Source organism: Nansenia antarctica (genome assembly GCF_963989245.1).
Source record: "Nansenia antarctica genome assembly, chromosome: 14".
In the NCBI taxonomy this organism is placed as follows: Eukaryota; Metazoa; Chordata; class Actinopteri; order Argentiniformes; family Microstomatidae; genus Nansenia; species Nansenia antarctica.
This window is the reverse complement of record NC_137684.1, coordinates 12,766,665-12,820,391: the sequence shown is the minus strand read 5'-3', so window position 1 is coordinate 12,820,391 and position 53,727 is coordinate 12,766,665. Positions and strand designations below refer to the sequence as shown.

Sequence of the window (53,727 nt, the reverse complement as noted above, 5' to 3'; positions counted from 1 at the left end):
TCAGGTAGCGGTATTGCCCTACCTTCCCTGCTTCGCCAACCAATCAGGTAGCGGTATTTCCCTATCTTCCCTGCTTCGCCAACCAATCAGGTAGCGGTATTGCCCTACCTTCCCCTACCATCCTAGGTTCCGCAAATTCGCGGGCGGAACCATAGGACGCAACATGGGTGTACGTCAGTTTGCATAACATACGGGGCTTCGCACTTCTTTTTACGTATGCATCACATTTAATTCGAAATGTTTGATTTAAACCAAGGCCTCTCTGTTTCAACGAGTAATAGACAAGCCCAGTTTGCTAGTCATGATACATGGTTGACAATTTTAATCTGAATTAATTTTAATACACATTATTTAATTAGTAAAAGGGAGCAGCAAGCCAAATTACTTCTTTCAGAGACGACTTATTTTACCTAGAATGCATTGCGTGACAGGCTATCTAAGTCAGTCATCGGCTGTGTTCGGAATAGCGTACTAGCATACTACTCATACTAGATATGATGTAGATTTTGAGTATGTAGTGCGTTCACACTGTACAGTATGCGAGATTTGAGTATGCGAGAAATTTAGTATGTGAGCAATTATTTCTGGGAAAATTTAAGTCAGTTACGATGGACACTAGCTCGGGTCCTATTTCCCAAAATGCATTTCGCATCCAGGGTTGCAGAGTTGCATCCAGGGTTGCCAGATGGGGCGGGTTACCGCCGAATGGGCTACTTGATTTTGAGGTTATAGAAAGTTTAGTCTGTAAATTGTCAATCCCATCTGGCAACCCTGTGCGCTTTCAGCCTCGTCAAACTGCGTCATACAAACTTGTCATACAGCTTTTGTTTACATTGTCCGATAGCCTGGGGACCGAAAGCTTGCAATAAACATAGTTTTTTGCACATATTTGAGTGTGCAGATGCTGCTTTTTTGCACTCTATTTGATACTCTTCAGCTGCAGCACCCCAGCTAAGTCTGATCACGGATGAGCGGTGGTATTTTCACTATACTGGGAATTAACATGTATTAACAATAATTAACATTAACATGGTGAAATGCATTCTTAGACATGACTACATCGTCATGATTACAAATATGCCACTTGAAATGCATGAGGGGATTAGTACAACAATACCACATTCCAAAAAGTGAATGATTGATTGATTGATTGATCCTGATTCCTGCCCCTAAACTGTATGTCTGTTGCCAATGATGTTTGTAAAATAAAAATAAAACCTTGATTTGGAATGGTGAAGAGGTTATTACTGGCATTACCGGCGCTCTCAGAGCGAATTTACGCCTTGTCAGCCCTATCTTTGTATATTGAGTTTGCCTTTGATAATGGCCATCAATAATATAATGTTTCATTTCACTTCATTATAGGCCTACATTGTTCTGGGTTCAGTCTCTGCTGTCATCCATCGTTATATATGTTGTGTGTTGTTATTGTCCGTGTCTGTGTTTGGGGGGGGTTGTAGGTTTTTAAATAGTCTAAAACAGCGGGGTTAATTGGTGGGATCTGAGGCTGGGGGAAGTTAGCTGTTGGGTTGGTCAAAGGCAGGCTGGTCGTACCTGGTCGTTAATCAAAGCACCCTAATCATGTGTGCCTAGTGAGAGGGTGAAATCATGTGTGCCTAGTGAGAGGGTGAAATCATGTGTGCCTAGTGAGAGGGTGAAATCATGTGTGCCTAGTGAGAGGGTGAAATCATGTGTGCCTAGTGAGAGGGTGAAATCATGTGTGCCTAGTGAGAGGGTGAAATCATGTGTGCCTAGTGAGAGGGTGACATCATGTGTGCCTAGTGAGAGGGTGACATCATGTGTGCCTAGTGAGAGGGTGACATCATGTGTGCCTATAGTGAGAGGGTGACATCATGTGTGCCTAGTGAGAGGGTGAAATCATGTGTGCCTAGTGAGAGGGTGAAATCATGTGTGCCTATTGAGTGGGTGACATCATGTGTGCCTATTATTATAGGGTGAAAATGATTCTGTATGATAGCTGGTTAATCCAGGGGTGTGAACTGCACGTAGTGCCTTATGCGCTGGTTAACTTGGATAGACTGCTTGAGGGGGGTATAGGTCTTGGCAGGGCCGGTCAGCCCACTAATAACCTGCTGTAAGGCTTATGAATTGTTGATAAATAAAGTATTTATAGCCTATTGGTTTTGGTAACTCTGTGTCGTGTGGTGGTGTGCTCTGACCTCTGTCCCCGGACCTTACCGGTACAAAAAAGGTGGACCCAGTGATCGGTACCCCTTTGTCAAGGGAGGGTCTTCAGTGCTATCTCCAATGGGGTCATTGTTTACTCTCTCTCTAGCTATTATACTGCCATTTTTCTGTCAAAGGCATTTCGCACCCCGAACTGCCTCTCGGGCTGGCATCGCCCAATGCAAATTGCGCCTAGAGGGACTTATTTTCACCGGTACCGGCGAGATTGAAATATGTCGGACTTCAACATATTTTTCTGGACAAAAAGCGGTAATAGCCTACCGGTAATAACTGAAACGCTGAAACGCTGTGACCTCAGAATAGATGCGTTAATGCTGCATGAATAGCTACAATAGCATATCGGGTTATCAAAATATGTATTAATAATGTTGTCCCCCCCCCATCCAGTTCATGTCCCCCTTAATACTGAGCCCTGGCGACGGGCCTGAGCCCATCGGATAGATCCATCTATCCAAGATTTCATAACTGTAGCCTACTAGTAGTAGTAGGGTCCAAAACCAAAATTCCGTGACCACTCTCTGGCTAACATGTTTTGATGATTTATTTGACTTCTAGGGACCTTTTATGAAAAATTTAGCCTCCAGGTCCCTCCCAAAAATCCCGGGTTTTTTTTGCCAGAGGGCCAAATCCAAAATACCTGTATCCTTTAAGGCAGGTGAATAGGGTAAAAAAATTAACTAATAGCTATCACTATGAAACTTCCCCAGTTTATCACTTACATTAAGACAATTATTTTTTGTATTACAAGTTTTCTGAAATTGTATTTTTAAATATGCAAATGAGGTGTTACCTAATTAAATATGCGGTAATTTGCATAACATTCAAGAACTTAAATCTGAACATTGGATAAAGCCAGGTTAAAAATTATTGTTTCATCTTGTTGACATATTAGAGTCAAAGGCTTGAATAATTTGTTTGTTAAATTGGATGCCCGTTAGTTGCCACCAGGGTATCAACTATTATGAACGTATAACAAGAGACGTAATTATACTTCAAAATAAGCTCTTTAATAGCTGTAACTTGAATAGTTATAACAGAACAATTGAACCACTTTAAACATATGTGATCACTCTGAATCAGAACATTCTGCCTCACTAGATTCTGAATCCTCCTCTCCCTCCTCCTCATCTCCCTCCTCACTCTCATCTTCCTCCTTGTCTTCAGCTGGCCCTGGTGCAGGTAGATTCATTGGGAGAGCAGGTTGTGTGTGGCGGACAGGACGACAGTGACCACCCACCGGCTCCCAGCCATGTCCGAGGGGCGAGGAGTGGTGCTTCAGGGAGGGGTGGCGCACTAGATATGCCAAGTAGTTGGCACGGAGACAGTGTTGGCGTTTTGCATCTGGAGGGAGACGGATGAAGTCCAAGAGTTGTTTTTCATTCTCTTCCACTTCTCGGCACGGGCCTCAGCCATGGTGCTGCTCTTTTTGTGGCCATAGATGACATCTTGTGTGAACTGGAAGAGCTCCTCTACCACCTCCTCCTTGCCGTCTTGCCACAGGGCTCTTAGCCACCTTGTCATACACCGACAATTTCCTTGTTCCATAGAAGCCTGAGTTGGCATCACAGCCTGTAATACAATGTAGCTGCACAATACAGTCTGCCATCTCCTCAGTCACTAGGCCACGGCATACAATTATCTCCTGCTTTCTCTTGATATAGAGCATACCTGGCAACTGCTGTGAGATGGCCGCAGCTGCGACATAGGCATCGGTGTCAGCTGCATCTATGACAACAGGGCCACTGTAGCCTGACTCACGCAGAACTGCATAAGCAGAGAAGAGGATGGTGTCAGCCTCAGACTGGTCAAAGATGTAGTTCTGCATTGGTTGTTGTGTTGACAAGTTGGTGCGATGAGAACCAACAGAGTAAACAATATCTACATCTACAGTCTGTGCAAGGTCGGTCAGGTAGCTGCATATTAGTTGTTGCAGCCACACCTTGTTGCTGACGCTACACAGCAGCGTTTTGAACACTCTGGCAGAGGGGAAGGGGTCGCCCAATTTCATGTAGGTGTTGGGGACATGTGCCTTACCCTGTACCCGCAGGTCTCGCTCGTCATCTTTCGTTGAGTATGCTCCATCGTACGGGTCATTCACACAGATGATACGGTCAGCATCACCATGGCGGGCAAGGATGATGGATGACACCTTGTGGACGTCGTCCGACCACTTGTATGGGGTGTCATCTTGTGTGATCCTCCAAATCATGCCCATGTCGACGAGAGCGATGTAAGGTCCTTTCAGAACTACAGATTGGAGAGAGAGCTTCTGGATGAGCTTGCTCTTCTGCGTCTTCCTGTATGTGCCATTGGAGTTGAATAAGGCCATACACTCCTCGACAACACAGTGTTCCAACAACTCTGGGAGATTCACAAGTTAACTGACCTCAACCAGGTCGATCACTGCCTTGAGAGCATCCTGCTCCATCTCAGCAGAACCTTGGGTTCCTCCCCGGGTTTCTTCGTGCATGGCCCCTTGGCAAATGTCAAGCGTTTGCTCAATGGGACTGATGCATGGAGGGAGGTTCTTACTGAACACTGTCTCGTAAAATGCTGGTCAACTTCTCCTCTCCTGCAGCACGGGCTGAGTTGAAGTCAGCAATGAGCTCATCAGAGGCAGGCATGGCTGACTAGGGTGCGGAGGGTGGGTGAGGCCGGGTCGAACGGGAAGGAGTCAAACTCATGCATGCATGCGACCAGGTCCTGCACACACTGCTCATCCTCTCGCATCCGTGGCCACATTGCATGTGCTTCTTCTTGGCTTCTTTTCGGTTGGCCAGCGCGCTGTGAGCCGCCCGGATCTGGGTCACATTGTTCATATTTCTGGAGTGCACTAGCAGCTGCTTCTCATTCAGGATGGAGAGCCAGCCAGACTTCATTTTGCTGCCCTTGTTCATTGTACACTCATGTCCCAGGCCATGTAGGACTAGGGGTTGCCTGTGATGGACTGAGTGAAATCAGTCAGAAGGAAGGCGACCTGATCAGCAAGGAGAGCTAGTCAGCATTGCCCAGAAGTCAGGCAGCCACCTCCCATACCTATTGTTATCGTACGCTACCATTATTAATTATTAATCAAGCCTTTGACTCTAATATGTCAACAAGATGAAACAATAATTTTTAACCTGGCTTTATCCAATGTTCAGATTTAAGTTCTTGAATGTTATGCAAATTACCGCATATTTAATTAGGTAACACCTCATTTGCATATTTAAACATACAATTTCAGAAAACTTGTAATACAAAAAATAATTGTCTTAATGTAAGTGATTAACTGGGGAAGTTTCATAGTGATAGCTATTAGTTAAAAAATGTTTCCCTATTCACCTGCCTTAAAGGTTACAGGTATTTTGGATTTGGCCCTCTGGCAAAACCCCCCGGGATTTTGGGGAGGAACCTGGAGGCTAAATTTTTCATAAAAGGTCCCTAGAAGTCAAATAAATCATCAAAACATGTTAGCCAGAGAGTGGTCACGGAATTTTGGTTTTGGACCCTACTATAGGGCAAGAGTAGCGCTAAGCACGGCACTGCAATCCAGCTGCTCTTTCAGTCGGGACTCGGGAGCGCTCCTAGTTTACAGCGTCCTGTCCTTACCTCGCGTAGTCTTAGCAATTTTATTTCATCCTGAATATAATAAAGTTTATTGCTATTTTCTAACACTGTAATTATATTTATCACTGTGATGTGATTTAACTAGCCAACTCCGTACTACATTAGCGGAGCGAATTACGTGTGAAATTAGCATGCTAGCAGGTGTTTTCATATAAAATGTTAGATATTATATCAGCCATAGCTGACTAGTGAGCCTGCATCAACCTTAATGCTATTCAAGTGCAAGAAGATGACATTTGTCTTCGCCGTTTAAGACACACACATTCATCTGCTGTGGCGGTAAGCGCAGAGCAGTAGAATGACGTCACTGGCCAATAGGGACGTGCGTTACTTCTCTCTGCTGTAGGTCCCGCCCTGACTGGACTTGGGAACTTTTTTGCAAACAGGTTTAGCAAACAAATATTTTAATTTAGCAAAAGAAAGTTGAGCTTTGTAAAGAAATGTTTTGGAGTTGAGAACAAAAAAAAAATCGAAGCGAATTTACGAACGCAGCCATTGACTCTTCGCCGTTCTGCTTTCGGCGCCAAAGAGAAGTGCTCGTGAACCGGGGGCCGCCTCAGAACGTTCAGAAGTTTTACCTCAGAATGACTCGAGACAGCGGAGACACACACAGACCAACGGAGAGAGACTCATCTGAGACGAAGGAGAGAAGCAGAGACGCAAGGAGAGAAGGTTAATATACATTATTGTTTATTAAACAGGTTAATATGCTATAGTTATTATACATTATTATGTCTTAAACAGGCTAATATGCTATAGTTATTATACATTATTATGTCTTAAACAGGCTAATATGCTTGTCGACGGTTGACAGCACACAGCTAACTACTAGCTAATCTACTACATAGCTACCAACGGTAAACTGCTGTTAAAAACACAAATAACGCCTAATATTAATTACAACTAGTAGTTTAGCCAGTATTCGCAGTAATAGTGAGAAGTTATCTTTTATTTCAAATGTTTTTTATTGAGCCAAAACTTGTTCACATACATGATGTTGTATCGATGCTCATTTTCATTTATAAGAAAGAGATACAAAAATATATTCACTTATCTTCAAATATAGAGACGTTATCTTTTGATCAATTAAATTACAGTGTAAATGGACATTATAGTCCGTTTTTGATCAATGGACTCATTCAATTATTTAATGTTTGATAGAAAGAGAGATGAATAGATCAGGGGGCTATTGAGAAAACATTCAGAGCTGCAGCCCCCAAGTGAAATTGTTAAATTGTATTAATTAATTACATTATTACACATTACATAAAACATGTTACGTTGATGGGGATTAACGGCAGTTCGATAGGCCTATATATACTTGCCCACCACACCGTCATTCATCGTTTTCATCAATCATGAATTTGATTTTGATTACAATATCACCGTCGAGGCTGGTTTAGACAGGTTGAGGTTGTAGATTCTGATACCATTGAAACCGGGAGCGCTTAACCAATAGAGAATATTGCCAACATTGTTTAATTGGACAGGGGGATATGATTTGACCAAGCTCTCCGCCCGAGACGCGGGTGCGCTCCGGGCTCTCAATATTCAACCTAGGCGAGCATGAACCTTTAAAAAAATATGTCGATTCATATTTCTTGGCGAGTATATACACACATAAACATATACTTCGCGCACATTAGTTTTAGAGTATAAAATGCACACATTTGTTTTGTAGTTGTTGTAATCTTAGCATTCAAGCTCCCAACACAGAGGGGAAAAAAAGATCGAGCCAGCCAGGAGTCGAACCTAGAATCTTCTGATCCGTAGTCAGACGCGTTATCCATTGCGCCACTGGCCCGATAGCTCATAGAGGAGAATTACGCTAATTTATCGAGTTTATATACTTTTTGGCAAACTGACTGAATAATAAATACGTTCTGGTTCTAGTTCTAGAATACTTACCAGCAATCGAATAATACTAAAACAAAGTAATATAATTTGGTTAAACACAATTGCAGATAAAGTTAGTGGAGTAACGTTTGTATTGTATGATGAACATTAACTGTGTCAGCTAGATAGCTGCTTGGACAATATTTATCTGTTTTCAGTACGTTGGTTGGCAGAAGTATGGGAGTCAAAAAATATAAAATAAAATAAAATAATAATAAAATAAAACGACCACGCACGTGGGGGGGTGGGGGAGGGCGTTCCCTCCGTACGCGGAGCCAATCACCGCCGTCCAAACATATGACGAGCTAGGAAGTGGTTGGCTTGCCATAGCTGGCGGGAATTCGCTCGTTTCGTCTCTGTTTTCGTCAAATCCAAAAGGTACGTCTGAGGTAAGTTGTTGGTAGCTAGCGAATGCAGTGTCATTTCAATAACCTCTGTGAAACGATTGACGAGTGTAGTTCACTCTGGGTTAACTTTAGTTAGTCAACAACATGTGTTCAGTGTTGTTATAAAACGCAGGAGCATGCTAGTGGGTTTCCATGTAAAAAGGTAACCTCAAAATACTGTAACATACGGTTAGGGTTCAGGGATGAAGTTAGGGCTAGGGCTAGAGCTGGTTCTAGGGTTAGCCCTCCACTACTGTTTCAGAGGTTACCAGACTTAAGCACTAATTGGAACTAAGTTGACAATGACTTTCTGATCTGCTTACAGAGTGACAGGATGAAGAAGGCGGACATGGAGAAGAAGATAATCTTGTTGTCTGAAGGAGAGAGTGCCTGCAAGCTGAAGCTGCAGGAGTACCTGTCCTCCCTGACAGATGACCAGGCAGGTTTTCATCTCATCTACACAACTCACAACACCACCCTGCACACACTAGGGGTGCAACGGTTCTCGGTTTTTTACGGACGGTACGGTTTGCGTTCCACGGCTCAATTCACTAGTGAACCGTGACGGTTTTCGTTTTCGTTTTTTTTTTTTTTTTTTTTTTTTTTAAAGCTTTATTTTACCAGGAAGTCACATTGAGATTAAAACCTCTTTTACAAGAGAGACCTGGCCAAGACAGGGTCAAAATAGTAGCTTTAAAAAAACAGTTCAGATAACAAGACAGGACATAAGACAGTGGCAACAATACAATAGACAAACAATGGTAGGGGTATTTACAAGGTGATTAAAACATTGAGAAGTCTAACCAAAGCAGGTACAGCGAGCGGTGACCACATCCTTTAATCTACGCTTGAAGATACTTATGGAAATAAGGGCCTCTAATTTAAAAGTAGTCTGTAGGTCATTCCAAGACCAAGGGCCATAATAAGACAAGCTTGCCCTTCCAACATTGTTCATGATAAGTGGCACCTTGTATTGTAGCCATCTACGAGACCTGAGACCCGAGCCACTCGGTATAGGGATGAACTTCAGGCCCAGATAATTCGGTAAGAAGCCAGAGATGATTTTAAACACAAGAGTGTACCAGTGTTGGAGCCTTCTGACAGAAAGAGATGGCCATCCAACCAGACTATACAGTGTACAGTGATGGGTCCTGAAGGCACTATTGGTGATGTATCTTAGAACCGAATGATACAGGGGGTCTAGCTTGGATAAAGTGGACAGAGAAGCAAACCTATATACTGTATCACCATAATCCAATTGTGAAAGGAAAAGGGCGGAGACAAGACGTTTTCTGGAAGCCAAGGAAAAGCAAGATTTAAATCTATACAGGAAGCCCACTGTACGCTTAAGCTTTATGGCGAGAAGATCAATTTGGCCGCGTTCGTAAATTAGCTCTGAGAGCGCCGGAGCGTCCACGTTAATGCCTCGAACGCGGCCTTTGGTCAGAGGTCGAGTTGGTCTGGAACGTTTGTTTCTGAACCGAACCGTACCGAAAACCGTGACCCAAAATACCGAACCGTACCGAACCATGGGCCAACTGAACCGTTGCACCCCTAGCACACACACACACACACACACACACACACACACACACACACACACACACACACACACACACACACACACACAGCATCTCAAACATTCATTTGGGTACATGACTACACTACTAAGCGTCTAAGCTAAAATAATATATAGTAGTGTATGAATGTATGACATGTATCACATAGTGTGTAAGAAATGTAAATCTTTACCTTTTCTTTTGACTGTTTTCCCCTGCTTTTATATTCATTCTATGCTTGTGTGTTTTTATGTTTTTATATTCACTTTATGTTCTTATTCCTGTTGTAAAGCACTTTGAGCTGCATTTCTTGTATGAAAGGTGCTATATAAATAAAGCTTTACTTACTTACTTACTTACTTTTTGAGTGTCTAGAAAAGTGCTATATAAGTCTAATGTATTATTATACATATGTATGCCTCCTATTGAGACACTGGATGTCCCAGTGTTGTAATGTTTCTGCATCCTCCCATAGCTGACTACTATGGTCACTAACAGCGCGCTGAAGGGGAAGAACATACGAGCCCTGATCAAAGGCATATTCAGAGGTAAGCTGATGTGGGGCGCCACAAGCCAAGAATGCTGTCTCACAGTGGTCTGACTGATGTCTGTCTCATATGGTGGTTAACCTCTGCACAGGGTGAGGTCTAGATCATTCAGGAAAGCTGTCATACAATGAGAGTACTGTGTGTGTGTGTGTGTGTGTGTGTGTGTGTGTGTGTGTGTGTGTGTGTGTGTGTGTGTGTGTGTGTGTGCGTGCGTGCGTGCGTCTGTCTCTCTGTCTGTGTCTGTGCGTGTGCGTGCGTGCGCACATCTGTCTGTCCGTCCGTCCGTCTGTCTGTGTGTCTGTGCGTGCGTGCACATGTGTGTGTGTGTGTCTGTGTCTGTGTCTGTGCCTGCGTGTGCGTGTGCGCGTGTGTGTGTGTGTGCGTGTGCGTGTGCGTGTGTGTGTGTGTGTGTGTGTGTGTGTGCTTTCCGTCAGGTTCTCCGCTTGATGCTGCTGAGGGGACCAGCCGCAGGCTCCTGCTGTACCAGCACCTCGTCCCTCTGTGTGAGTCAAAGAACCTGCAGACGGAGGTGGTGTCTGACATCATCGGCCTGCTGATGCTGCAGGTAAACCTGCTGTGATTGGCCAGACGAGGTTGTTCGCTCGGGTCAGGGATTATGCAGTTTACATCTCAACCCTACAGACTGCTCTGGGCTCACACTGGGAATGGAAAGCTGTAGTAGACTTGAGTACAGTATGTTTGGGAGATGGGGAAAGCACCCATAGAGAACTACAGAATGTCAATCGATTTAGTCATTTAAGCACCACTATGGGCCGGTTTCACAGACAAGGCTTAAGCCTAATCCTAGACTAAAAAACATCTTCAATGGAGATTTTACATTGAAAGTGTGATTTAGTCCAGGACTAGGCTTAAGCCTTGTCTGTGAAACCGGCCCATATGACTACTAGTTTAGACAGGGCTTTAGATTAGATTAGATCAAGATCAAACAACGCTTCACTGGCAGTGACTGACTGACCGTGACTGAATGACATTCAATGACTTTCAATGGCGGGAGTTGGCAACTTTCTGATTTCTGATTTACCACAGCAAGTAATAGACATGTGTTTTTCAAGATGACAAGAATATTTAGTCTAGAAGCTTTTCACCATCAGATATCAGCGAGTTGTTTGTCTCGAGTTTTCTGCCTGTAGTGACTTTTGCTTTTGTGATATGATTGGACAATTTCTTATTTGGGGCGTGGCTTAGCGATAGGTCCATTACCTCCTTTGTAATTGTTGTTCATGTTCTCGTCATAGACCCACAACATGCCAGGCCCGGCTCTGGCTCAGCTGGCCTCCCTGTTTGTGGACGCCATCAAGGTAGATGGGAGGATGCGCAGTGGCAAATCCCTGGAGCTTTTCTCAACTGTGCTCTCAGCGCTGACAGCCACAGAGACCATAGGTACTAACATTTTACATTACATTTAAATTTTTGGCATTTAGCAGACGCCTTATTCCAAAGCGACTTACACTCAATACATTTGACTAAGCAAGTGAATCATCAATCCACCAGTCGTAGCAGGAAGAGTAATCTAGCTCAGGCCCGGGCCCATTGGCAGTCTCCGAATTGAAGGAAAAAAAACTAAACAAAATAACAACAACAAACTACGACGAACTACATCTAACACAAATTAACTACATTACGCTCTCTTCTAAACAGTGAAGCTTTATTTCAAATGATAAATCAACATGCAGGTATCCAATCTATGTTACATCTTGTTTTGTTTGACCTCTGTGACTGCGAATCAGTGGATGTGCATGTTACAGCATACACCCCAACTGTGGTACTCCAAAATAATCTGTATCAGTTCATGCCCCGTCTATTCCCTGGTGACGAAATCTTGTTCTCTCCCTTCACACACGCAGGAGAGCTCAGCGGCGAGGAGTACAAGAAGCAGGTGATCAACAGCCTCTGCTCCAGCAGGTAAGGGCGTTTGTCGTCTGTTTGCCGATCGCCTTGGATCATTTAGGCAGCTGTCTAGGAAATTTACATTTTTACATTTACATTTTTGGCATTTAGCAGACGCCTTGGCTTATCCCAAAGCGACTTACAATCAATACATTTGACTAAGCAAGTGAATCATCAATCCACCAGGAAATAAGCATTGAACTGCGTAGGATGAGGGATTCGTATCTGGGCAGATTCTCATATCGGTGTGTGATTAGGGAATCACTTCCACTTTTGGTTTTATGTAACAATTCATTTGGAGGCGATCGTCACGACACTAACACATGCATGTGTTGTGCATCTTTCCTCACAGATGGGATCCTCAGTGTGTTATCCACCTGACCACCATGTTCAGGTAAGGCCAATGTCTGACACACACACACACACACACACACACACACACCTTGGTGGATTTCCCCTCACCCTCTGTTGCTTGCCGGGTTCCCACGGGTCCTTGAAATCCTTTAAAGTTTGTGAATTTGAGAAAAAGAAATCAAGGTCTTAAACGTTTTTGAAAATAGACATGGGTCATTGAGAGTGCTTGAATTTCTCTCTCTCTCTCTCTCTCTCTCTCTCTCTCTCTCTCTCTCTCTCTCTCTCTCTCTCTTTTTAATTGTTGTCTGTGAGCGGAGAGTTCCTATTATATAAATTCTCATCTAGATCTGTCTCAAATTATGCCGTGTTGGGTCCTTCAATTTGAGGGAATTGAGTCTTGAAAGTCCTTGAAAGGTGCTTGAATGTGATGTTTCAGAAGGTGTGGGAACCCTGTGCTTGCCTCTCTAGGGATGTGCCAAGGCCAATGTCTGACACACACACACACACACACACACACACACACACACACACACACACACCCTCACCCTCTGTTGCGTGCCTCTCCAGGGACGTGCCCCTGGCCCCACAGGAGCAGCAGTTCGTGGTGGAGAAGGTTCTCAGGATGTTCCTCAAACTGGACCTGCAGGAGATCCCCCCGCTGGTCTACCAACTGCTAATGCTGGCAGCTAAGGTGTGTGTGTGTGTGTGTGTGTGTGTGGCAGTGTGTGTGGCTGTGTGTGTGGCTGTGTGTGTGGCTGTGTGTGTGGCTGTGTGTGTGGCTGTGTGTGTGGCTGTGTGTGTGGCTGTGTGTGGCTGTGTGTGTGTGTGTGTGTGTGTGTGTGTGGCTGTGTGTGTGGCTGTGTGTGTGTGTGTGTGTGTGTGTGTGTGTGGCTGTGTGTGGCTGTGTGTGGCTGTGTGTGGCTGTGTGTGTGGCTGTGTGTGTGGCTGTGTGTGTGGCTGTGTGTGTGTGGCTGTGTGTGTGGCTGTGTGTGTGGCTGTGTGTGTGGCTGTGTGTGGCTGTGTGTGTGGCTGTGTGTGTGGCTGTGTGTGTGGCTGTGTGTGTGTGGCTGTGTGTGTGGCTGTGTGTGGCTGTGTGTGGCTGTGTGTGGCTGTGTGTGGCTGTGTGTGTGGCTGTGTGTGTGGCTGTGTGTGTGTGGCTGTGTGTGTGGCTGTGTGTGTGTGGCTGTGTGTGTGGCTGTGTGTGGCTGTGTGTGTGTGTGTGTGTGTGTGTGTGTGGCTGTGTGTGTGTGTGTGTGTGTGTGTGGCTGTGTGTGTGGCTGTGTGTGTGGCTGTGTGTGTGGCTGTGTGTGTGGCTGTGTGTGTGGCTGTGTGTGTGTGTGTGTGTGTGTGTGTGGCTGTGTGTGTGGCTGTGTGTGTGGCTGTGTGTGGCTGTGTGTGTGGCTGTGTGTGTGGCTGTGTGTGGCTGTGTGTGTGTGTGTGTGTGTGTGTGGCTGTGTGTGTGTGTGTGTGTGTGTGTGTGTGGCTGTGTGTGTGGCTGTGTGGGTGGTGTTGTACATGTCTGTGTGCCTCTATTGAATCACATTTGCATATATTGAATCTACACAATCACATAAATGATGTTTACGTAAGTTCAGGCAGATACACTTGAAGTGGAACAGTGACAGACAGCCGATCCACATGTAGGAAAAACATCACCACACGTCTCAGGGACGAGGCTTCAAAGCAACACTGCACCCTGGTGGTTAAACAACGGAACGCCACAGGCCACGAGAGTTCATTTGTTGTCCCAGCCATCAGCCCAGCGTCTGTGCGCTCGGTCGCTCTACGCAGGGTTTGTTAGTTCTGGACTCCCTGCTTACAGTATGTTCTTTTGTATTTGATGTTGTTTAAACTTCAGACAGGGAGCTATACAGAGCGGATATTATCATTTATTTGGACACCGTAGGATCTTTTCCCGATACGTTTTGGTAGCCTTGAAATAGAAAAAAATTGCGTTGTGGGGGAACAACCTTTTGTGTGTGTGTGTGTGTGTGTGTGTTTGTCTGCAGGGCTGTAAGAAGCAGGTCCTGGATGGAATCATCAGCTACTTCAGACAGCAGGACCTCCGGCTGGAAGAAGAACAGAAAGATGGAGAGTAAGAGATCGTTCTGGCATACAAATAAACCACCATGTCTCACTGTCATGTGGGAGCGACCTCGATGAGCCAGTTCTACTATACAATGGGGGAAATAAGTATTAAACACTATCACTATATTTTGTCCAGTAAATGTATTTCAAATGAGCCTATTCAAGTGAAATTTGCACCAGATTTCGGTATTAACTCAAACAACCCAGACAACAAATGGGATGCGAGGTGGGTGGACCTTCCAGCAGGACAACGATCCAAAGCACACAGCAAAGGAAACTTTTGGTTTCAGAGAAAGAAAATCAACTTGTTGGAATGGCCCAGTCAATAACCTGACTTAAACCCAGTTGAACATTTGTGGAAGCATCTGAAGATCCAGATTCACAAGAGGGCCCCCCGCAATCTTCAAGATTTAAAGACATCCTGCCCATGTATCTGTCCATCTATCCCTCTACCCCCCCCCCCCCCCCCCCCCCCCCCTCACTTCCTCTCTCAGGTGTATGGATGTAGTGGTCCATTCCCTCCCCCAGGACCAGCTGAGGCATGTGGAGGGGACTGTTATCCTACACATCGTCTTAGCGGTGCGGTTGAACCACGAGCTGGGGAGGGAGTTCCTCAAAAGCTTCAAGGTAACCCATGCTCTCGCATCTCACTGTCTCACCCATCATTTGCATTTCATTCATAACTGAATTACAACCATATGCAAATTAAATGGATGATTATGAGGGGCGGTGATCATAGGCGTTAGAGGTAGCTAGCTAACATGACATTGATCATACTCGTAAGACTTTTCACTTTTTAAAAAATGCCGATCGAGAGAGGACGCTGGCGTTGCTTGTTTTCGCCGCTTCTCCGCCGGAAATGTAGATATACTTGCAGTATACAGAGTAGATTGTCCTACAAAGACACTTAGATTTAGTACGGTAATCTAAAAACTAATTAGACTATACTTTCTTTTATTTTATTTTAGTTTTTGTTTCTTTTTATTATTACTACTCAATCTTTTCAGTTTGTAAAGCGTCTTTGAGTGTCTAGAAAAGTGCTATATAAGTCTAATGTATTATTATTATTATTATTATTATTATTATTATTATTATTATTATTATCATGTCACTGTTCAACAGTCTGTGAGGACCAAACTGCTGTGTGAACACTGTAACAAGTGTGTTCTGTACTGTGCTTATGGTCTGTATGGGGGGGGTGTCCGTCCTCTGTAGACGTCCCAGGGGGAGCTCTGCCCTTTCAGCATCGCCCTGCTGCTCTCCGTGGCCCGGGTCCAGCGCCTGGAGGAACAGGTAGGAACCCTGCAGGAACGGACGTCTGGGACTGAATATCTATGTTACTGAAATGAGACGTTCATCCCTCTCCCTCCCCCCCTCTCTCTCTCTCTCTCTCCCTCCCATCACTCCATCTCTCTCTCTCTCCCTCCCTCCCGTCACTCCCTCTCTCTCTCTTTCCCTCCCTCCCATCACTCCCTCTCTCTCTCTCTTTTTCCCTCCCTCCCATCACTCTCTCTCTCCCTCCCTCTCCATCCCTCCCTTCCTCCCTCTCCCTCCCTCCCATCACTCCCTCTCTCTCTCTCCCTCCCTCTCTCTCTCTCTCCCTCCCTCCCTCCCTCCCCCTACCTCCCTCCCCCTACCTCCCTCCCATCACTCCCTCTCTCTCTCTTTCCCTCCCTCCCATCACCCCCTCTCTCTCCCTCCCTCCCTCCCTCCCTCCCTCCCCCCCTCTCCCTCCCTCTCCCTCCCTCTCCCTCCCTCCCTCCATCCCTCCCTCCCTCCCTCCCTGGGTGTGGTAGGTGTTTGAGCTCCTGAAGGGGGCGATCATCAGGAGCTTCAAGGATGACCAGCTGCAGCAGGGGTCAAAGTTCCTGCAGGACCTGCTGCCTCAGCGCCTCGGCGTGGCTCACATGATCCTGGACACGGTCAAGAACAGGTCAGTGAAAGATTTGTAAAAATAAATAAATAATAATATAATTGATTCCCTATTCAAATGCGGGACACTACAAAGACAAGGGTTCTGAAATCGTGCAAACTTTTCTTCAGCTGTCTGAATTAGCTCTCATCTTAATGACTGTTCTGTAAATACAGTACAGGCCAAAAGTTTGGACACACCTTCTCATTCAATGCGTTTCCTTTATTTTCATGACTATTTGGTACATTGTAGATTCTCACTGAAGGCATCAAAACTATGAATGAACACATAGGAATGATGTATTTAACAATAAAGTGTGAAATAACTCTAAATATGTCTTATATTTTAGATTCCTCAAAGTAGCCACCCTTTGCTTTTTTGTTGTTAATAACATATATAATAATAATATTAAATATAATATGTGTTAATAATAATAATATGTTATTATATATATATATTTAATATTATTATTATATATTTTATTAACAACAAAACATTTTTTTTTATTAACAACAAAAAAGCAAAGGGTGGCTACTTTGAGGAATCTAAAATATAAGACATATTTAGAGTTATTTCACACTTTTTTGTTAAGTACATCATTCCACATGTGTTCATTCATAGTTTTGATGCCTTCAGTGAGAATCTACAATGCAAATAGTCATGAAAATAAAGGAAACACATTGAATGAGAAGGTGTGTCCAAACTTTTGGCCTGTACTGTATGTCTTTGCACTGTACTGTCATTTTCTGAATGCTTAGCTGTTTCATATTTTTGATTCAACATTGAATATTAAACATTGAAACATGTCCTGTCATTAAATGTAATCAACAACAACAAAAAAGAACAGGTCAGTGGACCACTTAGGGGGTGTTTCTACTTATATAAATATAGTTTTACTTACTTTATTGTAAAGTGCTTTGAGTTGCATTTCATGTACGAAAGGCGCTGTATATAAATAAAGTTTTACTTACTTACTATTAGGGGTGGGCATCGACGATCGATAATTGATCGATAAGGATCTTGGTCGATCACAAAATAAAACATTTTTTTTTTTTTTTTGTGATCGACCAAATGTTTTATTTTGTGATCGACCAAGATCCTTATCGATCAATTATAGATCGTCGATGCCCACCCCTACTTACTATAGTACACGTATGTCAGGATGCCAACCATGACTCCTCCCAAACCCTTAGAGCATAAAAAAGTGTGTAACTTTGTATTCTGAAAAGTGCAACAGCGTGTGTCATGTGAGGTACCGTTCACTTACATGACTGTTTGTTCCTGTCATGTGAGGTACCGTTCACTTACATGACTGTTTGTTCCTGTCATGTGAGGTACCGTTCACTTACATGACTGTTTTGTTCCTGCCCAGAACCTCCTGTGTGATTGACTATGAGCATGTTTCTAAACTGTGTGGTGACTTGGGACCCCCTCTCTCTCCCCTCCAGTGTGTTCGACTGGGACCACGTCACCCAGGGCCTGGTCCAGCTGGGCTTCATCCTTATGGACGCCTTCGGGCCCAAACCCGGGCCGTTTGGGAAGACCAGCGAGGGTACCGCCACCACGCCCAAGACCCCCACCCAGCAGGCCTGCCGGCTGGGGGGCCAGGTCCTCTTAGAGGGCTTCAAGGTACAAGCAGCACTCGAGTTGAGGGGGGATGAGGGGGGATGGCATCCCCCCTGAAATAAAAACTGTCAAAATCATCCCCCTTCTAAAACTGACATCCCCCCTTTCCATCCCTTATGTCATTTTATTAATGAAGGTGGTATTACTGCTATTTCATTTAGTTTTGGGCATATTGAGTAAAATACTGTGGGCGAGGGGGGGGGGGGGGCACGCACACATGCAATGACATTTTTACCAAGTCACTGACACTGAAGTCACTGACACTGAAGTCACTGATGCTGTGGGGATGCTCAAACTGTCCCCATATGATCAAATCCACCGTCCCCCTGATTGTCTTTTACAACTTGAGTACTGGGTACAAGGCCGTACATTGTCTTCCATTTACTTACTGTATTCTTCGAAATTATTAATTAATTAATTAATTATTTGGCTTTGGGTCCTCAGCATTGGCATTGCAGCAAGTATCGTGTCCCTTGATTGGGGGGGGTCTTAAATCGACAATTGTTTTTATTCATTTTTTTATTTATTCGTTCTTGCAGGTGCATGAGCAAATCAGAGTGGAGATCCTGGAGCAAGTGTTGAACCGACTGATCACAAAGACCGCCTTGCCTGTGACTCATTTCCTAGGTAACACTTTTCACCACCTTCCACCTTTGTTTTCACATGTCCTATGCACTCAGAAGACTGGGAGAGGACAATGCTATATGCTATAATGCTGATGCTATACAATGCTATATGCTATAATGCTAATGCTATACTATGCTATAATGCTGATGCTATACAATGCTATATGCTATAATGCTAATGCTATACAGTGCTATATGCTGTCATGCTAATGCTATCCAATGCTATAACTGAGTGTTCCACTGTGTTTCTGTCTGCACCCTCAGACCTCCTCTTTGACATCGTCGTCTCGGCTCCCATGATCCTCCTGGAGTCGTCCTCCAAGGTGACGGAGACGTTTGACTACCTGTCCTACCTGCCCTTGTCCACGGTGCAGGGCCTGCTCAGGGCTGTACTGGTACGCACACACACGCACGCGCACACGCACACACACACACAAAGGTATCTACTCCCTCCTCCTTCTCAATGTGGCTGTATTTCTGCTGATCCTGCTGTGTCATGGTCACACACCCTCTCCCCTCCCTGCTCTCTCTCTCTCCCCAGCCCCTGCTGAAGGTCAGTACGTCCATGAAGGACGCTCTGATTCTGGTTCTCCGGAAGGCCATGTTCTCCAGGTGAGTGTTCCTCCCAGCTATCTGAAGCCAGAGTTCTGGGTTGTCATGTATACACTTGGTCTAGCCTCTCACCCTACAGGATCAGCAGTACATGCATACACAGAAACACAGAAAACCTGCTCATTCCAAACGTTTCACATACTGTATGTAGGCCCTATACTAGCAGGTAAGCTACAGCAAGGAATGGCTACCTCAGATATTTAACAGTAGAACAGCCATGCCTTTTTTACCTAATAAAAGAGCTCAAATGACCCCCTCTTTACAATGCTCAAGCTGCTATTTACACACAACCACTAGTTGGCCACTTGTAAGTTAGCCTGCTTCCTACACAGAAAAACTTCAAAATAGCTTTATATTAGCTTATCCTGATGTGATTTTGAAAATGTAAGGATACTGGGGTGGTAGAATGCACATATCTAGGAAAAGTCATGAAAGGAGGGTCCTGAAATGTGTCTGTTCTAGTGTTAATAGTAATACAATAACGACTCATGTACGAGCTGTGGTAAAGTGACTCAGCTCCAGATATGACATGTAGGTGGGTCGTTGTTATTTAGTAAGTGGTGGTGTGTTAAGTGTATTTTATTGTGATATTGTGTGTGTTTCGTGAAATAGCCTGTGGGGGGTATCCAAGAAATAATAATAATAATACAATAATTGAAAGAGAGAATAAAGGTGGTATTGTAGTCGCTTTAGGAGGTGTTGTAGTGGGTTTAGGAGGTGTTGTAGTGGGTTTAGGAGGTGTTCTAGTGGGTTTAGGAGGTGTTCTAGGCCACTGTGAGTCCAGCTGAGGTAATAAGCCCCGCCCCTCTCCTCCCTGTACAGGGTATCCGCGGTGTCTTGAAAAGTATTAAAAGTTGATAAGTACATTTTGGGAAAATCAAGACCCTTAATAACTATTAAAAAGTCTTATCACGATTTTATGAGGTCTTGAATTGTTTATGTATTTTTCTGAATTAGACTCTGTCCAAAGAGTTATTCCTAAAAGCTTTTAGTAAAAGTTCGTGAATGTATTAGTTTTATTTAAAAACTAAGATGAACCGGAAATTGTGTTGTATGATAGTGGTCTAGTCTGTTAAAAACTAAAACTGTTAAGTTAAAGGTGTCACTGATGTAAACGGTTACAGCTCCAAGTGGCGGTGAGGTCTGGAACATTATTGACAAGGTCTTTAAAAAGTCTTAGAAATGTATTGAAATTAACCTCAAGATTCCTGTATATACCCTGCTGTAGCCAGTTAGATGCCAGGAAGTCTGCGGTGACGGGCTTCCTGCTGCTGCTGAAGAACTTCAAGGTGCTGGGGAGCCTGCCCTCCAGCCTAGCCAGCCAACTCAGCCAGACCTTCACCTGCAGCCAGGTGTGTGTGTGTGTGACTGTGTGTGTGACTGTGTGTGTGTGTGTGTGTGTGTGTGTGTGTGTGTGTGTGTGTGTGTGTGTGCGGACGTGCGGACGTGCGCATGGGATGTGGGTGTGTGTGTCTGCGCAGGCGTACGTGCGGGTGTACGTGGGTGTATGTAGTGAAGCAATGTTGTGAGAGCATACAGTATCAGGGTTCCCACGGGTCCTTGAACAAAAAATCATGGGTCATTGAAAGTGTACTGCCCCTTCAGACATGGGTCATTGAAAGTGCTTGAATTCCCCTCTCTCTCTCTCTCTCTCTCTCTCTCTCTCTCTCTCTCTCTCTCTCTCTCTCTCTCTCTAAAAAAATATATATATAAAAAAAGTTTTACTTAGTTCGTCAACTAGTAAATAAGTCTCTGTATATTGCTTAACTTTACACATTATTTCACAATATATTGTTTTGCTGTGCTGTGGTAGAGAAGGCAAGAGACCATCTAGTGTTCACACATTCAAGCCTCTCTTTTTAATTGTTGTCTGTGAGCGATAGTTCCTATTATATAAATTCTCATCTAGATCTGTCTCAAACTATGCCGTGTTGGGTCCTTGAATTTGAGGGAATTGAGTCTTGAAAGTCCTTGAAAGGTGCTTGAATTTGATGTTTCAGAAGGTGTGGGAACCCTGAGTATGTACCTGTCTGACCTCTGACCTGTCTGACCTGTCTGACCTCTGTCCTGCTGACCCCTGCTAGGTCCAGGTGGACGTTCACTCCCGCTACAACTCTGCCGCCAACGAGGCCTTCTGTCTGGAGATCCTCAGCAGCCTGCGCCGCTGCCTGGGCCAGCAGGCAGACGTGCGGCTCATGCTGTACGAGGTCAGGCACTTTCACCTAGCTCATCACCACGGCAACCTTGTCTAAATAACGAAAGGAATAGTAATACCATCTTCTATCAATGGCCCCTGGCCTGAGCTGGATTACTCTTCCTGCTACGACTGGTGGATTGATGATTCACTTGCTTAGTCAAATGTATCGATTGTAAGTCGCTTTGGAATAAGGCGTCTGCTAAATGCCAAAAATGTAAATGTAAATGAAAGAGTGACAGGCGACCGTTTACATAAACGCTGTGTTCATGTGTTTAGTTGAGTTGAGTTTCAGACAATAAAAAAAGTAAGCTCCCGATTTTTGAATTTCAAGTAATTAAAACCCTTGTGGTTTCCAGGCGGGGATGAGCTTGAGTTTCCAAGCAGCCTATGTGAACCTTCTTATCATAACACAAGATTCTCATATTCGCCTCTTTCAGGGTTTCTATGACGTCCTCCGCCGCAACTCCCAACTAACGAGCTCCATAATGCAGGCCCTCCTCTCACAGGTGTGTGTGTGTGTGTGTGTGTGTGTGTGTGTGTGTGTGTGTGTGCTAGAGTGACCCTCCTCTCACAGGTGTGTGTGTGTGTGTGTGTGTGTGTTAGAGTGACCCTCCTCTCACAGGTGTGTGTGTGTGTGTGTGTGTGTGTGTGTGTGCTACAGTGACCCTTCTCTCCCAGGTGGGTACGTGTTTGTGTTAGAGTGTGCGTGATGGAGAACAATTGTCCGCTTTTTTTGGAAATACTGTGTGTCAAACTGGAATTTGACCTTGTTTGTGTGTGTGTGCGTGTGTTTCTCCCTCCGTCCAGCTGAGGCGGTACTATGAGCCGGGGGAGGACCTGCTGCCTCCAGTGAAGTTGGAGCTGTGCATCAGCGCCCAGGGGGACCAGGTCTTCCTCCAGGAGCCTCTGGTACGACCTCTCTCTCACACACAACGCTGCGTGTTTATGTGGATGCAGGGCTCCCACAGGTCCTTGAAATCCTTGAAAGTTTGTGAATTTGAGCAAACAAAATCACAGTCTTTAAAGTTTTAGACAATCGACATGGGTCATTGAAAGTGCTCTCTCTCTCTCTAAAAAAAAACTTGCTTACTTGCTTAACTTTACACATATTTCACATTATATTGTTTTGCTGTGCCGTGGTAGAGAAGGCAAGAGACCATCTAGTGTTCACACATTCAAGCCTCTCTTTTTAATTGTTGTCTGTGAGCGGATAGTTCCTATTATATCAATTCTCATCTAGATCTGTCTCAAACTATTGTAACAGTAAGTCCCTCTCCCTCTCAGGCCCACCTGGTGAGCTGCACGGTCCACTGCCTGCTGTGGCACCTGGGCCAGTCAGCCCGCCCCAACGCCGATGACGGCGATGATGATGATGATGATGATGATGAAGAGGAAGGGGGATTCCAGGCCGAGCTGCAGGCCATCCTAGACAGCATGACGAGGCGCATGATCAAGAGTGATCTGGATGACTTTGAGCTGGTGTGTATCAGGACAGCAGTTTTAGTTCCAGGAATATAATCCCATTATCGGGTGGCATTAGGCTGGTTATCTCTCCTAAAAGCACAGAGAGAATGGTTGAACCCTGAGCATGTTTACACAGAGAAGTCATTCCCCCTAACCACTGATACAGGCAGGGACAGGCTGACTTCAGTTACCTTCGTGCATTAACGGCTGAAATTCGTACAAATTATCCTGTAGTAGCATCTCTTTAACACCAGAACAGCCGTGCCTTTTTTACCTACTAAAAGAGCCGCCTCTTTACAATGCTCAAGCTGCTATTTACACACAACGACCACTAGTTGGCCGCTTGTAAATTAGCCTGCTTCCTACACAGAAAAACTGCTAAATAGCTTCATACTAGCTTATCCTGATGTGATGTTGAAAATGTAAGGATACTGGGTGGTAGAACGCACATATCTAGGAAACATCATGAAAGGAGGGTCCTGAAATTTGATCGAGTGCAAAGATATAACATTTTTCTTTACTCACCCCTCATGGCTGTTCTAGTGTTAAAGGTCTGTCAGGGGCAACCTCTTGCTTGAGCGGTAGGAGTTCATGTTGTCTGAGATGATGATGTCATCTTTGTGCGCCCCACCAGGACAAGTCAGCAGAGTTCTCCCAGGCGTCCAGCGTCGGGGTGAAGAACAGCATATACGTCGTGCTGGTGATGGGAGTGTACGAGGTGCTCATTGAGTACAACTTCATCAAAGCCAACTACAGGTAACCATGACGACATACAGTCAAGCTGTCTGTCTGAGAGTCGGAGAGAAAATAAGCAATGGACCTGTCGCTAAGCCACGCCCCAAAATAAAAATTGTCCAATCATATCACAGCAAAAGTCACGACAGGCAGAAAACTCGGACAAACAACTCGCTAATATCTGATGGTGAAAAGCTTCTAGATTAAATATTCTTGTCATCTTTAAAAAACATGTCTATTACTTGCTGTGGTAAATCAGAAATCAGAAATTTGCCAAAGATGCCGTCATTGAATGTCAATGTCAGTAATATGCTACAGTGTGACACAGTTGACATATTTGTGTGTGTGTGTGTGTGTGTGTGTGCGTGTGTGTGTGTGTGTGTGTGTGTGTGTGTGTGTGTGTGTGTGTGTGTGTGTGTGTGTGTGTGCGTGTGCGTGTGCGTGTGTGTGTGTGTGTGTGTGGTGCTCTCTGCAGTAAAGGCTGTTTCGAGGAGCTCCTGAACCTGTTCACCCGCTACCACAAGCTGTCTGAGATCCTCAAGGAGAAGTGTGGGAAGGGCCGCTCCTCCAGTAAAAGCCCTCGCAGCCTGCTGTCCCTGGGCTTCGTGTCAACGCTCCTCACCTCACTGTTCAGGTGCTTCACAGCCGCCACACGTTCTAACTGATTGTAGTAGATATGGATTGCAGTACCTGTAGTGTACATCTTCTTTTGTAGTGTGTTTGTCTGTGTGCCTATGTGTTTAGCCTGACAGAGACAGTAACTGTCGTGTACATGTTTATAACAGCACCAGACTATCTGAAAGACCTTTTGCTAGCATATCAGCCCAATAGAGCTCTCAGGTCTTCTGACGCTGGTTTTTCTCTACAAAAGAAGAGATTTGGTGAGGCTGCATTCTCATTTTATGCACCCAGATTGTGGAATGCACTGCCAGTTTACATTAGGGATGCAACCTCAGCAAATATGTTCAAGTCAAGACATCTCAAAAAGACAAGTCAAAAACCCATCTGCCTTTAAATGACTAAATCATTTAATTATGATTATATAATGATTGGAGCACTTTGAGCTGCAACGTTTGCAGGAAAAGAACTATGCAAATAAAAGTTATGATTATTATTATTACATGTTTCTGTGTCATACAGAGACAGTAACTGTCATGTTTCTGTGTTGCTATAGAGACAGTAACTGTCATGTTTCTGTGTTGCTATAGAGACAGTAACTGTCATGTTTCTGTGTTGCTATAGAGACAGCACTCAGAGCAGAGAGGAGGCTCTCTCCGTGCTGCGCGCCAGCGGGGACTTCCTGCGTTACTCTGTGAGCGTGGCCCTGCAGAAGATCCAGCAGCTGGAGGAGACCGGACACACGGACGGCCCCGACGGACAGAACACAGACAAGACCTTCCGCCACCTCTGTGACATCACCAGGTCAGCTGTTGCTTTGTGACATCACACGGTCAGATTCTCTCTGTGACATCAGCATATCAGGTATTCTCTGATGTTCGCTGTGATACGACCTGGTCAGCTTTTCCTTTGTGACCTCACCTGTTCAGATTGTCTCTGTGACATCACCTGGTCAGCTTTTCCTTTGTGACCTCACCTGTTCAGATTGTCTCTGTGACATCACCTGGTCAGCTGTTCCATCGCCGTGTCAGGTTATTTTGGTGACATCTCCCATGTCAATGACTTTCTGTGGCATCACCTGGACAGGGTCCCTCTAATGTTGATCTCTCTGTGACGTCCACCACCGTTGTGACATAACAATGTCTGATTGTTATGTCAGATATATATATATATATATATATATAGGTATATATATAGGTATATACGTATATTTGGAAGGCCTGCAATCTTTCAGAAATCTTTGACACATCATGTAGTCTTGTTTTCCTCCTGGCCCCCCCCTGCCCCCCCTAGTGTCCTGATGTGGCGGTACACCAGCATCCCCAGTGCGGTGGAGGAGGCGGGGCGTAAGGAGAAGCGCTGCAGCGTGTCTCTGCTGTGTCTGGAGGGGCTGCTGAGGGTCTTCACCACCGGCCTGCAGCGCTACCCAGACAGGCTGGCCCAGCTGCTGTCTGCCATCGGTTAGAGAGACACACACACACACACACACACACACACACACACACACATACACATACATACACACATACATACATACATACATACATACATACATACATACATACAGTACACACACACACTCACAAACACACACAGAGGGTTCCCACGGGTCCTTGAAATCTTTGAAAGTTTGTGAATTTGAGAAAAAGAAATAAAGGTCTTAAAAGTTTTTGAAAATAGACATGGGTCATTGAACGTGCTTGAATTCCCCTCTCTCTCTCTCTCTAAAAAAAATAATAATATATATTCAAAAATGTTTTACTTACCTCGTCAACTAGTTCTGTCTCAAACTATGCCGTGTTGGGTCCTTGAATTTGAGGGAATTGAGTCTTGAAAGTCCTTGAATTTGATGTTTCAGAAGGTGTGGGAACCCTGCACACACACACACACACACACACACACACACACACACACACACACACTCTGCTCTCACTCCCAGTGACTCACACCAGGGAGCCCAGATCCTGACTCCAGATACTTTGAACTATCGCTTCAACTGTCTGTTGATATTTATCAATGGATGCATGAATGTTGGATGTTTGAATACTAAAGTTTGTGTAAAAACAACCAATGAAAGGAGTTATTGTTAGCGGTTTCCTTTCAGAAGTCATTTCCTGTGGGGTGACTTTGACCTCAGATTCAACAGTAAGAAACAGATGTTACAGACAGTCTTACTTACTGCTTTCCTCTCAGACGTCTCAGCGGAGGAGGAGGGCCAGGGGCCGGAGGACACCAACGTCACAGAGAAGACCTTCTTCTACATCCGCCAGTTTCAGGTGCGACCACGACACCGGCATATTCTAGAATATTCTGTTGGAGTACTGTCACTGTAGCATGGAGGCCAGGGTTAGAATGGACCTATCGCTAAGCCACGGCCCCTTTGAAAACTCGGACAAACAAACAACGCTTCACTGACAGTGACTGACTGACCGACCGTGACTGAATGACATTCAATGACTTACAATGGCGGGAGTTGGCACATTTCTGATTTCTGATTTACCACAGCAAGTAATAGACATGTTTTTTAAAGATGACAAGAATATTTTGTCTAGAAGCTTTTCACCATCAGATATTAGCGAGTTGTTTGTCTGAGTTTTCTGCCTGTCGTGACTTTTGCTGTGATATGATTGGACAATTTCTATTTTGGGGCGTGGCTTAGCGATAGGTCCATTGAGCTTCAGCTGTGAGGAAATGGTACCTGCGCCTCTGTGTTGAACACACAACGGTTCTATAATGACAGTTACTATGGTTCTATAATGACAGTTACTAACCATTTCTATGAGACAGTTGCCTGACTGAGAGGAAGAAAAGCATTTGTGAAATGATGTGTACCCAGTTCCTCATTGACCTGTGTGTCTCACCATGTCCACAGAGGGCGCTGTTCACCCAGCTGAGTGGAGCGGAGGAGGACTTCCACAGCAAAGAGGCTCAGCTATTGGTCAGCATCCTGAGTGTGCTCTCACGCCAGCTTGACCCCTCCTCCCAGCAGGTAGGTGCACTCTGGAGTGCACTTCATAAGGCCATGAGGACTTGTGGACTGTACTAGAAAGACTCACGTCCCATTCTGTCTCTCTCCCTCTCTTGGACAGTTTGTTCAGATGATTACCTGGACGGTGAAGATCTGTAAGGAGACCAGCTTCGGTGAGTAGACATGTTACAACCCTCGAGCCCTTGAACACTGCATGTCTTTTTTTTATGATCAATATTTTTTATTGCTTTTAACACATAACAATGACAGTACAGAACAAGAAAGGAAAGGACGGAAAAAATAAAACAAAAAAGAAAAGGGGTAGTGTAGCAGACAAGTCATAGCCTAATAGTAGAAATATAACACAATCCAGATTGGGGTATATTGAAAATCTAATTACAAAGTAGTCAGGTTGGACAAGTTCAATGAGTTCAATAAGCCTTCCACACATCAACTGTACTGGGCCTCGCTTTGTTCAGTCTGGCCCTTGAACACTGCATTGTCTCGAATCAAACAGACACATTTTAGAAGCACCTGACAAGCTCACACATTTCTCCATTTGAATCCTGTCACAACAAACTCTAACTGTCATTTCATATGGATAGTTTTTAGTCGACCCTGCTGTTGAGAGCGCTGCTGTGTTGAACACGAAACAGGATCTCTGTTGACATGCGTATCGACCTGTCCCCCTCTCCATCCCTCGTTCCCTCCCTCTCCTCTTCTCTCCAGAGGACGTGGCGTTCTGTAAGGGCCTGCTCTCCCTGCTCTTCAGCCTCCAGGTGCTCTACAAGAGTCCTGTCAGCCTGCTGTTGGACCTCTGTCAGGACATCCACTGTCAGCTGGGAGACATCGACCAGGTACAGACCACCACAGACCACCACTGACCAGGTACAGACCACCACTGACCAGCTACAGACGCCGGATCTCTGACCACAGCCATCTGCAAATGATAGTCAGGGAATGAAATGGCCGTGCCTATTTTTTCCCCCCACCTCAGTCATTCCAGGGTTCCCACACCTTCTGAAACATCACATTCAAGCACCTTTCAAGGACTTTCAAGACTCAATTCCCTCAAATTCAAGGACCCAACACGGCATAGTTTGAGACAGATCTAGATGAGAATGTATATAATAGGAACTATCCGCTCACAGACAACAATTAAAAAGAGAGGCTTGAATGTGTGAACACTAGATGGTCTCTTGCCTTCTCTACCACAGCACAGCAAAACAATATATTGTGAAATAATGTGTTAAGTTAAGCAATACAGAGACTTATTTACTAGTTGACGAGCTTAGTAACATTTTTTTGAATGCATATATTATTATTTTTTGAGAGAGAGAGAGAGAGGGGAATTCAAGCACTTTCAATGACCCATGTCTTTTCAAGACCTTGATTTTTTTTTTCTCAAATTCACAAAGTTTCAAGGATTTCAAGGACCCGTGGGAGCCCTGTCATTCCCTTGATTCCTCAGTTGTGATTTGTGTTCTTCCTCAAACAGGATGTGGAGGTGGAGAAGCAGTCTCACTTCGCCATCGTCAACGTGAAGACGGCCGCCCCTACAGCCGTGAGTGGCATTCACGGCCCTTAGCGTCGACAACGGAAAGACAATGTTTCTGTGTCGCCGAAATTCCTAACCCGAGTCTCCATCTCAATCAACTTACAGTAGCTTCCTCGGGGGCGAGAGTGATCACATCTGTGTGACGTTCCCACCCCTTCTTCTTCTGCCAGGTCTTGGTTCTGGCTCAGGTGGGGAAAGTTCTGGACGAGGTGGACTGGCTGATAGCCAAGAAGAGAAGCCAGAGCTCTGGTAGGAACCAGACAGCGTTATCCATTCGCCACGTGTTTACATTTACATTTTGGGTATTCAGCAGACGCCTTACAGAAGCGACTTACAATCAATACATTTGACGAAAGCAAGTGAACCATCAAATCAAGCAGGAAGAGTAATCTAGCTCAGGCCCGAGGCCATTGGCAGTCTCAGTGACCCTAACCCTTTTTTTTGTATATACACTGGAGAAACAGAGAGACAGTACACGGGGGGGGGGTAGTAGAAGTCTTGGGGGGGACAGTAAAGGGGAAAAGCGGGTGTCTCAGGAGACGCAGTGCTGGGGGTAGTAGATGTCTCACACCCCGTGTGTGTGTTTGTGTCTGTCCTTCACCTGCCTGCCTGCCTGTGTGTGTAGGCGAGGCCAGTCATCCAGCAGGTCAACAGGACCCGGTGGAGAAGGCGGTGACGGTGCAGCTGGGGACCCTCCTGACGGCCCTGAACGAGCTGGTCCAGACAGGGCTGTTCCTGGGGCTCTGCACCGACACCCTGCTGAGAGAGCTGACCCGCACCTACGCCCTCCTCACCACCCTGGTCAAATACGTACGTTACCTACGCCCTCCTCACCACCCTGGTCAAATACGTACGTCTGACTTACACCCTCCTCACCACCCTGGTCAAATACGTACGTCTGACTTGTACTTGACTCTGAACTGTGCCCCCCTACTCTAATCAGGGTTCCCACACCTTCTGAGGGACTTTCAAGACTCAATTCCCTCAAATTCAAGGACCCAACGAGAGAGAGCGAGAGAGCGAGAGAGCGAGAGAGCGAGAGAGCGAGAGAGCGAGAGAGCGAGAGAGAGAGAGAGAGAGAGAGAGAGAGAGAGAGAGATTCAAGCACTTTCGATGACCCATGTCTATTTTCCCAAACTTTTAAGACCTTGATTTTGTTTGCGCAAATTGAATGAATGAATGAATGGTCTTTATTGTCATTGCTATAGTACAGGTACCAAACAACAACATTTAGGAGGGGTGGCTCCCCTGGTGTTAGGAAAGAAAAAAACACACAAAAAAAAAACACAAGAAGGGAAGGAGCTGGTTTACATAAATAAAGGCTATGTACACTATCCACTATACTGTACAGATAGACGACTAGGGTTGTCATATTGCACATAGTGTTATTGCACATTCATTTAAAATTCACAAGCTTTCAACGATTTCAAGGACCTGTGGGAACCCTGTCTAATTAATAACTTTTTATTATTTGTTCATATGTTCTTGTTGTTCCTTCAGTACATCCAGTTGTGCTCAGGCCAGCAGGGTCAGCTACCATCCCGCCTGGAGAAGCTGGTGAGCCTGACTACACTCTCTCGACAATGCACGATAAATGAAATAAAATTAAAAAACGTTCATTCATCTTAAAAGAAGACTAACCCGTTGTGTCTGTTCAGGTGAAACTGTCTGGATCTCACCTGACGCCTCAGTGTTACTCCTTCATCAGCTATGTGCAGGTATAGTACGGTCTTATCTCTCAGACTGAACTAAACGGATCTCCTCAACACACGCAGCCAGACTTGACATCCCCTTTGTTTTGGTCGTTTGGATGACGTGTGTTCTCCTACAGAACGGAGAGATGAACGGTGGGGGAGGGGCAGACGAGAAGAAGAAGAAGAAAAAGGACGAGGGCACTGCTGCAGTCTCTGTAAGGAATGAATGAATGACTTGATGAATGGATACTCCACCTAAATGTTCTTGGCATCATAAAGCTGTTGCATCACCACAAAACAGATTGTTCAAACTAAATATAGAGTGAACTGCTAATCAATATCCTGGTGAAAGAGAAAAGGGTATGATGGGGTGGTGGGGGGACAGTAGGGAGCATGCAGGTAGATTGGGTAAAATATATAGAAAAGTTTGTTACATTTACAAAGAAATGTCAGACGACTTGAGGTGATATTTTAAACCTGGAGGCTGTCTGCACTCTCCTCCCAACCCAGGCCAAGTTCCTGCGCGAGACCAAGGCCGTTCCCAACCTCATCTTCGGTATCGAACAGTACGAGAAATACCTCATCGCCCTTTCTAAGAAATCAAAGGTACGTGGTGGGTGGTCAGGATTGTCTCAATGTCGTAAAAATAAGGGCTTTCACCAAGCGTAGAGCTAGAGAACAAGACTTGACAGGATAAAGTAGAACGTGTTTGCTTTATTGTTGCTCATGTTTTGAGCATTGACCTTTATTCTGACGTACAAAGCAGCCAGTCTGGCTGACAAGAGGCAGAAAGAAACCCTGTCTGTCTGTCTGTCTGTCGGTCGCTCGCAGGTGAACCTGATGCAGTACATGAAGCAGAGTACTTCTAGAGATTTCCGCATCAACGCAGCGACTCTGGATGCAGCCTTGCAGGAGCAGGACAGCAGCCAGCAGGTCAGCAGCCAGCAGGTCAGCAGCCAGCAGGTCAGCATCATCCTATTCATTCTCTCCCTCTCTACTGACTGTTTCTCTACTGACCTTCTTTTTTTCTTTTTCTTTTTCTTATCAGAAATGTATCATTTACATTATTTACACATAACAACACATAGGAAGGCATCAGTCCCCTATCAACAACAAAAAAAACAATAAAAGAAAAAAACACAACAGTTCAAACCTTCTACCTTCTGAGCCACAGCCACTGTTACAGCAGTAACACCTGTATCAGCTCAGATGTGCCGAGCTCAAGGCAGTCGTTTGTCTGTCGCAGAGCAAAGTTGGTTTCAGGAACATGCAAGGGCAGCATTAGGACACGTCTGAGTAAGTGCTGGTTGACGTCTCTCCCCCCTGTAGACCCCCGCCTCCCTGGAGCAGGAGGAGAACCAGGAGCCCAAGAAGAAGAAGAAGAGGAAGCAGTGAAGAGGCACCCTCCTCCTCCTCCTCTAGCCCTCTCAGTCCTCTCCCCCCCCTCCCCTCTGGACCAGGCCGGAGGTGGTCCTGCCTCTCCCTCTGCCTCTCCCTCTGACCTGAGCGGTCAGTCTTGTTATCTTCCTTTTTCCAAAGAGCCTTTGGTGATGTCCATGATCTGGTATATGTCCAAGGCTTCACCTGCAGAGAGGGAATGGTGATGTTATGATGGTTACATAATGTTCAGGGAAAGAGATATTGTTTTGTATTGTGTGAAATTATTATATCGGTCTGTTTTTTGCTGAGCGGACAGAGCACGCAATATTTCCAGTTGTATTAATTTATATATACATTTCTCTTTGTATTCGAAAATACTGTTTGTGTTCTTTTTGTATTTAATGTTTTACTAATTGTGTTCCGTTTTAGTTTTTTGCATGAGTTACCATGTCTTCATTTCCAGCAAACACTAATGAATGACTCTGGTGTCAGTCATTTCTCCTAGTGTCTTGAATGAGCTGATGTGTGAAGGTAATAAAGTTAATAAAATCCTGAAAAGTTCTATGATTTCATAAGCCCCTGGATAGGAGAATAAGTACAACTGACTACATCACATTATGACACATCCACCAGACAGTATGGCAAGGTAACTGATGACGCTTGTTCTATAATAATAATAATAACTTTTTATTTGTATAGTGCTTTTCCTGCAAATGTTGCAGCTCAAAGTGCTCCAATCATTCTATAATCTATAATAATTAAATGATTTAGTCATTTAAAGGCAATATTAAAAAGATGGGTTTTTAGTCTTGACTATGTGCTTGGTTGCATCCCTAATGTAAACTGGCAGTGCATTCCACAATCTGGAGCATAAAATGAGAATGCAGCCTCACCAAATCTCTTCTTTTGTACATGTGATACACAGAGAAAACCAGCGTCGGAAGACCTGAGAGCTTTATTGGGCTGACATGCTAGCAAAAGGTCTTTCAGATATTCTGGTGCTGTGCCAGTGAGAGCTTTATATACAGGGGTGCACATAACTGGTGCGCCAGTGCGCATGCGTCGCCAAAATGCATGCTGCGCGGCAGATCAGCCGCATGAGGGCGCTTTTGCGCACAAAAAAAAAAAAATTGATCACAAAAAACCCATCCTCTACCATGGTTGAAATTGAGGACAGTGATAATTTACAGCAGTCAAGAGAGCAGTGATGATGACGATTAAGCTTGTAGTATAAATAAATGCTTAGGCTGTAACTTTTTGTTGAAAAGTTGATTTCAGTGTTTACAGAACAGAGCAGTGCTTAAAGAGATCAGTTGATTTCATTGTGTTTAAAGGAGTCTGACAGACTTTCATGCTTAAAGAGCAGTCATTTGATTTTGCATTTGTTTCTTTTGTTTTGCACACAATCATTTGTTCGTTCATCTTTATTTATGAATAAATGTCGTTTTGCTAATATAAGTTATCCATGTATCCCTTTTTCATCCATCCTGTGGGACGGGTCGTGACTCGCGAGCTCGGGGAGCACCAAGCAGCATCCCTAGGTGCTCCTCTGAGCACTGGCCCCAAAAAGTTATGTGCACCCCTGTTTATATACAAGCAGAAGGCTACTAGACCCCCCCCCCCCCCCCCCCCGGTGCTCACCCTGTGGCAGGCCGTATCTGTGCTGCAGGCCTGTGGGGTTGGAGGGCGTCACACAGTCCATGGTCACCTCCTTCCTCAGACACTGGTCGATGTCCACCGCACTGAAGAACGCCACCGACTGAGGCAGGTCGTGCATGCCCAGGGCGTGGGAGAACATACACCTGCACAACACAGGACACACACACACACACACACTCGCTGGCATGAGTTGACCGGGTCAATGCAGGCTCTACCACATAGGAATCATTGTAAAAACTGTTAATAATAATAATAATAATAATAATACATTTAACTTATATAGCGCTTTTCTAGACACTCAAAGACGCTTTACAAACTGAAAAGATCGAGTAGTAAAATAAAAGGAAACAAAAAAATAAAAGAAAGTATAGGGGCCTAAGGTAGTGCTGGGGACACATGAGAAGGGGAGGGGGAGAGGGTTAACTGGTGAAGGCGAGCTTGAAGAGGTGGGTTTTGAGGGCCTGTTTAAATGTTGGCAGGGTGTTGGCCTGTCTGATGTGGTTAAGTAAGAAGAATTCAGTCAAAATACACAGTGGTAATTACATGACGCATTTACAATGGACCTATCGCTAAGCCACACCCCCTTTGAAAACTCGGACAAACAAACAACGCTTCACTGACAGTGACTGACTGACCGACCGTGACTGAATGACATTCAATGACTTACAATGGTGGGAGTTGGCAAATTTCTGATTTACCACAGTAAGTAATAGACATGTTTTTTAAAGATGACAAGAATATTTAGTCTAGAAGCTTTTCACCATCAGATATTAGCGAGTTGTTTGTCCGAGTTTTCTGCCTGTCGTGACTTTTGCTGTGATATGATTGGACAATTTCTATTTTGGGGCGTGGCGTAGCGATAGGGCTGAGTGCGTCTGAGGTCCTGACCGTGTGAGCAGGTTGGTGATCTGCAGGGCCAGCGCGGCGCGGTAGCGGTCTTCGCTGCGGACCAGGTAGCGCACCTCGTCGTGGATGCTGATGCAGAAGCGTCCGTCGATGTCGTGCTCCTCCAGCAGCCAGCGCATGGCCACCAGCATCAGGTGCAGATAGTCCACCGCCGAGCTCTGGACCACCCAGTTCACCCTGCTGGTGATGAACTGACATGGGGCGCACAGACACCAGACTGTTCATCGATACGTCTACATCACATGTGCGTGGGTGTGCGCGTGCGTGCCTTATCTTGAGGCTGTGTGTGTGTGTGTGTGTGTGTGTGTGTGTGCACGCTTGTGTGTCAGTTCACATGACATGTATATAAGTATATTGTAGAATGTAGTATGTATATTATAGTATGTAGATCCACCTTCCCTTATTTTATTAGCCATTTTGGCCTTGTTATGGTTGTAATGTTTTCAATTCGTAATGTATGTTGTTGTTGTTTGTCTCTTGTCTGTCTGTATTTTGTCATAATTGTACTATTATTATTTCTGCTGTTATGATCGTGATATTATGTTAAAACATAATATAACATGTGTTATGTTATAATATAATATAATAATATACGTAAATATATGTGTGGTGGCCTGGGAAAACCCGTCGGATGTCGCTGCTGGCGTTCGTTCGTGGCAAAGAGCAAATATAGATGGAAATCGCGATTTTGGCGATTTTGATATTATGTGGTATTCTGGTACTTTGAACTCCATACTACATTATGGTGAATAAACATTTTAAGAAAACAAAAGAGAAAGTACTTATTTTGATGTTTTTGTGGCGGGTAGTTTGCAAGCGAAACAACATCACGTTGAACGTGTCTCATTCTCAGTTAAGCAACGCACGCACACATGAGTGAAAGGAGAGACGATACTTCCACCTGTGTTATTGCCAGTTTACTGATGCTCACAATAAGCATAAAGTAATAAAATCTTAACTAGAAGACACACAAATAGATCTGTCCCTCGCATACCGACGAGGCGAGCAGACTACCACCGCATCACAAGCAGACAAACGAGACCGGCCGATCTGCATAGGCTCCTCCCCCGACCCGGAGGAGAAAGGGGAGGATTTCTCCCCTTTCACTTTTTTTGACATGCTACATTAAAATGCTCATAACTTTTTAAAATAAAGGGCTATCTCAGTCATTCAACCAGTTATGAATAGCCGAGAACTTCTAATTTATGGAAATATTAAAAAATGAAAATGTCAAAATGCCACCATGTGAAGGGTTTTCCCAGGCCACCACACATATGTCTAAAACGAGATCATACATCTCAAGGGGTTTATCCTAATAAAGACATTTACAACATGTCTATCCTGTCTGGCCGCCTCACCTCGTCCTGGACGGCCTCGGGTTCCAGGGCTCTGCTGATCCGGCAGCCCAGGACAGGCGTGGCCGGCTGGGGGGAGTGGGCGATGCTCTCCAGCTTATTGAACATCTCTGACTCCGTCCCTCCGGACCACAGACGCTGGCCCGCCAGGTCCCACCGCTTCCGGCGAGAGCTGAAGGAGAAAACGAGAGAGTGTGAATAAAACAAAGTTTGAGTAAAGAGACAAAAAACCTGGGAAAATTATTGGGATCTGGCTTTAACACTACAACAGCCGTGCCTATTTTACCTACTAGCAGAGCCGCCTTGGGGGTCAAATAGACCCCCTTTTTAGAATGTAAATCTGCTATTTACACACAGAGATCACTAGAGGGCGCTTCTTTTTTTAGCCTGCCTCCTACACAGAAAAACTGCAAAACACCTTTATACTATCTTATCCTGAAGTGATTTAGAAAATGTAAGGATACTGGGTGGTAGAACGCACATATCTAGGAAAAGTCATGAAAGGAGGGTCCTGAAATTTGATCGAGTGCAAAGATAGATTTTTTTTTTTTACTCACGGGCCACCGTGACCCCTCACGGCTCTTCTAGTGTTAAAGTGTTGCTTCCTCCCTCCTCACCTCTGGGACACGGTTCTGCTGATCCTGCGTAGCTCCTGCAGGGAGACGCTCCCGTTCTCGTCCCTCTCCACCTCCACCCCCAACTCCTTCACCAGCCACTCCCCCTCCTCCGACAGACGGTACCTGGAACACACACAGTGTCACTACCCACGGCTGGCACGCAGCTAGACTACCTTGTCTTGTACAACCACACAGAGAAATGGATATGCATACCATATTATATCCTAATTACATGCACTGTAGGCCTACATCGTATTAAAGGGATAGTTCACCCGAACTACTTGTCGTGAAAAAATAGTTTTCCGGTTTTTGGCATAGGACGACAATTGAAGCGATGAAGAACCAACTCAATATCATAACTAACACTTTTACATTCACTAAATACCTACAGTTAGTTAGCAAAGTCGGGTGGGGGGTATTATTCGTATTAGCTATAAATAAATTCAACAATAAATAAATAAATAAATAATAAATAAAATTGAATATCTCTGTACCTGCGTAGTATAGAATATATATGTATGTATATATATATACTGTATATATCTGTACCTGCGTAGGCCCTTGGTGAGGGCGTACATCTGCCTGGCCTTGTCGGCGGCCTCTGGTTGGCTGAGGCGGTGGTTGAACTGCATCAGCAGCCGCTCAGCGAAGGGCTGGCCGGCGCCATAGATGCGTCCGTAGTTGAAGACCTTGGCGTGCTCGCGGCTGATGCCCACCGTGCTGGCCGTCTTGCTGTGCAGGTCGGTGCCCTGGCTCTTCTTCCCCTGCAAGGTCATCCAGCCAAACGCCGTGCAGCCTGCACACACAGAGTAACAGACACACAGAGTAACAGACACACACAGTAACACACACACACACACAGTAACACACACACACACACACACACACACACAGTAACACACACACAGTAACACACACACACACAGGTTGAGTTTAAACTGTCAACAGTTGAACATCTGTTAAACTAGTTTGTATCCTGATTAGGATAAAAATGGTCCTATGGCTAAGCCACACCCCCTTTGAAAACTCAGACAAACAAACAACGCTTCACTGACAGTGACTGACTGACTGACCGTGACTGAATGACATTCAATGACTTACAATGGCGGGAGTTGGCAAATTACTGATTTCTGATTTACCACAGCAAGTAATAGACATGTTTTTAAAGATGACAAGAATATTTAGTCTAGAAGCTTTTCACCATCAGATATTAGCGAGTTGTTTGTCCGAGTTTTCTGCCTGTCGTGACTTTTGCTGTGATATGATTGGACAATTTCTATGTTGGGGCGTGGCTTAGCGATAGGTCCATTGCCTTTAGAGAACCTTGGGTGCCGACATGGCACCCGTGGACATCCTACACCCCACCGTGCATGCCAGCGAAGTAGGCCTCTCCCAGCACGGCAGCGATCCACAGCTCCTGGGAGTCCACGTCCGCCCCCACCAGGTGGTACCCCGGGGGCACCTGCACCATGGCCTTCAGCTCGCTGCCCACCCGGTCCCGCTGCAGAGGCCAAGCAGACAGTCCACACACAACTCCTCCATCAGTGGTTCCCCTACCATAAAGATTGTGGCTCGACCCCTCCAGCTCACAGCTTGTTTGAACGACTCCCTTCTGGACAGCGGTACAGGGCCACCAGGACAGAAACATCACAACACTTGAACAGTTTCTTCCCAGAAGCCACAGCCCTCCTCAATAACTCCTGATCGTTGCACCTTGCACTTAACATGTTCTTGCACTTAGTTGTACAGTATATTTATTCATAATATTCACTCATATTGGTACTGTATATTTTGTCTTGAGTTTTGTTGTATTGTCGTCTTGCTGTTGTATGTACAGTAGCTTGTTCAGCATGGTAGAATACCAAGTCATGTTCCTAGTGCACTGCACATGGTGAATAAAGTTGAATTGAATTGATTTGAAATCCTCTGGACTTAACTATTTTGCTTCAATATTGTATTTTCCCTGTCCCTGGGTGGGTAGTGATGTGGAGGGGCCCTGCCTCTTACCCGGGCGTTGCTGGCGGTCAGCCATGTCTCTTACCCGGGCGTTGCTGGCGGTCAGCCATGTGGGCTCCACGGCCCTGCGGGTGACGGTTCCGGCGGTGACGACCTGAGGCAAGATGGCGCCGTACTGTCCCTCCTCATCATACTCCTCGTGCCTGAGAGAAGTGGGATACATTCATTGAGGATTCAGTGTCCAGGAAGTAGTGGATCAAGTTTCTCTTTTGTCTGAAGTCTACAACAGTTGATTCATATCATCCTAAAATGTTCAGTAGAACTGATCAGGTTAAAGACAGACCTGCTGACAGCGCGCGGCAGCTCCCCCTTCCGCAGCCACACCACCTTCTGAGAGCTGCAGAGAGACACAACTGTACTTCAGCCCACGACTTTTACATCAAGAACCCATATGAACAGAGATCAGTCGTTAAACTAAGTTACTGGCTGTCTGTAGCCTAGCCTGATAGCAGGGTTCCCACACCTTCTGAAACATCAAATTCAAGCACCTTTCAAGGACTTTCAAGACTCAATTCCCTCAAATTCAAGGACCCAACACGGCATAGTTTGAGACAGACCTAGTTGACGAGCTAAGTAAAACATTGTTTAATATATATGTATTTTTTTAGAGAGAGAGAGGGGAATTCAAGCACTTTCAATGACCCATGTCTATTTTCAAAAGCTTTTAAGACCTTGATTTTTTTTCTGAAATTCACAAACTTTCAAGGATTTCAAGGACCCGTGGGAACCCTGTGACTGTAGCCTAGCCTGATGGGTACCTGACGCGTTTCTGAGCGTTCCTCCAGAAGGAGATCATCTTGTTGATCTCCAGAGCGCGCGTGGCGTTGGTCCCCCCCCTCCCTGCCACCAGGGTGCCGTCCTCCATCTTGGACAGGAAGTCTTTTGAAAACGGGCTTCCCACATTGTTGTCATTTCCATCCTGCATCGCAAACAATTATGTCAAGAGTGTATATACAGGGTTCCCACACCTTCTGAAACATCAAATTCAAGCACCTTTCAGGGACTTTCAAGACTCAATTCCCTCAAATTCAAGGAGCCAACACGGCATAGTTTGAGACAGATCTAGATGAGAATTTATATAATAGGAACTATCCGCTCACAGACAACAATTAAAAAGAGAGGCTTGAATGTGTGAACACTAGATGGTCTCTTGCCTTCTCTACCACAGCACAGCAAAAAAATATATTGTGAAATATGTGTAAAGTTAAGCAATACAGAGACTCATTTACTAGTTGACGAGCTAAGTAAAAAAAAAATGAATTTATATATTTTTTAAAATAGAGAGAGAGAGAGAGAGGAATTCAAGCACTTTCGATGACCCATGTCTATTTTCAAAAACGTTTAAGACCTTGATTTTATTTATTTTTTCACAAACATTCAAGGATTTCAAGGACCCGTGGGAGCCCTGTATATATCTTCTCTACAGGCAAATAGCTGTCTTTTTTTTTCTTCTATTCTGCACATAAGAGCGTGTACCCTGTGAGGGAGTTTGTAAGAAGGTGTACCTTGTGAGGGAGTTTGAAAAACCAGCAACCTGGGATGTTGACGTTGTTGTGAGGTCCGTTTCCATGGTGATAAGGGCAGTCACTCTGGCCTGGCAGAGACTGTACACCCTGAGGCTGCTTGTAAAAATGCACACGATATAAAATGTCACACAACACGTTCAATTAGACCGATTATTCAACTAATACCTGTCGAGAAACGAGTTTCACCTTGTTCCTCTTTGTTTGCATCTCTCTGGCTCCGTTCTCCTCCTCCACAGCCTCCAGACGGCTCAGCTCCTCCACCTACAGGCAGACATAGGCAAGGCAAGGCCAGTCTATTAGTACAGCACATTTCATACAACAGGGGCAATTCAAAGTGCTTTACATACATTATTTTAAAATACAGCAAGAGGAGCATAAGAAAATAAAAATGACAATGAATAAAAGCAAATATAAGAAGCAAATAGATAAAACATTTAATAAGACAATAGTTAATGGAAAAAAGACATTGATAGAAGTGTTTGTGTTTAATCATAACTGCTGCAAAACATGAAGGTTTTTAGCTTAGATTTAAATATTTTAAGGGTTTGATTTCTTCAGGGAGTTTTAATAGCAAACACAGCTATTACACCGTCTATCGGGACAGGAGGGCGGTGTGTTGGCGTAGAATTACCATTTGAGAAAACTGTAAACCCTCTATTTGTGACACCGTCACCAGAGCCTTCCAGTTCAGAGGTGTCATGAAGAAAGACACATCCTGGGAGGCTGTGATTGACTCTTTTTTTTTTATAATTACATTTTTATTAAAATGTTTCCTTTATACAAAAACACAATGAAGCAAATGAAAAATACATCAAAGAATTTGAAGAAAAAAATCTAAAATAAAATGAAAAAATTAATAAAAACAGCATATGGGGTTCTTTCATTAATTTACATTGCAACTCTTTTATTTTTCCGATTCAAACCTCAACTCTCTCCCCTCTGTAATCTATCCACTTCTCCCATTTCCTTTCAAACCTTACTTCCTGCAGACGGACAGCCTCTTACCTTCTGCCACACCGTGGTGTCAGTCAACATGAGGTCCTCAGAGGGGCCGCTCTCCAGACAACCAGGCTGCTCTTTCCCTCTCTGGTCACGGTACTCTCTGTGCACACGCTCAATGGCTCTGGGAGGCACAGAAACACCAGATAGTAAATGTGTGTGTACACAAGAAAACTTCCAAACACATTGCAGGGTTCAACATTAACGTTTGCCCGGAGCAAGTAAAACATTCGCCGGGTTTGTTTGCGCGAGCCCGACGATGATCGTGGAGTGAAGATATTATCGGGTCGATCACCCGTCGCATCGCGTACGCTTTGATAATATCTTCACCAGTTATCCACGATCATCTAGTCTGGTCTGGCGCCTGCGCCGTCTGTTGTTCTTCCTGCACACAGGTAAACATATCCAGGATCCAGCAGACAAACCTGGCAAATGTTTTACTAGCTCCGGGCAAGCGGGCAAAGCGTTACTGTAGAACCCTGCATTGATCCATATTCAACGGCGGTGTGCTAGCCTAGCGGTACCTGTGGGGACACACGGGGCCTGGGCTGTCCTCCTCCTCCTCCTCCTGGCCCTCCAGGTTGTCCCTGCGGCCCGGCACCAGGTAGCCCCAGCCGTGCTGCTCTGCGTAGTGCAGGGGGAAGCCGTCCCACGTCAGCCCCATCAGCTTGGGGGTCACCCTCATCTGCAGACTGACCAGGCCGGCCCCCGGGGACCAGCTCTCCTCCTCAGACAGCTTCACACACAACTTACGGTACCAGCTGACCACACAGGGAGGGAGAGAGGAGATAGGAGCGAGGGGGGAAAGGAGGGAGAAAGAGGGAGATGGGATAGAAATAGCAAGAGGAGAAGAAGAAGTGAGAGAGCGCTCCTTTCCAAGAGAAGGGGGTGTAATTCCATCAATGTCGCTAAAGGAAAATCCAGGCTTGTTTGTGATCGGCGGGTCTCACAGGTCTCACATCAAAATAAGCCTAGATTTTCGTTTAGTGACGTTGATGGGATACCCCCCAGGGGTGCAGAAGCCCAAAACATAAATACTGTGAATGAGTGATGTCAATCAAGTTAACCCTCTCCCCCTCCCCTTCCCATGTGTCCCCAGCACTACCTTCATTAGGCCCCTATACTTTATTTTATTTATTTTTTGTTTCTTTTTATTATTACAACTCGATCTTTTCAGTTTGTAAAGCGTCTTTGAGTGTCTAGGAAAGCGCTATATAAGTCTAATGTATTATTATTATTATTATTATTATTATTATTATTATTATTGACAAGACTTGATAAGTGTCTTATCATAAACAGTATGCAACATGGAGCTCCACAGGGGGGCCTAGCTCACCCAGGATGTCCAGGGAGGTGCTGTCTCCTCTTGGGCAGCCGGCTCACCGTCTCCTTCAGCCTCTCCAGCGCCGCCCTGCTGGGGGCGGGGCCGTCAGTCTGGTCCTCAGGCGGGGGACCCGGGTCTGACGGCACAAGTAAGTAAGTAACGTTTATTTCTATAGCACCTATCACACACCAGCGGTCACAAAGTGCTTTACATATATAAAAACATAATTAAAGAGCAAAAGTAATAGCAGGTTAAAATAAATAGGTAAACAAGTGAAAATAAAAACAAGAAACAAATAACAAGTGTACAACAAATAGTAACAAGACACAAAAAGACAGGCTTTTGGGGTTAGCCAAAAGCCTGTCTATACAGGACAGTCTTGAGCTGTTTTTTAAAAGCTTCGACCGAGACCGCTGATCTAAGATCCAAGGGCAGAGCATTCCAAAGTTTGGGAGCCATGGTTTGGAATGCTCTATCACCCTTGGTCTTCAATCTGGCACGGGGGACAACCAACAAACCCTGGTCAGAGGACCTGAGAGACCTTGGGGCTGTAAGGACGCAGTAGGTCAGGTGCCTGACCGTGGAGGGCTGTAGGTGATGACCAGAACCTTAAATTGCAGGACTGCTAAGTGACAGAGGGTAACTGATGCAGTAACTAACAGGACAAAGACTAAACCGTCTATTAGGACAGAAGAGCCCTGTGGTACACCTGGTCCTAGGTCCTAGGTCCCATCCCTGTGGTCATTCTGCTCTAGTCAGGGAGTCGGAGCTCCTACCCTCATCCCAGTCGGTCAGCGGAGTCCTGGTCGCTGGCTCTGCCTCAGCAGAGGAGCTCTTCTTCTTCCTGCTGACTGGCGTCTTCTTCAGTTTGAACTCCTGGACGTCCCACTCCATGTCCCACAGCCACGGGTCCTCCTTGTACCTGACAGAGACAAGGCGATGAACAATATTCATCATTATACAACAGTTAGTTCCGACCAAGTTATTTGATTGGACAAGAGGCATTCCATGAGTGCCGATATACAGTATAACAGCACTGGGACCTTTAACTATATGTATCACTCCGCCGCACAGGTGTTCTACTAAATGACCGTTAATTAGACTAGGTCTACATTCCGTTATCAGATTATTTATCAGTGTGTTGGTTTCAAACAAAGATGGATATATTTCCAAATATAACATTTGAGTTAAATTATCAATGGTCAACTGAGTCATATTTCACTAGTTGCGCAATAAATGGAAACGTACAGATAAATGTACACGATACAAAGTAGCTAGCCTGCGGATGTTTGTGTTCAGGTTACTAGGCAACAGTCCAATTATAGTTTAGTTGCGGAACAATTTTTTGTTGGTGGAGCCAAAATAAATGATTAAACATGCAAATCATAATCTGTTGTCGCTTATTACTGTTAACTAATAAATTGCGCTGTAGAACTGTTGTATGAAAGCAATATCACACTCGAGGTTGTGCTGTTATACTGAATATCAGCACGGCTGTGATTGTCTTCTACTCGGCCTGCGGCCTCGTACCTACGACCAAATCCCAGCCGTGCTGATATTCAGTATAACAGAACTCCCTCTCGTGTGATATTGCTTAATTGAGGACATAACAAAAATCACTCAGACACGACAGGCACTGTGCAGGCCTGCGCATACACACACACTCTGTGTGACTCTCTGACCTGTCGTCCTGCAGCAGTTGGCACGCGTCGTCTGCTAGGCTCATGAGCGACTTCTTCATCTCCCTCTGCAGCTCCTCAAACGTGTCCTGAGAGTCCTCCAGGTACCGCCCCCAGTTCTGATTGACAGGCAGGTAGCTCACGCCCATCTCCAACATCCCTGCAAATGTCACTGGGTGGGGGCACCTGTGGAGTGGGAAGGGAAGGACAGTGATAAGTTGAGAGAAGTAGATTCCTATTGACTGGGAGAGAAGGTGGCCTGAATATAATTGACCTATCACTAAGCCACGCCCCCTTTGAAAACTCAGACCAACAAACAATGCTTGCTCAAATTCTTCACTGACAGTGACTGACTGACCGTGACTGAATGACATTCAATGACTTACAATGGCGGGAGTTCAAATCTCTGATTTACAAGTAAGTAATAGACATGTTTTTTAAAGATGACAAGAATATTTTGTCTAGAAGCTTTTCACCATCAGATATTAGCGAGTTGTTTGTCCGAGTTTTCTGCCTGTACTATTTTGGGGCGTGGCTTAGCGATAGGTCTATTGAAAAGATCACTGTGGGGGGGGCTGACCTCTCCATGAAGAGGGGAAGCTGTTCAGAAAACACCTGGTGAGTGGCCTGGACGTCCATGGCGCAGTACTGCATCAGCTCCTGCAGGGGGCAGCAAAGGTCTTCAGTGAATGATTACAGTTCTTTAATTTGGCCACATAGAAACACAAACATGATCTCCTTTACACTTTCCATCATGACATTTGATCTAAAAACAAAATCAGGTGTTACAGAAGTCACAGATACATTTCTATTTGACCCCTACAGAATAATAAGCTTTGGAACTTGAACCATTTTTAAACCCATCCTATGAAATCACTTGTCATGAAGGACAGGGTATAAGGAGAGGGGGAAACTTAAGATCTTAATAATAATAATAATAATACTAATAATAATACATTAGACTTATATAGCGCTTTTCTAGACACTCAAAGACGCTTTACAAACTGAGAAGATCGAGTAGTAATAATAAAAAGAAACAACAAATAAATAGAAGAAAGTATAGGGGCCTAATTGAGGTAGTGCTGGGGACACATGGGAAGGGGAGGGGGAGAGGGTTAACTGGTGAAGACGAGCTTGAAGAGGTGGGTTTTGACGTGACCGATGATTGGCAGAGACGACCTCTGACCTGGAAGTTGTTCCTGACGTCGGCCATGCTGCCCTTCACAAAGATCTCTCTGGCCTCCTTCTTCAGCGGCTCCCCTCCCACGTACAGAGCGTGGACGTCCACCAGGTTGTTGATGCTGCTGATGTCCACCCAGTCCCAGGATCCGATCTGCACACAAATACCATAATAATTTCAACACCAAAAACAACCATTAAAACATGAACCCTCTGGTAACCTAGGTTTCTTGGAGGAGAAAATTAGGTACCATGGGATTGCATCCCATGTGATGATAGCTCTTGTTAAAATTTAAAAAAAGTAATCAGAGAAGCTCCTACCATGGGACCTTGTTTGCGTGAGCCCACTTTCTTCATGTGCTGTTTCACCTCCTGGAGGCCCTTCTTCTTGCCGTGCTTGTTGGCCATCCACAGCGTCCGCTGGAACCCCGTCAGCCCAGAGATGGCCATGTGGAGACTCATAGTGTCCAGGAAACGCACCTTAGAACCCTGTGGTAGAGAGAACACACCCTTAGAACCCTGTGGTAAAGAGAACACACCCGCTCTCCAGTCAAGAAGAAAGACAGAGAGCTTGCACCCTCTTCATGAACCGTAATCACACGGAGAAGGAATTTGTTTCATGCAGGAAGCGAAAGCTGGTTAAAGGACCAGGGCAGAGGGAGTCGCTGTGCCCCTGTGAACTCTCACCTTTAACAGGTACTGCTCCTTGATGTGAGCACGGTCAAAGCTAACGTTGTGGCCCACTATGAGCCTCTCCTTCCACTGCCCCCCTGGCGGGCGGGGGGAGTTGGTGGGGGTCTCCAGAGGGATGAGGTCACTCAGGGTCAGCTGACTGGACCAGGAGTATCTCTCCTCAACCAGCCGCTTGCTGCACCAGGAGTACCTGGCGGGGGAACACACAGGCTGATGGAACGGCAGATTGAGACCAGGCCCAAAATTGAAAGAATAAACATTATTCATGTACTACAACTAACCACATTTTCCATACAAGACATATTGTAGTTTTATTCCCGTTTCCCGTCGATATTAAATAGCTGACAGAGAAAATACTTAAATACATCAACAACCACATCAGACAGGCCAACACCCTGCCAACATTTAAACAGGCCCTTAAAACCCCACCTCTTCAAGCTCGCCTTCACCAGTTAACCCTCTCCCCCTCCCCTTCCCATGTGTCCCCAGCACTACTTTAATTAGGCCCCTATACTTTCTTCTATTTACCTTTTGTGTCTTTTTATTATTACTACTTGATCTTTTCAGTTTGTAAAGTGTCTTTGAGTGTCTAGAAAAGCACTATATAAGTCTAATGTATTATTATTATTATTATTATTATTATTATTATTATTATTATTATAACAACTATGATGAAAAAGAGTGGTTAAATAAATCCTCTCCAGCACTGTTCAACCCCCTCCGAGGGGGCTTGGATCTCTCTCTCACCAGGCGGTGGGGGACACAGCGACAGCCAGGGTGGGACAGTGTCCCTCTGCCATGCACACCTCCACGTCAAACACCACCCCCGCCTCCTCTGGGAAGTCCACCCGGCTGGGCTTCCCGTCCGGCCCGTAGCGTGTCCAGCCCACCTCCCAGACCCAGTCCTGGGGCATGGGGGGCAGCTGGGCCTGTTGGAGCTGGCTGGCCGCCTCCAGGTAGGGCAGGCTCTGTTTCTGCGCCAGCACACGGAAGTGCCCGTCGATGTCCTCGCCGTACATGTGGGGCAGCTTCAGCTCCACCTCGGGCAGAAGTGAGACCTCCTTCCCCCACAGCTGATGCCTCTGCAGGTGCTTGATGCTCCGCTCCACCTCCTCCTCACCGTAGTCCTGCTGCACACCACGGAAGATCTGCTCCTGCAGGTTGCTGGACAGCATCTGGATGTTCAGGGGGTTCAGACGACTCTTCGGGGAACCCTGGCCCTGGAGTGGAAGAGGCTGGGTGGAGTAGGAGGAGTAGGAGGAGCGTAGCCCCATCCGTAGGGCAGAGGAGAGAGGCCTCCGCCAGGGGGAGAGCAGGAGACGCTGCATGGTTTCTCAAGGTCTTGTCAGCTGGGCCAACCTTTGTGTTTGGTCCACATCATGATGAAAGCTGGACACAGAAAGAGGCACAGAGGATAGGTCTCCTTTAATATTGGCAAATCTTCTGACTGAACACAATTTGCCTACTTGTCAGGTGCAACTAAGAATCAATGCCAATATAAAGCAATCATCATTAAGCAAACAGAGATAATATATATAGTGGATAGTGTACATAGCCTTTATTTATGTAAACCAGCTCTTTTCCCTTCTTGTTTTTAGTTTTTTTCCTAGCACCAGGGGAGCCCCCCCCTCCCAAATTTCGTTGTTTGGTACCTGTACTATATCAATGACAATAAAGACCATTCATTCATATATATATATATATATATTAATTCATTCATATAGCTGTATGAACAAATATCCCCTTGCACAACGACTTCAGCTTAAGTCATACAAACTATTATTCGCACCTACGTTTGCACGTGGCAAACATAGTGATAGGTTACTAACTCCATTTCCGAAAGATACATACATAACTAGAAGCGAATGGGTTAGTAACATCAACAATGAAGATTCCCGACCAAACAAGATTATTGTCCCACGCTCATGTCAATGTGTCACATGTAAACATTGACTTTCCGGATGTCAATAATCACACAAATTCGCCAGCCAGCGCCATCCAGTGGCAGGGCTGACCTGGATTTTTCCATACATGACGTACCGGTAAGTGTTTTTGTATTTACTAAAGCGTTAGAAATGTTTCATCATGAAAATGATTTGGATCAATACATGTGTTTGCCGTATCATGTAATTTGTATATAAATAAAAAATATATAATATATATTATTAGTATTTTCCCTTTAAAAATTGTCGGCCGCGTGGCCTAATGGATAAGGCGTCTGACTTCGAATCAGAAGATTGCAGGTTCGAGTCCTGCCGCGGTCGGTAAATTTTTTTTGCTGGAAATGGAGATTCGTGGAAGTGGAGAGTTCACGTCAACCCGATCTGCTATCTACGACAGTATGATACATCTCAACAAAGAAAACTTATCTTTAACGATTGTGTTCCACAACATCTAGTGTATGTGTGTTTCACTGCTGTACGACGGCCGCGTGGCCTAATGGATAAGGCGTCTGACTTCGAATCAGAAGATTGCAGGTTCGAGTCCTGCCGCGGTCGCACTTTTAGGGATCGAGAAATGTCAATCACTCCCCAAATCAAAATGATGGCGCTACCTAGAGCACGTTAGTCTGGTTCATTAGAACGTGCACATCCAATCATATCGCCAAGTGCTTTAGTGGTGTCCAATCATGTCGCCCGCATTTTAGTGGTTCCTTTAGTGCAGCCAATCAATGCTTTAGAATGCTTTAGTGGTGGTGGCCAATCATATCTTTAGAATGCTTTTAGTGGTGGTGGCCAATCATGTTGCCCAAATGCTTTATTGGTGGTGCACGTCATATGCAAACAACTCATGACATTTCGAACTGTCAGTCCATCGGTTTTGTCACCTTCAGCTTCACTGCATCCGTTTATGATAAGTCCAGATACTGAGCTTGGCTTTATAAATTGTTTTTATCAACGGAATTGTTAATATAAATTAATACGGTGTTGTCAGTTCATAGCAACACTTTGCACCTCTCGTTTTTGACGAGAGACAGACGCGGTGATGCCCGCCGATAGATAGCTAGTTCTACGTTTGTTGAAAACAGGGCATAAAGACAACGATAATGAGTTATTAAATCAGAGCTATCTTGTATTAGTTGAATGACTAATATCTCATGATGAAATATGTGGTTGTCACTGGTTTGCTGGCGAAATATTCATAACTTGGCTGTCATTGAGCTCAGCTGCGCGAGCCTTCATGTATTTATGTGCTGACGAGATCGGATATTAGAGATGTGATTGTATTAACAGTGCATTATAATGTGGAAAGATTTTGAACTGGCACATTTGTTGTGTGTGCCTGATGTGTAGTGGGTTATTGTCTATAAATAGTCTGTAAGTGTTACATTACGCATACTGTACTATGTCATACTGTATGTTGTGTGTAGAGCCTCTAACTTTGAGTCGTTTTGGTATTTGATTGATGACTTATTATTAATTATTATTATTATATTATTATTATTAATATTTTCCTACTCATCCAAACTTTATTATTTGCTCTTTAAAGCTCAGGCATAGAGGCATAGATGGTATAGATATAGGTATAGATCAGTCCCAGTGTATAGCCTTCACGGTACTGTGTATTGTATATGGTTATAGTCAGGGGACGGGAAGGGATAGATATTAGATTAGATTAGATTAGATTCAACATTATTGTCATTGCAGAGTACAAGTACCAGACAATCAAATGCAGTTCAGCATCTAACCAGTAGTGCTGTAACAATTCTGGAGTATTGTATTTTGACTGTACATATCTGTGCTTGTGTGTATGTTTATACTAACAAGATTATTGCTTTCGTCAAAAAGGAGAGATGATTGGTGTGGACTACCTGTACAGGCAGACAGGGAGAACCCTGCAGGACATGGACCCTGAGGCAGAGGATATTGACCAGCTGCTGGAGGACCTGGCCACGAAGGAGGAACTAGAGGATGAGGACTTCCAAGACGACACCATTGACCCCACTTTCATTTTTTACTTAGCGTCCCACCACCAACCCCCCCCCCCCTACCGCCCTTGTCTTTGCTGTCCCTCCTGTCGTTTTCTCAACCCTGTTTGCTCCACCTGCCCCTCATCTGGCTGTCCCAAAGGTCCACCTGCCCCTCATCTGGCATTGTCCCTCGTTTAGTCTCTGACTAAGGAGCACTAGTTGGATAAGATGAGGAAGTAGGAAGGCAAACGTCTGTCTCCTCCAAACCAACCCCACTGCATTAATAATATGTATTATAACTAACTACATACTGCCTGATTACTTGAACACTACTTCTACTGAAACATATGTACTGCTCCTTATCTGTACCATATTGCACAAGTTCAAGTAGTAGTCAGGTGGTGCATAACATGCTGTGCAGGTAGCAGTGAGACATAGACGGTGTGTATGACAGTGTATTACATCAGGTAGCAGTGAGACATAGACGGTGTGTATGACAGTGTATTACATCTCACTGCTACCTGCACAGCATTTTATGCACCACCTGACTACTACTTGAACTTGTACTGTATCATATCTGAACTATATTATTGCATACTGTATGATATTACATCCCATGTCATTGGAATCTGCACAGCTGTTTACACCACTGTTCTACAGCAGCATGACTGGTGCAGCTGTAGTACTGCTGTAGTCTCTTATCACCCTACTCATTTACTTTTATTGTTGATTTGCATTCTGCTGCTATTGATGCTACTGATACTATTGCTGCTATTATTGATTGTTTATTTTGTTGTTCTCATATCCTGCTTATTGATTGTTGATTTTGTTGTTTTTATATCATACTTTATTTTATTACTGATCTTGTATTCTGCTGCAATGCCAATGTTGAATGAACCTGAACCCAAGAATTTTACTCTGTGTACCTGTACATTGGTGCAATAAAAGCAATTCTGATTCTGATTCTGAGTAACTCTCTCTTCTTCTCTTTGTAAAAAAGTTATTCATTCAACCTCAGGGCTTTTAAGAGTTTATTTGTTTATTTGTACTATTATTATAATATATAATATTATACTATTATTCTTTTTATTGGTGTTTAAACATCAATAAAACAACAGCTAGTGTCTATAAACTTCTGTTATGTCAGAAAAAGCAACTTTTGGCTCAAGTGATTTTGAATTTACACAAAACAACACTTTTGGAGACATTTTTAATTGTTCTTGTTTATGGTGGGATTTGAACCGGTGACCTTCTGAACCATTCTTCCCCCCCATACAAAAATGGCAATGGCGACATTTTTTATTGTGCATTAATTGTTTAGAATACATTGAGACTATTAAACATGTAGATAATGGAAAAGAAGCCTCAATTTCTCTCTCTTCCTTTTCTTTTCCCTCTTTTTCTCCCCTTTTCCTCTCTTTTTCCTCACTTTTCTTCTTCCCCCTTCTTCCCCCTCTTTCACTTTCTTCCCCACCCTTAACAGACTATCGTTCCCCTCGCCTTATCAAAGATACGATTTGATCTCATATCAATAGCTTATGTGTCAATTCCCATCTACAAAACCCTCCTTGGTCTGTCCCCCCCCCTACCTGTGTCACTTGCTGCAAATGACTTTCACTGGACATATCATGGACATTCTCACTGACACATGCAACTGTTTTTCAACCCCTCTAGTGTTTTTCCAAACCCCCCCTGTTGGCTGCTTGTTGCCCATGCATGCCTGTTTGACTTCCTGTGTCTGTCCACGTGTGCATACTGTATTTATTGCTAATTCTCTAATGCTGTTAGTGTGCTTTCTGCTGTGCTTAATGTTGTGCGGGTTTATGTGGATGTGTGACGCTGTCCCTTTAACTTGATGCTGTGACTGTAAGTGGAGGAGGTGTGGAGATGTCTGCATGTTTCTATCTTGTAACTGTGCTGTAAATGCTTGGATGTGTGCCGCTGTCTGTTGTGTGTGTTCTTTGTATTAACATATAACCTGATTTCTTTTCAGCCCCCCCCCCTCCCCCAAGAGGCTTTTGTCTTTCGCCAGGCCGCCAATGCAAATAAGAATGAGTTCTTATTGGCCCTGCCTGGTTAAATAAAGGTTTAAAAAAAAAGAAGCAGATGCAAAAAGGAAGGAAAATACTGTGCTGTAGTTGAAGTAAAGTTTATTGCATTTGCACACTTCCCAGAATGCAACAGACAGTGAGCTGCGCTGAGGGCCCAGCGAGTGGGTCCCCCGACACACACTGATCATCATGGCTTGGTCTACTCTTCATATACTAACATGGAGACATAGGGAGTTCGTTTTGTAATGTCCGTTCATCAGTTTGTCAATACAGAACTGGTGTGAAGTAAAACAAGTGATAAGCACTTCTCAACTACTTTGTCAGAGCTGGGTCAGAGTGACTAAGTGTTGTTAGAGCTGGGTCAGAGTGACGTGTTGTCAGAGCTGGGTCAGAGTGACGTGTTGTCAGAGCTGGGTCAGAGTGACGTGTTGTCAGAGCTGGGTCAGAGTGACGTGTTGTTAGAGCTGGGTCAGAGTGACGTGTTGTCAGAGCTGGGTCAGAGTGACGTGTTGTTAGAGCTGGGTCAGAGTGACGTGTTGTCAGAGCTGGGTCAGAGTGACGTGTTGTTTCTAAACACAAGATACAGGAGAAGGTTCCCAGAGCCCAGCTGCAAGGCCAGATGATCTCACTAGCCCATATAACATATAAAACATATCTATGCATATTAGGCCTACGAGACCCATGAAATACAAAACATGGATACATATACATATACAGATAACATGTCATATAAAACCCAATACATCATATAAAACCTAGGGTAAGGCAAGGCAAGTTTATTTGTATGGCACATTTCATACAACAGGGGCAATTCAAAGTGCTTTACATACATTATTTAAAAATACAGCAAGAGCAGCATAGTAAGAAAATAAAAATGACAATGAATACAAGCAAATATAAGAAGTAAAGAGAAAAAACTATTAATAAGACAATAGTTCATGGAAAAAAATAAGACATTGATGTGTTATTGAAGTGTTTGTGTTTAGTCATAACTGCTGCAAGATAATCTTCTTGTCCATGAAGTATCAAGGCACATCTTAGAGAATGATGTAAACAGTGTCACTGTTTACTTTGAGGTAGCTTGACATTAAGGTCATGTTCTCACTTGAAAGTCTGAATCGAGACCTGGAGCAAGTGGATGAGTTCGCAACATTGTTGCATGAATTATTTCTCTGATTTGCGTTCTCGCAGCCCTTTATGTAAACGAGGTAGTTGAACTACTGGGACTTCACACCTCTGTCCTAAGCAATAGGTCGGGATTCTCAATACCCAGAGATGTGTCGTTATTTTCAATTAAGTCAGGAATCTGTGAAGAGATGGGTTAGGGTTAGGGTTCGGGTCAGAGGATCAAGACACACTAAAACTTAGACAGCTCTCCTCTATCAGGGATGTTAATGACACCTGTAACAAAACTCTCCCTGTCCCTTTTATCATGATCAATGACATTATCACAGTTATCTTACCTCTCTGTCATCGACTGTCATCGACTCTGTCATCGACATCGACTCCTGAAAGTCCTGAAAGGAGTCCCGATTGGAGTCCTGAAACTGTTTGGCAGTTTCTCTCCCACTATTAGACTTAGTATCCACAAAAGCCACAAAATGGATCAGCGTGTAAATTCTGAATGAACAAAAATAGAGTGTAATGTAATAACGGTAATTGTAAAAAAAAAAAAAAAAAAGGCAACATAATAGTTAATCATAGGAAATACTTAGTAAAAGCAAATGACATATTTCTTACAAATGACATAATATGGATATATCTTAATCTAGGGGTTGATATAAAACTGCATATTCCTTTGTTTTAGAAAAGGATGTTGAAGATAATCACCTGTGGTACAACATAGCAAAAAACTGCAACACCAGTA

General features: G+C 44.6%; 2 protein-coding genes across 2 annotated transcripts; one reads left to right on the top strand and one right to left on the bottom strand.

Annotated features, from left to right (window-relative positions):
• Positions 1 to 8,433: 8,433 nt before the first annotated feature.
• fanci (FA complementation group I) lies at positions 8,434 to 32,070 on the top strand (the record flags this gene model as incomplete). The annotated part of the gene is made up of 37 exons (XM_080544591.1): positions 8,434 to 8,538; positions 10,134 to 10,206; positions 10,641 to 10,771; positions 11,463 to 11,607; positions 12,072 to 12,129; positions 12,467 to 12,508; positions 13,036 to 13,159; positions 14,478 to 14,563; positions 15,051 to 15,183; positions 15,772 to 15,849; positions 16,353 to 16,489; positions 17,917 to 18,097; positions 18,634 to 18,721; positions 18,985 to 19,115; positions 19,262 to 19,332; positions 20,561 to 20,684; positions 21,417 to 21,539; positions 21,967 to 22,035; positions 22,337 to 22,438; positions 22,814 to 23,008; positions 23,628 to 23,749; positions 24,204 to 24,362; positions 24,971 to 25,150; positions 25,640 to 25,806; positions 26,540 to 26,622; positions 27,219 to 27,335; positions 27,436 to 27,487; positions 28,044 to 28,171; positions 28,813 to 28,878; positions 29,043 to 29,121; positions 29,498 to 29,682; positions 30,373 to 30,429; positions 30,531 to 30,590; positions 30,704 to 30,781; positions 31,077 to 31,172; positions 31,398 to 31,499; positions 31,896 to 32,070. The coding sequence occupies 37 exons, from the start codon at positions 8,434 to 8,436 to the stop codon at positions 31,959 to 31,961; spliced, it is 3,993 nt and encodes a 1,330-aa protein (XP_080400717.1). The 3' UTR covers positions 31,962 to 32,070.
• On the bottom strand, positions 32,027 to 47,833 carry polg (polymerase (DNA directed), gamma). Its single transcript, XM_080545304.1, has 23 exons — positions 47,751 to 47,833; positions 46,647 to 47,288; positions 45,894 to 46,089; positions 45,528 to 45,695; positions 45,214 to 45,360; positions 44,608 to 44,687; positions 44,031 to 44,213; positions 43,125 to 43,270; positions 42,361 to 42,484; positions 41,549 to 41,785; positions 41,031 to 41,148; positions 40,212 to 40,286; positions 40,005 to 40,118; positions 39,258 to 39,418; positions 38,783 to 38,836; positions 38,525 to 38,642; positions 37,849 to 37,984; positions 37,033 to 37,279; positions 36,484 to 36,606; positions 35,870 to 36,038; positions 34,494 to 34,702; positions 33,588 to 33,748; positions 32,027 to 32,150 (listed from the first exon to the last, which is right to left on the bottom strand). The coding sequence occupies exons 2-23, from the start codon at positions 47,225 to 47,227 to the stop codon at positions 32,086 to 32,088; spliced, it is 3,612 nt and encodes a 1,203-aa protein (XP_080401430.1). The 5' UTR covers positions 47,228 to 47,288; positions 47,751 to 47,833; the 3' UTR covers positions 32,027 to 32,085.
• Positions 47,834 to 53,727: the final 5,894 nt, after the last annotated feature.

Bases quoted from the DNA above. Each gene is read 5' to 3' on its own strand.
- polg (XM_080545304.1), bottom strand. From the start codon at position 47,227: ATGCAGCGTCTCCTGCTCTCCCCCTGGCGGAGGCCTCTCTCCTCTGCC. The intron at 45,696-45,893 runs GTGAGAGTTCAC...TCTCTACCACAG, and splicing joins AGGAGCAGTACCTGTTAAAG to GGTTCTAAGGTGCGTTTCCT. The intron at 38,837-39,257 runs GTACCCATCAGG...GTCTCTCTGCAG, and splicing joins AACGCTCAGAAACGCGTCAG to CTCTCAGAAGGTGGTGTGGC.